The sequence below is a fragment of the Phragmites australis genome, chromosome 7 (genome assembly GCF_958298935.1).
Source record: "Phragmites australis chromosome 7, lpPhrAust1.1, whole genome shotgun sequence".
NCBI lineage: Eukaryota > Viridiplantae > Streptophyta > Magnoliopsida > Poales > Poaceae > Phragmites > Phragmites australis.
Genome location: NC_084927.1, coordinates 28319581 through 28389666, shown reverse-complemented (window position 1 = coordinate 28389666; position 70086 = coordinate 28319581). Strand labels below are relative to the sequence as shown.

Here is a 70086-nt window from a genome sequence, read left to right as displayed (position 1 = left end):
GCTTCAGAAAGTCAGATCAATAACTTGCCACAGTCAGTAGTTCAGGTACAAATTTCTTTCAATAATACTCATGAAATGAGTTTTCTTCTTCTTTTGTTTGAAAATCCTAACTAGTTATCCGTGATTCTCTGTTTTGGAAAGTCGAATAGCATCGAAGAGCCCTGTGCTGTCTGCCTTGAAAATCCCTCTGTGGGAGACACCATCCGCCATTTGCCATGCTTTCACAAGTTCCATAAAGAGGTATGCAGTCTGAGTTTTATATTTCATTAATCTTCGCTGAACTCTGTTGCATATCTGATGTCAACTTGTTTTCACGTTGCAGTGTATCGACGAGTGGCTGAGAAGAAAGAAACTGTGCCCAGTATGCAAGTCTGGGATTAGATAAAGCGTACGGTTGTAGTTTTCTGTAGGTAGCGGTAGCGACGAGAGGCTGCGATTTCTTGTTCTGGCTGCTTCTGTGCCAATTCCTACAGTGCACTTTTTTGCCCCCAATGGATCGCTCTCAATGTTTTGTGGGGCATAATTGCGTCATTTCGTATGTCTGCATTTCTTACTAATTTTTGTTATAGATTCATCTAGTGGCATGAAGGGTATAGTTAATTAGCTGACCGTCCGATACGCCATCGTTGCACGATTTAATCAAGAAGTGCAGTTTTTTTTTCCTGATGTGCAAATCACTGTCTTTAGATGTGACATGTGGGTTCTAAAAAAAAGACGACATGGATTCTAAAGAAACTTCGTTGTAGGCTTGCGGGAAAATGAACCGTGGTGACATTAGGACTAGTTTCTGCACTTGTGAGGAGTCCGGAGCCAAGTAAGGCCTTGTTTGGTTGGGTCGGGAACGGTTGGGGTTGTGGACTAACTCTTTGGATCAATTCGGTGCGGAAACGTTTCTAGTCGTATTTTTTATGTCTTCGTTTAAGCTTGATTGGGATTGTAACCTGCCCCATCCTGTCTCCCTTCCTCCCCCGTGACAAAACCACCGACTATGGAGGTGTGGAAAAATTCCTCGGAGGAAAAAACCATGGACTACCGAGGCATGAAAAAAAATTCTCGGAGGTGACGGTGATGTGGCGGTCTCCCCTCCCGCGTCCATCCCCTCTGGTGGCTACCTTCTTGTCGGTAGTCGCGACGCCCTCCTCTTCCTCCCTCTCTGCTCTCGCGTGCTAGGGTTTTGTCGTGTCCAGTGCTCTTGATTTTGCGTCCTAGGGTTCTTGACAACGAAGGCATCGCAGCCGCCCCACCTCGCCCCTCCGTTCATGAGGAAAGTAACACACGCGCTGGTCGAATCCTTAGTTTTTTTCATCCAGGTAAGTGACCTTTTCCTTCTCCTCCACCCTTCCCGGTGGACCCCTCTTGCTGCCCTCTTGATTACCATCTCTCCCCTTAATCGCGTTTTGGTTTCTCTGCAGGAGCGTTAGCCATCGATGTTGGAATCTTGTTCTACGTGTCTCGTTATTACCTGGGTGTTTGTTTTTGACTATTTGTGATCTTTTGTGATGCGATATGCTAAGTTTAATTAACTGCTTTACAATAAATTAGAGGGCATTCAGGGTTCATCCTTGGCAAATCTTGTTGCCACTAGTTTTGAGGACTAAGGATTCAATAATTGCTTGTTGATAGGACCACGCTAGTACGTTTGGTTAGGAAAGGGGCAAATTTTGGTTACAGCTGATTTTGGTACTACGCTCAAGAGTGCGAACACAATGTTCTGTTGATTAATATTTGATGCTGCAATGTCACAACTCATAAGAAGAATGACGCTACATGTTTTCACCTGTTCTTGCCTTTTCTTTTGATGATTAGCCAACTTTTTTTCATACTACCTTGGAGTGGGTAATAATTCCAAATGCATTTCTTTAACTGAATAGGGTGAGAATTACAAAATAAGGTCACAGTAATCTTTCAGGAAAAAAAATCTAATTATGGAGAACATGATAGTAGTGCACTAGTGCTGAAATTTTACTCAAAGCAAATAATCCAGCTCGCAAATATGTGAAAGTGAAAGTATAGCTCAACATGTCGTTTTCTGTATTGTACTATGTAATTGTAACATCATTAGTATGCCATGCCGATGATCTCTGGCTCAGTCCTAGACAAATTTTATTCCATACCCACATTTCTGATTGTAGGGTTTTTTTAGTCCAAATGTTCTAATTGAAATCATGCTGATTGCTTCAGCTCTATATCTTTTTTAGCATACTCCTTTTGAAAAACATCTAACATGGTTTGCAATTTTCTTCTTTTTCCTCTTTCTTGTTTTCGTCCCGAAGCAGTGACATGTATGCAGATTGAGCAATTATTTTGTATTATGTAAACTGATTTTACTCCTGTACATTATGTCTACTTTGTAGATTGTCCCTGCATCGGTTAGAGTTGGAGAAGACACAAATCCAAGATAAGGAAAAGTAGTTAAAAAGATAATATAGGATGCTGAAAGAGGCAAGGAAGCAAAGAGAAACTTCATGGAACGATCAGAGGTGTATAATTGAGGTTAAACCAGCTATATGAAACAACATAATTATTGTGAGATGATTTTTTGAACATTATTTAATTTTGTAGTTAGTTATTATGCATTCTAAAGCTAAGAAGTTTTTGGGCTTGTTCTTTAGGAAAAGAAAAGGATGATCATATTCATCTTTTTATTTCTGGATGATTAGAGTATATATTGAGTTACATTGTGCAAAAAGTAGATTTATTTGTGCAGTATAACTTTGGTGGCTCCAATAGTTTATTGGCACGACAGAATATAAAGTTCACTTGTTTCTTAAAGTAACGCTCATACTTTATGCCCATTTTTGCATTTTGTTTTCAGTTCCTTTCAGAAGTGGGATGCACTTCAATGCTTTGCTATTTCAGTTCATGTGCTTCATAACGATCTCGTTCATCCTCTGAGTTAAATATTTAACCTCATGTTGTGTTTCATTTATTTTATGGTAACTTGTGGTGTGCAAACTGCTTAAAAAGCTTCCTGGTCTGTTCTGCTCAACTATAGTCTATACCTGTCCAACTTTTCTGCATCGATTAACAATTTAATTCGGTCTAAAGAATTACTTAATGCTGTTTACGTGATACTTCACACATGCTAAGAGGAATATGATCATCCTTTTCTTTTCCTAAAGAATTACTTAATGCTATTTTGTCAGTAATAGATAGACTATGGTAGTCAATAGATAGCTGATTATTCTAATAATACACCCCAATCATTTAGTATTTTACTTTTATTGTGTAGTCATTTCCTAAAGCTAAGTAGTTTCACAGCAAGTCTTTTCCGCTATTTGATGCCTTAGAAGAACTTTATGATAGTTAGTTTTGTCAACAAGTCATAATCCTTATTATCAATATCTATGTTTTGCGAGAACTGTATATTACTTACTCTTTCTTATACAATAACTTCATTATGTAGATCATACTACTGAAAGAACGTACAATTTCACATCTACTCAACCACCATAGTATCTAGTTCATACACAAGTTGGGAGTGCAGATGAGCTCGGTAACATCGAGGTTATATTTTCAGACTTGGAAGAGACTGGCTTTGGCTTATTATGGACAAGACGATGCAGATGCAAGAGTGAAAACAATTAAAGATGAAGATGCAAGTGTTGAAAGGAATGAACAGAGGCCACAAAGAATGGTTGTTGTTGTAACAAGAAACAAAGAAGAAAAATAAACAAAGATGCAGAAGAATAGTAACATAGAAGGATCGATGAAGAGATACCTTGATATAATAAGCAAACAGGCTGAGGATGAAGCTACATAGTTAGCAAGAGACAAGGAGGTTGCTGTAATGATTTTTCAATCCAGAGGTGCATATCTGTTCTCAACTAAATGGAAGTGACAAAGTAGGAAAAAGTCAAAGCATACAGTGTCTTCAAAAATCCAGATAATAGATTTTTTTCTAAGTATTTATGATGATGAACTAGAATCTACCTTGATTTGGTTAAGAAATAAAATAATTTCTTAACCAAAGACTCATGACAGGGCTCCAATACTTATCTAGAATCTAGGTATAAGAAACCATATAAACATTCAAATAGCAAGCATTGATTACCTTTGTTGTTGAACAATGCAAGCACTTTGAGATGCCATTTGTTGTGGACATCAATGACAATCATTTCTAGCAATGAATGGACCATGCTGATATGTTTATGTTTGTTTCACACATGCAAATATATTCATTTTTTATCAGTGTAGATGTGGAACCGTGTCTTGGCTATAGCTGGATCTTCTTGTAAGTCACATTACCGCTAAGCCAGTTGTTATGGTTGTAACTTGCGTAAACTTAAGATTTAGTATAACTTTTGCGACAATTGATCTGTAGTATGTCTTTAGTACAACTGTTATGCTGATCTGCACTATATCTCTAGGGTTCTAGTGGAGGAAGAGATTAGGGAATGAAACTCAACTAAAACTGAACATATTCTTCAAAAGAAGGATTAAGGAAAGTAAAAGATTAATTCCCTATAGAGTTTGGGTGATATGGGAAGAATTTACTCAGCCCCTCTCTACGTAGGTTCCCGTTAAGAGATTAAATCCTAAAGAACCGAATAAGCCGGTGGATTCTGCATTCAGCAGTGGATATCTCAATCCAGTCGGGTGTCAGGTTTCCATCTCTGACAGATAATCCCTTTCTCTACTTGTTTGGGCGGGTTACTTGGTACAAAATACGTTACATTTGCTACAGAAAGATACGTTAACATTGCATTGCCAACAAAGAAACGCCTTAATGTAGCTTTTCCATGTGAACGCGGAATTTCAAAGACCTTTGGAGGTTACAACTTACAAGCTTGATCTAGCTGGTACGGTACTACTTATGAAGTTACAAAATCCGTTCGGCTGTCACAAAAGCACCAGTGGTCTAGTGGTAGAATAGTACCCTGCCACGGTACAGACCCGGGTTCGATTCCCGGCTGGTGCATGCTCTTTTTTTTTTGACAAAACTACTCCCACGTTTGTGAACTGCTACGTGAACAGTAATTTTCCATCAAAATGCTAGAAGTTTTGCAAAGTACTAGTAGCCAAGAGGCGACGTAGACTACCAATAGGGCCTCGTCGATCAGGCGAGTCCCGAGCACCAACCGCAACCAGACACCGCGCGGGAGCGTGGACTTGTCCACCGCATGGAATTTAGCATCACGCGCGGCGCCAGAACCAGACGAGCATTGAGCAGCACCGCCGAGTCCTGACGATGGACCGTGCCCTCGCGTTCGATCGGGAGGCGAACGAGGCGGGCGCCGCCGCCGCCGCCGCAATACGTGAAGTGCACACGCGCTGGCCGCGGCCGCACCCGCAACAGGTACGTGCGGTGCGACGGCCGGATCGCAACAGGTACACGTGTCCGCTAGAGCCTGCAACTCTCGTTGGGGCGACGCGCGCCCCACGGTCCAGCGCCGCGACGTCATGGCGACTCACTTATACGTTTGTCGCGGGAACTGGAGAGCACCCACCGGCCTTCCTCGTGTTGAATCACCGACCGCTCCTGGGACGGCTCGTGCTTCGGCGCCGCGGAGACGAACACGCATGGGCTTGCGCAAGTTAGTTATGTCGAAGGATTAGACACACTTACAGGAGTACTAGGATTTAGTCGTAATCGTCAAATGTTTAGAGCTTGTGATGGGATAATCATGGATTAGGTCTAAACTGTCGCAGCCACTATTCATACAAAAGTTATCGCATCTAAACTGCTACGTAATTAGAATGTAAACTTCGAGCGGCCTTAACTCTGGTACTCCGAAGTCAATCATAATAATTATGCTTAAGAGTTTTCTGGTTGGATTTCTATTTGGATTTTGGCTTTTATTTTATCTTGTTATGGTGGTTTGCATTTTAGTTATGTAAATATCGAAGAAAATTCTTATGTAATTGTATCACCTTGATGTAACGTTGAAAGCTAATAAAATTTTTCTTAAAAAACTCGGATGCTCTATTTGAGAACAGATAAACAAGGGGTTACAATATAGTTATATAAAAATCGGGAAAAAAAACTTATATCACTTCAATGTAATGCTAAGAATTAATAATTTTTTTCTTAAAAAAACTCTGATGCTCATGTAAGGAGCGATTTGAGAACAGATAAACAAGTGGTTACGATTTCCTCATGTTCCAGTGGCCCCAACATACAGACTATGCTATGTTTAGCAGGCCAGCATCCAACTCTTAATTCCGGTGAGCTGATCCCGATCCGGGAAGTTCCGCGCAACGAGCTACGACCCTTGCACCACCCGACACTGGCGCCAGCGCATCTCAGCGTGCAGCCCCGAGCCGAGCCAGGCCTGGCTCAGCCTCAACTCCGGGTCCGACCCGCGCCGCGACCCGGCCTATAAAAAGCTCGGTCAAGATGCGGGGGTCCGGCGGCATGGGCAGCGTCGCGGGGGATCTGGCGAGTCAAAGGGATCGCGCGGAGCAGTTGAGGGTTTAGCACTTGCCACCCGCCCGCACCGCGCGTCGCTTCTTTCGAGGCAGAAAAAGAGCCAGCCAGGCGGGCGAGACGCCGCTCGCTGGCAATTGCGCTCGCCCTACCTGTTGGAACTATATGCCTAATATGGATGTTTGGCTGGCCCAACAGTCCATACAGAAAGTCAATATGGTGTATAATTCGGCTCGGACGGCCGGGACCAGCAAGCGCTGCGCGCCCGCATTGAATCGGAGGAGGGAGAGGGGGCGTGCGTCCTCAACAAATCGCGCGTTGCGGTGTGCTGCCGGCCACTTGCTCGTCGTCCGTGGGGGAGCGGCTTGCTGGGCGCGGCTCGTGACGGGGTTTTGTTGCGCGCTCTTCTTCCGTTTCTCGCTCTCCTCCTCTATATAGAGAGGTTGGGAATTTTACAGGTTTCCTTTTCCCTATCAAGAAGCGCCAATTAAAATGGAGAGTCACTGTGAATCGAGGACGTAGGGGTAGACCTGTAGAAAAAAATAGGGGTTTTTTGAAGCGACACCTTCAGGAAGGTAATGACATCAATGCCATCGTCGCCCGTCCGAACATCCGGATAGTGTTTTTACCCGGAGAAGCTTCTAGGGCGGAGGAGCCGCGGAAATGTCGCCTCTAGTGAGAGAATGGCGCCCAAAAGCGTCAACGACATTAGCACTAGCAGCTTGGGCAGGGCTTTCGCTCGCAGCTTTCCGCCCCAGAATCCTGCACAAATAGAGGCACGAGTGGCCCGTGCAGCCGCATCCCCCTGCAACCACACCACCCCATGGCCTACCCAACGCCACAAAGCTCCCCCACAGGCCCAACCTGTAGAAGAGAAGGAGGCCGGGCAAGGGGAGGAGCAACGCAGTGTGCTAGGGCCGGGACCGGCACGGAAGAAAAACCGAGAGGAGTGCACGAGTAGTCGCAGAGGCACCACGACAGCAAGGCGCACGGCAAGCACCATCGCCGGGACAGTAGCACACAATGGCAGGCCACGAGGCGAGGGAGCACAGCGCACGGCAGCGCGGCACCCCGCCGAACACGGCCATAGTCCAGACCCCGACCGGGCAGCCGGGCACCACCGACCCCGGCCACAGTGGCAGGGATCACCCCCGGCCCGGCCACAACGAGCGCCACCACTGTTGACTCCCAAACATAGCCCCGAGCACACAACGACTTGACGCCAAAAAGCCCAGAGCACCGCACGCCACAAGGCCAAGACACTAGGGAGCCCGACAGCATTCAAGACCACGCGCAGCCGCACTACAAGCCCAGCGGCTGACTTGGGAAACCACGCGCGAGTCTGGAACCAAATGGGAAGACCGATGCACCGACGCACCAGCCTGTCCGCCGACAAGTAGATCCAGCCGCCGACGAGCCTATCGGCAGCAAGTGGGTTCGCGCGCCAGCGCCTGAAGCCCGAGGAGCCGAGAGGAGCAGGTTGGAGGAGACGAGAAGAAGGCTCCCACAATGCTGAGCCGATGCGCGGGTCGGCCACCAGGCGGACGCCAGCCACCGACGCACAAACCCACATCTTGGATCCGGTCACTAGACGCAGCGAGCACGAATACCTGCCTCCGGGCACCGAAGCGCCGACCGTCAGGAGCCTCTGGGCGCCGCAAACGTGAAGACCAACTTTAGAGGCCTGACGGCATACGGATCCGGGCTGCAGAGAGCAGAACCGGGCCTTAACGAAGCCGCCGGACGCTACCGCGCCGAAGCAGAGGAAAAAGGGAGAGGGAAAGAAGATGAGGAGAGGGGAGGGAGAGAGCCGTGCCGGCCACTACTTAGCGCCGCCGCCCGCCACCACCGACCGGTGGCCACACTGGGATCTCTATGGGGATATGAGGGAAGGGACAATTAACTTTTCACCGCCGACTGACGGTGGTGGCGGCGGCCATGCTGAGATCTCTAAGGGGAGATGAGGGAAGGGACAATTAACTTTTCACAATCTGTCCTGTGTGTAACCTTGGTAGTGGGTTAGTGTGCGTTTTTTTTCTTCTGCAGATTGCACCGTTTGGGATGATCCGGTCTTTTGGTTTTGACTGAAGATTGCATCGTTTTACAAGATTCGGTCGTGCTTTTTTTTCGTCCGACTGGATAGTATTGCTTGAGATTTCGTTTATCTTTCGCCACGGTTAGGTAAGATCACGCGAGTTTGAGCCTTGGTTTTGGGGATAATGGTTTATGGCTACAATATATCTCTTTGCATTTCGATAAAAGATTCCTCCCTTTTGATTTGGATAAGAGAGCGAAACAAGCCTTGAGGGAACTTTTCGTAAGGCGTTCACCATTTACGCTAGAGGTCTGGTAAATTTTGAGGAGATTTTCCTTTCTTCCTCCTCTGTCTTGCATCATATTTTTTTTAACACCATTTCCAAATTCTGTTTCGATTCGTTCTGATTGATGTTGATGCTCAGAATTTCGTATTATGTGGTCACATAAATCATGATGTTTGCTTTAGTGAACCTTGGCAATCTGATCCTCCAGCAGAATCTCCTGGAGCCGGTGTTCTTCGTGCCAACCCCCAGTGAATTGAATTTTTGTTCTCCGATACATTGAAGTGCGTGACCAAGTACATCTGAACCTACGTCAGGTGCATAAAGGCACTTGGATGCAATGGAGGGGGTTGTGACTGTAGCAGATAAGGCAGAATTCAAGGAGTGCCTGCGGCTGACTTGGACACAGCCTTAGCTGGCATCGGTGGTCTTCTTTTCGGATATGGCACAGGTATTTGTACATGATAAGCTATAAAGAAATACTCCCTCCGATTGTAAATATAGGTTATTTTAGACTTGTGCACATAGATTAAAAAAGTAGATTAAATAAACTTATTGCTTTTTATTTATTCTGCATTATGAAAAATAACTCATTCATTTGTTAGAGTGGTAGCATTTATTAAACAAGGGTAAGACGGGAACAAAAGAGAAAAAAATGCATAGAAGTTCGAGAATGACTCATATTTAGAGAATAGTTGAGGAGACTAAAATGACCTATATTTGCAGCCAGAGGGAGTATATCTTTTGATGTTTTGTTTCCCAAGATAGACAATGGTGATAAGCATAGCTGATGGATGTTTCAATCTGCTCCTTCGGCTTCTTTGTCACAATGCATCTTTGGTATTGATTTTTTTGGAGCTTTAGTATTGAATTGAAATACAGTTTTTGATACGTCTTTCTTAGTGAAAATATTATAGTTTTAACTTTTAAATCAGCAGTTTTCGATGCGTCTTTCTTAGCGACATTCTCAAGGATCCTCCTCTTCAAAAAAAAAAAAAAAATGAACTGGAGCTATTTTAATCGAACACCTTGAATTTCTAGTGAAAACAAGATTCCAGAAATTTCTCCTTTCATTTTACAACCATCATGTTCATTTTAATCATGTGGTGCATGCTGTGCATATGCTTCTAAATAGTTTAGGCATCTGCCATGTCCATCCTATTTACATACTTGGAATTGCAACCTAGCCGATTGATTTGTCACATTGTTGACAATTTTTTGCTAGGTGTCATATCTGGAGCCCTTCTGTACATTCGAGATGATTTTGTTGCGGTGGACAAGAGAGACACCGTCCTAAGGGTACGTGTGGCTTCTTCCCGGTTCATGCACTGTGGTTCAAGTTCAACTTCAGTTCATGTGTCCTCCTTTTCTTCAGAAAATAACATCATTCTATGAGGCTAACATGTGATGTCACAGTTTATTCCAAATAACAGGAAACAATAGTCAGTATGGCTGTTGCTGGTGCTATAGTTGGAGCTGCATTTGGTGGCTGGATGAATGACAAGTTTGGAAGGAAGCCCTCCATCATTATTGCTGTTCCTTGGAAGTGCCTTGATCATGGCTTTTCCCGACACCTACAGTTATCATTGTTGGGAGGGTCTTTGTTGGCCTTGGTGTTAGAATGGCTTCCATGACACCTCTCTACATCTCCGAAGCCTCCCCTGCTAGAATCAGAGGTGCTCTAGTGAGCACAAATGGCTTTCTCATCACCGGAGGGCAGTTCATGGCATACCTTATTAACCTAGCGTTCACTAAGGTAATCTCACCTAGAGACTGAACACTTGACATCTTACAAACATTTGAAAATGTAAAAATAAAAATTCAAGTAGCAGCATTCCGTATTGTTATCGCCGTGACTTCTGTCAGGTACCGGGAACCTGGTGGTGGATGCTTGGCATTGCAGGGGTTCCTGCCTTTGTCCAGTTAATACTGATGCTGATGCTGCCAGAATCACCAAGGTTGTATCTCTGTTCAAAACATATTCAAGAATCATTTGGAAAACGCCAATTTGGTTCAGTCTGTATCTGCAGATAGCACACCTTGTGGGAAATTGTTGCTGTCAAGGTAATTTTTATGCTGAAAAAAAACTGAAAATTACTAATGAAAAACTTGTCCTACCTTGGTTAAACCAACAGTGTAGGAAAGAGGAAGCATGAGCAATCTTGCGGAAGATTTACCCTGCAAACGAGGTCGAGCAAGAGATTGACGCCATGCGCCAGTCCATCGAAGAAGAGGTGTTCCTGGAGGGCTCCATCGGCGAGCAGGGTCTGTTCAGCAAGCTGAGAAAGGCGCTGGGCAGCAAAGTCGTCCGCCGGGGGCTCATGGCGGGCGTCGTCGCCCAGGTCGCGCAGCAGTTCGTCGGCATCAACACCGTCATGTACTACAGCCCAACGATCGTGCAGCTGGCTGGCTTCGCGTCCAACAACACGGCCATGGCGCTGTCCCTCATCACCTCGGGCCTGAACGCCATCGGCTCGATCGTGAGCATGTTCTTCGTGGACAGGGCCGAGCGGAGGCGCCTGATGCTCATCAGTCTCGTCGGCATCGTCGTGTGGATCGCCGTGCTCGGCGGCACGTTCATGGGCGCCGCTCACCACGCCCCGCCCTTCAGCGACCTGGAGACCCGGCTGCTCGCGAACAATACCCAGACGTGCCACGAGTTCAGCCCGTAGGTCCGCTGGAGCTGCATGGACTGCCTCAAGGCTGCGTCCACGTGCGGCTTCTGCGCTCATCAGGGAGACAAGGCAAGTCATGCATCAGTTCGTCTTGTTCTTGTCGACAACATCACAACACGTTCATCTTGTCCGAATCGCCAATGATCTCAACTCGCCGGTCTTGCAGCTTCTTCCTGGGGCGTGCTTGGCGGAGAACGACGCGTCGCGGGGGACGTGCCGCGCGGGCCAGCGTGAGTTCTACACGGAGGGGTGCCCGAACAACTTGGGGTGGCTGGCGCTCATCGGCCTGGGCGCGTACATCGTCTCCAACTCGCCCGGCATGGCCACGGTGCCGCGGATCGTCAACTCGGATATCTACCCGCTGCGGTTCAGGGGCGTCTGCGGCGGTTTCGCGGCCGTGGCCAACTGGGTCTCCAACCTCATCGTGACGCAGACGTTCCTGTCCCTGACCAAGGCGCTCGGCACGTCGGCCACCTTCTTCCTCTTCTGCGGCGTCTCCTTCCTGGCGCTCGTCGTCGTATTCTTCACCGTGCCGGAGATCAATGGCCTGCAGTTCGAGGAGGTGGAGAGGATGCTCGAGAGGAAGGACTACAAGCCGTGGAAGAGGTACCGCGGCGGCGACGTCGAGCCGGCCAAAGGCCGTGAAATCGGCCTCACTGCGCCATGAAATGAAACTTGCATATGTTCTGTTCATTTGGTGGATTCAAGTAGCAATAATTCGTAGTTTATATGTAGTATCCTGAGCCTCCCTTGCCAGTAGTCATCTCCAGTTTATATGTAGTCTCGTGAGCCTCACTTGCTCGAATCTTAACGCAAATAAATGGTGGTGGTAAGCCATACGTGCGCATCCACGTATAAAAATTCCCGTTCGGATATACCATAGCTGCTTCCTGACTCATAGAACATTTAATCTTCGTTTTATTGTTGGATAGGAATGTTATATGATTTATGCCGCACTTGTTTACAGCTTTCAATCTTTTGGCATTGGATCGATAAGTACCTTGCAACGAAAATGTACTCCGGTGCCGTGCAACAATCGGTAGAACTTCAACTTGCTAACATTTTCCCCGAAAAACTGCGAAAGCTCTGAAGTACATATTTGGATTCTGCTTGAAACAGACAAGTGTAATGTGTAATATAGCAACGAAACTAATCTAGTAAGGCTTCCTTGCAAGTTTCAGTGACCTCTGTAGGTAGCCTTTCCCCGTGTGGCATCCTCTGCTTTCCACAAGTTCATGCAAAGATAAATACTACCACATTTCATCAAGAACACGGGAGGGACCATTGGCCAGTTTTTTTTTTTTTTTAATCTCAGATGGGTATTCAGGACGAAAGTTCAGTGACCTCAACAATGCCATTTCGAGTACAGATTGTACGTATGAAGTGAAGTGCCAGTACTACCAAATGTGATTCTGCAGAGCAGTATGTGCAGAATTTTATGGCACAGTTCAAGAGCTCATGCTACGAAGTGATGATACACGTAGCTATGTCATTTCATATCTTCATCCTGAACGATTTGTACTGTTATTTACATGCAAAAAGTAAAACGCCGTGTAGAAACGGAGATGCAGAAGACTCGATCAACACATGGTCATGCTCCTGCATTGTCACCTTGTGAGCCTGCCTCCGACGCATGACCGTCTGCATCTGACGCTGCACTGCTGCTTCCGTCGCCATGCACACTCTGGAGCAACGCGCCGAGAGAGGAGGTGCCGTGCGGTCCGTGCAGAGCTTTCGCTGCTTCTCAAGCTCCTGGAGGTCCATCACATACTTCTGGAGCATAGTTCTGTGAATCTGTGGTACACGTGCAGAACGCATTGGGGGGTAAAGAAATCTTGCCTCATGTCAATATGAAAGGTTAGCAGCTCAAAACAATTATGTGAAACGCTTGTTTTCTCCTTTCAATTAGAGAACCTGTATGATATTTCCTTTTTATAAAAAAAATGATATTTCCTCATTCAACACCTCGAGTGAGGTAACTGATGCCCTCTCCAGTCAAATAAAAGTGACTCTGCTGCACCCAAAGCTTATTAAATTGGGGGGGGGGGGGGGGGGAGTCTAGAATACACTCAAGATAAACTCGATAAAAGTTTACCTCCACTAAATCACGGCGTGTCATCCCTTCCATTTCATGGAGTTTCTTCTGAATCTCCATCTGCACTTGCAATGCCAGTGCTTCGATGCTTCTGCCAAAGAAAAAAAATAGTTATACAGAGCCAAGAATAAAAAATATCTGGTCTTCAAGAGACATTGAAGTGCAGCATCAAAGTCAGGAGCTGCTAAGGGCTTGTCGCGAAGGACTGCTAAAGGCTAAAAGTCACAGCAGGCTTGTCGGAGCTGCTAGCTTGATAGCCCTTTAGTTGTGTAGGTGTGGAGCTTTTTTATTTTTATATTTTTTAACATAAAAATTTATTTAAATGTATTCTGAATAAAAAAATTTACAAAAATAAACGCCTACCGTCCTCTTATGAGCCGGTTAGGTCCTTACCACCTCTAAGAGGACGGTAAGCAATCGGTCCACAGCTTACCGCTGGACGGATAGGCCTTACAGCCCTCTGAACTGGAGGTAAGCCCCCCGAACAGTACTCTGAATTTCAATTCCCACTGCCCTATCTGTTCAAAATAGTGATGTTCTGTTGCTAAAAAATCTTAAAATTTTTTGTACGTGTTCCATAGTCCATGTGCAACCTATTTTAATTGAATTTACCCAAAAATCATGTGTATAATTTAATTTTATAAATTATATAGGGCTAAAAATAATTTTTAAAATTATCACATCACATAAGAAAAATATCAACAGAACATCACTATTTTGAACCTTCAGAATACTGTTCACTGCGGGTATTGTTCATGCCCGGGGTTTACCGCACTTCAGAAGGTTGTAAGCCGTACCCACGCTATGAGAGGGCGGTAAGCTGCGGATCAACTACTTACCACCTTTTCAGGAGGTGGTAAGGACCTAATCGTCCTATAAGAGGGTGGTAGGCGTCTATTTTTGTAAATCTTTTTATCCAAAATACATTTAAATAAATTTTTATATTAAGAAATATAAAAATAAAAAAGCTCTGTAGGTGTGTCGTCTGTCACCGGCTTGGTCTGTTTGGTGGTGTGGTGTAGTGCTCGCCAAATGGGCGGCCCAGCCAGTCAAGGACCAGTTCGGTCCGTTAGACAAGCAGACCGTGTTATGCCGAGCATTCGGTCCAGATATGGTCATGCCGGCCCATGGTATGGTAGGACCAATAGACGTTTTTTGGCCCGTTAAGCATGTTAGCATGATGTTTTTTTGGCCCGTTAAGCACGGCCCATGCAGCTCTAAGCTCTTACCCAGGAGCTCGCAGCTATCGTTTTTTTTGGGCTGGGTCAAATGCATCATGATGGATGTGGTCAGGTATGCATGAGAGATAGGACCCATCAGAAAATTGATTCAGTCGTTGCATCTGATTTCTTGATGTAGTTAATAATTTGCAAGAAAACTGCACTTGCAGTTACGCTATGGTGCTTGATGATACCAGGCAGAAAAGAAGAGGTTTTAATGAGGTAGAATTTTGCCATGAAGGAAGGGATTCGAATATGGAGGCGCATAGGATTGCTAAAGCTGTTGTTTCCCTAGACTTAGGCCGGCATGTATGGTTGCTTAATCCTCCAAATGTTGTGCATGTACCCATGAACATCAGTATGGAATAAAGAACCCTTTTTTCCTCTAAAAAAAAGAAAATTGATTCAGTCAGCAAGTAACCGACAAGAAAAGAAGGCTGTTGTGCGGTATAAAAAAAAAAGGAGAGCGTAGTTGGCTAGAAAGCCTCTGTCACACAGACACACAGGAGAGATCGAGCATTTGTATGGGCCGTTCCGCCGGGCCTATGTGCCTGAGCCGTGCTATCAGGTCGTGTCATGTCGACCCGATGTGTTATAGTTCTGGTTCAGACATAGTCCAACATGATTATAAACGGGTAAACTAGGCTTGAGCCGTGCCCACAATACCGGGTCACATGTCAGCCCATTAGGTCTGGCCCATTTGGCCACATCTAGTGTGGTGTAGCTTTGTTTTCTGTTTTGAGTTTTTGCTTCTATTTTTGTTTTTTACTTGTTGCGGCGCTATATCGTGGATCGTTTTCTTTCTCCTTTTAATATAACTAAGCTGATTGGTACGTTTTACTGCACCAGTTCAGGATAGGCGTGGGATTAAGTTGTTGGGGAAAAATACGAGAGTTCAAAATAGGAGTAACAAAGAGATAGCACCAAGGTTTTGTCTCTGTGGGAAAAATACTTAAAAGAAAAAATGTTACAGTGAAGAATTTATATTGTATAACTATGGAACAAGACAATACGGATAGTCACAGATACCATGTTGAACGAAATATCGTTAGTGGAAAAAAAAAAGAAGAGCATCCGTTGAAGCAGCAGGTTTATATAGCATGGACCAATTAACATCATTACAGGAGATAGCAGCTTAGAACACTTGGTTCGAATCATTCATCAGTTGCAAGACCTATGATGCTAGAAAATTTTAGGGGTTAGGGCATCTATCTATAGAGTACAGAAGCAAAAAAAATTAGAAGCGGAAAATTTTAGATACATGAATAAGAAGAATAAACAGTAACCATCTCAAAATATTGACTTGCAGATTAAAGCAAAACTCGTTGCAAGGAGATATCTGTGGAAGCAAATACCCCAACATCAGTTGCCAAAACATTGCATGCTAATCATTTAAAACTTTAGAACAAATCAATCATATAATTGGCTTGATAGTCGTAGATGAAAATATGTAACTAATGTTTAATAATGGTAACATGGCATTGTAATTAAGCATTGACCAGTAATAAGGAAAAGGCATCAAGGTTCAAAGGTTATTTATATTGCAAAGATTGAAGCACTAAGACATTTTTATAAAAAATTACAGGTCCAACGGACATTCAAGATTCCCATGTTAAAAGCTAAAAAGAATAAAGAATGATCTTTGTATGCTCCAGCATCAAACTGCATATAGGGAAGCAGCTAGGTCATTTACATTGTGAAGATTGAAGCACTAAATTTTGTCAAAAATCAAGTCTCCAACATACATTCTACATTCCAATGCTAGAAGGTAAAAGGAATAAAGAATGATCTCTACATGCTCCAATGCATATAGAGGCACAGCTAAAATCGTTTTATTTTTTTGAAAATTCAAGTTCCAACGGACATTCTACATTCCAATGCTAGAGGGTAAAAGGAATAAAAAATGATCTCTACATGCTCCAATGCACACAGAGGCACAACTAAAATATTTACATGAATTCTAATTTTATCTTTGCAATAACTAAATTCACCCAAGAATAAGTAAGATGGATCCTGAAATTTCAACTTCTAAACAGTAGTCGAGCAAGAACACACAATTCTTGTAAACATTAGCCTATTTATCCAATTTTTAGATGGTTAGACGTATGGCATCACTTACCACCATACGAAGAAGACGGACACGGTCCTCATGGAAGGGTCTGGGGGCCGGCTGTACTAGTCCGCTGAGTAAGATAGCACGCGTACGAGAACGGTACCACAAAAGGTACTTCCAGTACGTGCCATCGTCGTACTGTCCAGTAGGAAGGACGACATCCACTGCGGTTGACTCCGTCCACCTATTTATGTGCTCAGCATTAATCATACACTAGTCCTGCATGTTCGCGTTTCCTTGTGCGCTCCTCCTGTACGTGGCATAAACAGTTATAATTTTGTAACATTGATCACCTAACGTAATAATGGTACGTACAACAACACACTTACTTGTGCGCCCGACTAGCGTCTCGTGGAAGAGGTACTTGCACCAACTGTCAGTGTCCGAACTGCCTCTATACACGCTCGGGAAAATATACTTCTATATTGTTCATGTACAACAAGAACCATCTGATCATCCATAAGTCTGAGTCACGTAAACAAGAGGATGCGATGAGGCCTCCAGTCGCAATTTTGGCCACTCGTGCCATACGTCATGGATCCCACTCCATGAGATCGGCGCTGAGGACGTCCAAATCATTGATCACTCGGGATTAGTTACCATGGTCTTGCTGGTGAGTCCATCTCAACCTGATATGAATCTACCGATACCCCATCGTAGGCCCCATGTCATTTGTAACGCCATCGGAGATGGGAACTGGATAGTAGCTCTTGCTCTCCCACGGTCGATAAGCCGGGAGGTACTCCCAGCTCCATAGCTGTAAAAGGTGTAGGCAACCTGAAATAGATCCCGTCTTCTTTGACCGCTGGGTTACGGCACACAATCTTTTGTATGTAGCAGCCAATATATCATATCCCTAACTGTAAGATGTTGGCTCATAAGGACGTAACGCGAACTGACCCGCTAATCATACTATATAAGGAAATACATAATCATCTGTTGTGTTGCAGAACATGATGCCTTCTAGTATGATGTACAAGTACATCTCATAATGATACATAATTGTAGCCTCATTCACATCCGGTAGGTATAGATCAAACTGTGGTAGCCCATGAATCCAGGATATGGAGAGACCAATATATTTCATGTCATATTGCGCACCAAACCTACAAGATGCAGAGACTCAATGAAGCATTAATAATACTAGAACATATGAAATGCATTACATAATAAATAATTACTTAGCTTGAATGTAACTCTTCCATTGCTCTTTTGCTGGTCGCAAAAGTACTAACTCTTCCACGTCCCTCGAAGTTACGACCATCTCTCCAAAAGGAAAGTGGAACGTGTGCGTCTCAGGACGCTAGCAGTCGACAAGACCTATGAGCAGTAACACCTCAATCGGTGGGAGGGGAATCATGCTACCACCCCCCATGGGAGCTCCAGCCATCAAGAGAGCGAACGGTAGTAGTCCTGCCCGTGCGAGTGGCTCGTGGAATCGAGGGTCTAACTTCTTAATCTTATGCAAACTCCTGGCACCCAACGGAACCAACTGCAAAGGTATCAAATACATGTATTGAGTAAGTAACAAGTTATCGTGGCAATTAAAAAGCACGTATTATCGTTGTACTTGTTACCCTGTGAAAATCATCCTTCCCCTGTAGTTCTCATCGTACCGCAACTGAAAAAGCTCAGAAAGATGAACGTGAGCCATGCCAATGATTTTAAGCGTCGTGGTTCAATAAAAAGATAACGTAAGACAACAGTTATTACGTGTACCGTATATTACATGAACATGTATGTGATGCCAGTACCCTGACCATATATTACAAAAGAGGTAGAACAACTAATAGGTGAATAACAATTTACAATACAAACCATGTCTGTAATTAACTTCATAAAACAAACTAAATTGCAACAACTCTAATACAATACAGTTCGATCATAGCCTGATAGTTTACCACCGGGTCGGACAAGTTCTCCTATCATGGCCAGATTGTTTGCATATTTTGCACTTACGTAGGCCGTCAATAGCATCGGTTGCATCCATGGCCTTCCAGGATCTGTGCGTCGTGCTCGGGGATAAACTACTCACTTAGGTCCCTCGATCGCTTTGTAGCTGCTTCCGATATTGAAGGAACGCATCTTTGGAAGCCATGTTCTCCTCAATGCATTGATGGTGAAGTATGGTGATATGTACTGTGATTCGTTATTACCGCACATGTCCCTGCAAACGGCGAAGACATAGGAGCATGGGATATGTTGCAGTTTTGGCTTATTGCATGTGCATTTCACCTCGCGAGGACCAATTTGATATTATTGCATGGTGTCCCCTACGCTATACCCTGAAGTATACCAGCGGCGACACATGACCTCGAATTCATTGTTTGCCCGGTCGTAGATCCTAGTCCGATGAAAGCGTGCCTTATTCCTCCTTCTGGATTTAATTTCCTCCACCTTAGATGCAAACCACGTGATGCATTCTATTGCAACTATACCACAGTCTGGAAAGTAGTCAGCCATTCTATAGAATGTGAGCTCAATGATGGCATATAACGGGAGGTTGCGTACACCCTTTAGGACAATGTTGAACGCCTTCGCTATGTTCGTTATCATGGTCGTATACCTAACATGAGAGACAACAATTTTATATGAGATATTTGCATAACCAAGAGTAAAATACGACAATTAAAATGCTATGTACTAACCTGGCACTGTGAGTGTCATGGATTAGGGCCCAACGCTCCGCCAGCTTTTCCGCTATCTACTAGCTAAACGTAGCACACGAACGGCTAATGATAGTTTGACCCCCAACCATTTGCGTCCGCAGATGGTTCTCTTGTGCTTCCTACTCTGTCATTATCTTGCGAGTGGTTTCATTTAACTCTATCCATATCTTGTTGAATTACCTCTGCTGGTTCTGAAGATGTAACCCTCTGAACCTCTTTACAAGACCCTTATTGTGGTACCTTGTGTACAGGTTCGTGCCCAAGTATCGTATGCATCACCTTCTCTCCATATTAGGCCATACAATAGAGTAGTTTGTGTTGTCATGCAGCACGCCTAACGCATGCAAAAGTCCTTTGTTGCGGTCTGAGATGATGCAAACTTATTCTCTATTACCAACGGCACGTGTCCTCACTAAGGTGAGGAACCACAACCAACTACCATTATTCTCACTCTCAACCATTGCAAATGCAAGAGGAATGATCTGATTGTTTGCATCTGTCGGTATCGTTGTCATAAGGTTATCATGGTACTTGCCACTAAGAAATGTGGCATCCACACATACAACAGGCTTGCAATGTCTGAAAGCTTTGATGCATTGTGTAAAGGACTAGAAAAACCTAATGAGGTATTGATCAGTGCTACTGTATGACCCATCCTCCAGCTTGATTAGCTCATCTGCTATGGCCCACTGAATCCCTGGATTCGTCATGGCAATCTTCTGCAGCAGCCTCAGAGTATAGTTGTCAGACTCTCTGAAGCTTCCAAACAACATCTTCAACACCTTCTGTTTCGCTCACCACGTGGTGTGGCAATTGATCAGCATACCCATCTTAGTCTGCACCTCCTGCATAATGGATTTTGACGACAAACATATGTTCGTGCCAACAAGGGTGATTAGGAGTTGGGCTATGAAACTCGCATCAACGGCGTGACTCACATTCCTAACAGCCTCTTCGCTGCATGTATGTGGGGTGTGTCTACTCAGCACAAAATAGTTCTCATATTTTGGCTTATATGCTCGTACGAAGTAAGGACAATTCGGGTGCTTGATACACCTGACCTCATACTCCGTAGGGTTAGATTGGGCGTACTTGTAGTTCCTTCTTGTGATTACAGTATAGTTGCTAATAAAGTGGATGACCTCCTCCTGTTCCAAAACCGTTGTCCGATTTGGATATCGCTATTCTAGTATCCCTAATTAGACAAGGTGTTATACTCAACAATACTACAATCTAGCAGCCCAGCACCATGAAAGTACTAGATCACCGGCACCGAGTCATCGTTGTCAGCAGCTTCTTCATCCCCGCTACCACCGGCTTCATCATCCATGCATCCTGCATCTACCATAGAAGGGTCAACTGCAGCTCCCTCTGTACCGAAACTTCCCTCCCTCATCTTCATGCATCACATGCTGGCATGATTCTTCCACGCTAGTCACCGCTTCACCTTACACCAATCGTGATACTATGTTTACGTACACCCCCATTTCAAAGTTATCCTCCAATGCCTTGCGTGAGTACAAAGCTCATATGTTGTTCCTTCTCAACTCGAACAATGTATGAATAATGACCGAGTTGTTTGGTACAAGTCGTAGCCACACACCCTCTAGGACAACATTATAAGACTGTTGGTTCACACACAAAAGGCTCATAACATGTGATTTCATGCCATCTAGATCGATAGGTAGCTCAACCGTACTCTCTATGTGTTAGTAGTTCTGAATTGATATGAGCCTCTAATGCAAAACAGCGGAAGATTCTACATAATAAATATGGATAGTCATAACATATCTGCTAAACAAACATACATGTAAAAAAAAATAACTACTTAGATATATGCAAGATACACAACTAATTACGCACCATACATTAACCTAAGTGATTAAGCTAATTAATCAAATTAGTTCTGTTAATTTAATCTACAATGTCATATTCGGCACCTCGTGTTACTCTACTTAACCTAAGTGAGTAAGCTAATTAACCATATTAATTCAATTAAACTAATTAATCTGATTAATCATACAACTCTAATAACTCTGATTATATTACGTAAATACTCTAATTATGTGCTCTAATTTATCAAATTCATTACACCGACTAATCAAATTCATTAATAAAATTATGCAAATACTTTACGTACTCTAATTTATAAACTTAATAGCATTTAACAAATGTATTTGAATGGCATAAATAATCTACTTACTCTAATTACATTTACTAATCTAAATATTAATTAGATACATAAGCTAAGTACTTAGATAATGGAATACAACCCTCTCCTCACGCTGTTGCTCGTCTTGGCTGCTGCTGCTCCTCCGCGCTACTGCTAATCGCCGAACGCGGCTACTCCTCCTCTCCTTGCACTGCTACTCCTCGCTGTGCTACTGCTAATTGCCGAACGCTGCTGCCCTTTTATAGCCTGCATGCAACGAAAACTTACATGTGCGCGACACGACCAAAAGCAAAAGCGCCTGCCGACCATCCGCGCCCAAACGAGCCTGCCGGCCAAAAGTAAAAGCAAGCAAAGGACATGCCGAAAGCAAAAGCAGGGAAAAGAACACACCCAAAATTTAGAGCGTGAATTAGGTGACGATGGTCTTTGAGGTTTAGGTTTAGAGAGGGGTTTTTTAGGGTTGTCGATATGCTTTTCAGGCTTAAAGAAATGCATAGAAAAACAGATCGGTCTGATGGAGGTGGCGGATGTGGGGGCGTCGTTGGCCTCGGTCGACAGAGGATGTCCAGTGGACTAAGATGGGGTGGGGGCATTTCGGCACGCCAAGTTAGTGTGGCGAGGACTGTGGGGCAGATAGGACGCCACCCGAGATTGGTGGGGTAGGGACGGGGACAAGCGTGAACTCGATTGAAGGCGTGGGGATCATGAGCGCGAGAAAGTCATCTAGAGGTTGAAGATGGATGTGATCCATTATATGGCTCGCATTCATAGTCGTTGCCTGAAAAAAAAAGTCAAAAACAGGAGGTTGAAATATAGCAACCACGTATGCTTTGAAAATAATACAGGCGACATGAGAAGGACATATGTATGTTACCGTGATGACGAGATTAAAGATATATTTGTTTAAGCTTACAGATTATAGATATAGATTGTGTAATCAAGTTTTTAACCATCTAGCTTTCAAATTATAACAATTTAGTAATTTATCATCCAACAATCTATATTTATTATATTCTTATAATTTATAATCTAAAAACTGTTGTTCACGCTACAAACGAAGACTCAGAAGCCAAAAGAAGCCTCGGGACACGAAGGAGCATCACTTGCTGCATCCCGCGACACGTTGCGGCGCGCGCCATGCACGCGCCCACGTTGCGTGCCGCGGCGTCCTCTGCCACGCCACGTCCCGCGACCGCCGAGCCACTCTATATCTGCGTCCGCTGCTGCGGTGACACTACCTACATCGGATGTGCGACTCCACCTGCTTGTTGTTGTCTCCATCTCTCACTTCTAGGAAGTAGAAATCGCAGTTTCTGTTGAGTCTCTCTGATTGTACAGCATAGCTCTAGTCCGCACGCGGTAGCGGAGCAGAGATGCAGGGGGCGACGACCAAGGCGAGCAACGGTGACCGCGGCGCGGTGAGGGCGGAGGTGAAGAGCCACGCCGGTGGCGAGGTCGGGGAGATGGTGAAGCAGGGCGACGGCGCCGGTGCCAAGGTCGGGGCCATACATCACGGCATGTCGTCCGTGGAGGCGAAGGACTCCCAGACCATCGTCGCGCTGCAGTCGCCGGTGACCGTCATGCGCCCTGTCCGCGGGGACCTCGAGGAGCACGTCCCCAAGCCATGTGAGCACGTGTTCTTTCAGCTCTTGGTTAGCGTTCAACAATGCCAGGTGCACGGTTTGCCTGCTGGATTAAGGTGTATCCATGATGGACTGAGCAGATTTGGCGAGAGCTCTGGCGGCGCCGGACATCTACCACCCCGACGGCACCACGGACGGTCACAAGCACTACCATCTGAGCGTGATGCAGCAGCACGTCGCCTTCTTCGACCGCGACGACAACGGCATCATCTACCCCTGGGAGACTTACGACGGTATACATGCGGGTCGCTGCCTCTCAAATTCGTACTCTTTGCTGAAAAAAAAGATGCATTGACACATCTCGTTACACATGCATGGTATACCAAACTATGTAGGATGCCGTGCGCTTGGATTCAACATGCTCATGTCTTTCTCGATCGCTCTCGTCGTGAACGTGACCATGAGCTACCCAACTCTGCCCGTGAGTACGCTGCCCAATATGCATCCGCCTCTGCAATACATCTCATCTGGTCGCAAAAATGTTCCGCTTGTATGGTTTTCATCTGCATTTTTTAAGTTTTAACCGCGATTTGTGAGTGTAGGGCTGGCTGCCGTCTCCTTTGTTCCCAATCTACACCCACAACATCCACAAGAGCAAGCACGGGAGTGACTCTGGGTCCTACGACAACGAGGGCAGGTATGCAGTTCGTGAACAGGATCCGATCAGTACTCTACTTTGGACGACTGGCCTTGCTAATAACTGCCAAGTGTGAAAATTCCCGGGGGTGTTCAGGTTCATGCCGGTAAACTTCGAGAACATCTTCAGCAAGTACGCCCGCACGTCCCCTGACAGGCTAACCTACAGCGAGCTGTGGTCGATGACCGAAGGGTTCCGGGAAGCGTTCGATTTCTTCGGCTGGTAAGCACGGATCAGCACTGAGCTTCCACCAACTTCCTGCTGCGCGTGGGGCAATGGCCCAGGATGGCTGATCGATCTGGGAGCATGCATGTGTTTGCGTCGCAGGTTTGCGGCGAAGCTGGAGTGGTCGGTCCTGTACGTGTTGGCGAGGGACGAGGAGGGGTACCTGTCGAGGGAGGCCATGCGGCGCATGTACGACGGCAGCCTCTTCGAGTACGTGGCCATGCAGCGCGAGCAGCACGCCAAGATGTCCTAGGCTGGCCGGGCCGGTGGGGTGGTCGTCGTCTCCCAGGCCGTGCGCGTGCGTGGAATGGAGGTGAACGACCTGTGTAGAATGTAGATGGGACTCCGTGGCGTCTCTTGGATGTGAATAATGTACATCAGACGTGTCAAAAAGCATGTCATGTAGCATGTACTCCCGCCGATCAATAACGCAAGGTTCGCTGTTACCTCTTGAAGGACCAAGAATGTACATGACCGAGAATGATTTTCTATCTCTTTTCAAACACGCATCTTAAAACAAGGGCGGAAGCAAATCAGGAGAAAATCACGTTGCGGAGAAAATCAAGTAGCTATAGAAATCTTTAGAAAAACACGGCTCTCAAGTTTCATTCAAACTCATCTAACGGGTCATCGCTAAGAATCAACAAAAAGAAAAATCATTGGAAAAAAAGATTCTTCAAGTTTAGATCATCCAATAAAGAGATTCTTCAAGTTAATGATTTGAAAATAAAGGAATTCAATACTCACTTATATATATTAGTTTGTGAATTTTATACCTTTAGCAATAAGAAGAATGAAGTAAAAAAAATTTAGCTCAACAATCATAACGAAAATCACCAGAAAGGTAATAGCTCGAAACAAAATAAAAGAGCTAATGAAAAAAAATAGAAGGAAATAAGCACAAGCACAATGAGAACAAAAATTTTATTTCATCGAGAGGACAACCCTATTTTCTGAATTACAAGGTAGTTTTCTAAAAAATATCATCGCATATTACAAAAACTCTTATCTTTATTTTCCTCTAAAACCTAGCACTCAAAGCTTAAATGGCTGGCTTACCCCTCTCCTATAGTCTTACTTCTCTATTTATAGGTATAGGGAGGTTGCTTAACCCTTAAGTCTCATTTACTTCTAAAACACCTCTCTTCCAATTGCTTCCTACCTATCACGGGGTATTTTAGTCTATTTTTTGCTCCGTTCATTGAATGGATGTGGCTTCTTCATGATTTAGCTTCGTATCAACGCAAGCTTTACGATGATACCACGTGCACTCACTCCTTTCACGATTTTAAGGTTAAACCACGAAACCGCCTTGCACGTTTCTCAAAACGTGACTCATTGCTACTTGGTTACACCTTAAGCAAGCGCTCCGATGTCGACATGTGTAGTCTATTTTGTGATCTTAGCCACCAACAAGTCTCTCCCGCTCTCGATCCCTCGGACCGTCATGTCGTTACAACGGTATCCCATTTGCTTGACTTTATCAACACATCATCTTCATCCACCTTCACACCCTTTGCTTTACCTCCATGTGTACAGCTAAGACCACCCTCGACTCCAACCGGTCTCCTCGATCATCCCGCACTAAGCACCCTCACTTAGCCCCGATCATCCCGTCGTCGACTGTCAAGTTGTATCAATCACCTCCATAACACTAGACAAGCAAACATCATCTACAACACCATTATGGATTAGTCAAAATCAAAATCCTCAATTGAAAACACAACACAGAAAAATCGTGTACGCCGGATGTTTCGGTGTTCAACCCTCCTGAGCGTCAGACCATCCGGCGTGCTCAGCTCCTTAATTTGGCCATGTTGCATCTTCTCTAAAAATATTAGTCCGGCGAGCCTATTATCTCATTGCCGGACCATCCGGCACGTGCATCTCTACCAGGCACCCATTTTGCAACATCTCTGTAAGAAATAGTCAGGTGTATTCTTCAGCGTTCATATTGTCCATTGCTAGACCACCCGACGTGTAGTGTTCACCCTAGACACGTTATGCAAGCTCTTTAGACAAATTAGTCCAACGTATACTTCTGTCCAACACCGGTCCATCTTAAGTGCACTTCAACTTTTGCTTCTGAATTGAAAAGCTCCGGCGTAAACCTCATCTAAACGTCGGATCATCCGACGTGTTCAATTTTCAGAGCACCAGATCATCTGACATACGCAATTTTTCTGTACTTAGAGATAAAAACATCAACTGAATTTTCTCTACAACTTTAATTAGTCAAAAAAATAATTACAGTATAACTTCATGCTCATATAATCTAAAAACTAAAATAACAATATTGTTAATCATTCGCCATATATGAACTAATGTATATTGTAACTGGTTGCTCACCTCTCCGGTTCACCGGCTGTCTCGTTCCTCCCGTGCGGTGGTGGGTCATTTACCTTCCGGTCCCCCTGCTGTGATGGTCCTCGTCCCGGAAGGCTGGGAACGGCCCGGCTCTGCTGCGTACCGCCAAAACCAAATCACCTCTTAGTGTTGCTTAGTGCTCAGGTGCATCCTACTGGGTAGTCCTAAACTTCAGTAGTTCTCCGGGCAAAGCTCCGGAGAAAACCAGCCGCGGCTGCCTGCTGTGCTACGCGATTCGCTATCCCACCCGACGTGTTTCGGGCAGGATGCATGATTGGTGGCCCATTGCGACGCTGCGCCATGTCTTGCCGGATGGTGTGGTAGCGTAGTTGAGCAGCCTGTTGTGTGGTCGGTTAAGCCCGAGCTACCGCCGTGCCCTCCATTCCTGCCCGGTTTCAGTTCTTGTAAGCTCGCGAACTCCTGATCGCGCTTCCTATTTCAGTGATGGAGGGAGTTCGAAACATTTCATACACAAGGCCTATTAGCTCAGTTGGTTAGAGCGTCGTGCTAATAACGCGAAGGTCGCAGGTTCGAGACCTGCATGGGCCATCTACTTTTTGCCGTTCAGGGTGCACGTTTGTACATCACTGCAGTGCAGGGTGCACGTTGGTACCTTATTTATTTCTTTGTTTTACTCGTTTTGAGACTATTTGAGATTCTCCGATGTGTTTATAACTCTTTGTGTTTTAATCCTTCCTGAATGTCAAATACATCCACTAAAAAAAGTCAAAATACATGTTAAACGCTTTTGCCCAAAAAGAAAAGTAAAAGGAAATCGCCTCAAGTGCATATGTACCTGAAGTTCTTTAAAGTGCACGTTCAAGTTTACAAAAATTTAGATGTATAGTACATAGGAAATAGCAAAAGAGGCCGGGGAAAATTGACAATGACGCTAATTTCTAGAATGACAATACCACATAAACAGTTCTACAAGAATTTGACACAACACACGCTCGAGCGCACATACATAAAAAAATGTTATTTATAATAAATACTTTGTAAGATATCTGAAATAAGTACATATGATAGATGATAATAAAGTAAAAACATCTACTAATATGTTAGGAATAAGAAAGATTCATAATCAGTTAGCACACGATATTGAGATATTTAGGATATGTTTGTTTCAGTTGGAGATTGTGAAAACAGCTTATAGATTGTGAATTATAATAAATTGGATTGTGAAAAACTGAATTGCGGATTGTAAAAGATAGTAAAAGATAATTTATTAGATTATTACAATCTAGTGGAATCCAACTGTTTTTTTCAGCTTACAAATTGTGATCACAATCCAACTATTTGTTTCAGCTTGCAAATTATGACTATAATCAAACTTTTACAATCCAAAACAAACATGACCTTATAAATGACACAAAATACATAATAGATGAAATTACAATACGAGACTATCTATGATAAATAATGATATGATAATTGGATTAAAATTTCTATAATATTCTTTACAAACCACAATCATACATGAATAAAGTATTAAATTTATTTCACACCAAGATAATATTTCATACATCTCAGAAATATGAAAGCAGGTGTGATATCAATATAGCAAGTGGACCGTGAGAGAATTTTATAGACAAAGCAGTTCCCTGTTCAAAAGTTACTGTTCACAATTTGATATTATTCACGATCTTTTGCAGGTTGGTGAAACCAATAACTCAGCCAGCTACATAATAGTTGTAAAATTCTTACTTAATACTTACCATTCTTTTCACTAGCTTATTTTATAAATAACAAAGTTTTCCTTAGATATCCCTAGTCTTGAACATATATGATCAGTTTTTATCATCACTTAAACATTTTCACCCAAAGAGAACACTTCTCTAAGAATACATAGTTCTCTTTACTCTATTATGGCTATCCCAGATACAAGAATTATCTGAGAACTACTGAAGAGATTTCTCCTATGAGATAGGTAGCATACAAACTCATCCCATATAAATAAAATAGAAAACCAAAAGATTTTCAAAGACAATACTACTTCATTTTCACAAGCATAATTTATAAATAGTTTTTCCTTTTGAGAACCCGATAATTACATACAGACGGAGATTTACCTTACAGTGACGATGGCACAATTCTTTTCTTCAATATAGACTATTTCACAAGGTGAACTACTACTAGAGATGAGAGAGGGAGTGCTATCTATACTCTCTCTTCTCTCGAAGATGCTTGCTCAATGATTGGTGGCTTTCGTCTGGTGTCTCTCTTCTGCTACTTGAAGCCTCCATTTATAGTCACGTGAGAAGCCCTTCCCTTCCTTATTTAATTCGATCTGGGTACTTCGATAGTAGTCAGAAATATCATAGACTGGAATAATTTCTTCCGCCAACCCGTTTATCTATGTGAAGCCAGCAAGAAACCACGTGAAACTATTTGTTTTTTTCTCTTCTCTAGTTATCTTCATATGTATGAGTATCTCTAATTATTGATATCTTTCAATTATTAATATCTTCATATTTATCAACCAACCAACTAGTTAACCCAACCCAACCAACCCACCGTCCCAGACCTACCCACTTCCCCTGACTCCCATCCCAGCCCAACCACGTGAGGCCACCACCCAACCACATCTCACATCCCAACCTCGATCCAGTACCGCTCACACCTAGAGGGTTCCGTTTCTTCCGAATTCCTTCCGAATTCCACCGAACTCCCGACGAGAACACGATAATCCCTCTGCCTCCAGCGTGCATTGACGAGATCCCCTCCCCTGCGGTGGTTTTCCAAGATCGGTCCCCTGTGCATTGACAAGATCTCCGCCCTGTTGGCGGTCTTCTCCAGGCCCCTTCTCTCTCTATTTGAGCTTTTGGGCGTGGTGGCAGCGATTCAGATCTTCTTCGGCGGCTGGTGGTCTTCTCCAGGGGCGCTACAGCAATGGCTTCTCAGAGGAAGGGATTGGACCCTTGAGGGACAGGTGGATCCTTCTCTGCCATAGGAAGCCCCTCAGCGAGCTCTACAATGCGAGCATGCCAAATCATCCATGAATTGTTGCGTATATGTGAAGCTTGTCAATGTTGTGCCAACAGAAACCATGGATGCTGCAAATTTGATCCAAATGGTAAACAGAAGAACAACGCTCATCAATATGTGCTATTCGAGCTCTACCAACGACCATTGTCATGGATTATGAGGCCAATGTGAATGGTAAACAGAAGAATGATGATCAGTCAACGGTGGAGACCTCTGTTGCTTTTTTGTTTTCCTTTTGGACAATCTGGCTTGTGATTAATGAGAAATAAAATGTTGTAGTTAGAAACTACTTACGTTTATGACTTGGACTATCTATGAAACTACTGAATAAAATCCAAGCATCCGAATTTTCTATCAAAATTGTACTTGAACGCCTGAACAAAGCTTACTGTACCGACGATGAAAGAATTACTGAAGAAAGCTTACTCTACCGACAATCTATTTTCTATAATTTGGATTCATTAGTTTATAGATTGTCTCAGTAGCGTGGATTCGGTAGTCCTCTAGATTGTTTGAGTAGTTCTTGCTCCTTTCCTTCAATAGTCTTCCTTCCTTTTTCTTTAGTAGCTTAGAATTCTACTGAAGAAATTTTACCATGACTCAGAGACCTAAAAATTATACCAAGTGTGAGATTTTGCTATCACTGGAATTCAATAGTTCCTCAAACACAATTACTGAACAATTATTCCAAAACAACCGAACATTATACTACCATGATTTGGATGCCCCAAAATTATAATGTGTTGGAATTTGCAATAAATTTGATAAGTAGTGCTCCAATAGTTTTTTTTATTAAGTAGAAATCCGTTTTTCCTTTCAGTAGTCGTCTAGGGTTATACTGAAGAATTTTACCATGAGTTGTAGTCCTCCTTCCAAGCCATGATAAATATTTTCAAGCTTCCAAGTCATAACAAATTTTGGTTCAGTAAATCTTTGGTTAGGATTCAGTAGATGAGTTAAGAGGTGGGGATTCAATAGATAAGTAACATACCCTCCCTTTTCCTGCCTGGGGCATCTTCTCCAAACTCTCTCCCATGCCAATGTACCCCACCACAGCTAGATTGACTTCCGTCCAAATTTCGGCCTCCTAACCCCAAAAATGGCCTTCTCTCGACCAGGGCATCCGATTCCTCCCCATCCTAGCTTTTTTCGTTGAGCAGTGCAGTTCGAGCTCCGGCGGCCATGGTGTCAGGACAGATGTTGCTCGTCGGTCGCGGGGGTGGAGCCATTTCGCGAGATGGCGGGCGGGGCACAAGATGGAGCGCGAGTGTGGTCTGGCGTGGGTGGGCAAGAGTGGAGGCTCGGTCATGCGGATCTGGGAGGTGGCTCGGCCGGGCTGAAGCGCACGATGAAAATGGAGACGCTATTGGGTCCAGGTTCAAAAAACCGACCGGGTAACCGAAAAACCGCGATAACCGCGGTTACCGGTCAAAAATTCAAAAAAATTTGGAGAAAATTCATTCGGCAAAATTTAAATTTTTGCGAAAAAATCGTGTTTTTGCCCTCTCGGTAACTGCTCGGTTTTGGTCGGTTACTGAGCGATTTTCTCGCATTTTTGATTTGATCGGTTACCGAGCGGTTTGGGTCAGTAACCGCTTGGTTTTCTCGATTTATCGAGCGGTTTTATCGAATTTCAGCGCAGTTCAACAAAAAAACCTAAAAAAGGGCTCAATCTTGTAAAATCGATAACTAATTCATCTGAGCTTCAAATCAAGTGAAACAAATTTTGTTGGCTTTCTTGTAACATGATATACATGATAAAAGTATTTATACTCATAAAAAAGTTCAAAATTTTCTGTGAGAAATTTTATTTGTTAAACCAAGTTAAATGCATAGTTTACTCTTTGCTAATCCAAAAATCATGAAACTAATTTTTTTAGTCTTATTACATGATCTTATATCTTTTAAAAATACATGAACTCATGAATTAGTTATTGTAACATGCATGATTGTGTAAATGTGTTGTGACTAGATTAATTCATAACTGACCCATCACACCTCAAAAATTAGTGAAACCACTTTCATTAGCTTATTTATACTATTATTTATGTAGAAAAAATAATAGTAGACATAAAAAAGTTAATTATAGTGCTGTTTATTAACATATTCACTTTATGCTTGTGAACTTTGTAAAAATCATAGAGAATTTAATAAAACTCTAAATAAAGTGAAATCAATTTTAAAGATTCTCTTAAAATATGTTTTATACAAGAAAAATATGTGTTTGCATGTTACACTTTTCCTTAACGTGAGTTAATAACTGAGCCGCACGCTTCAATTTTTTTTTTCAAACTTTCTCCCTATAGAATATGATACAAACGACATTATTTTTGAAAAAAAAATTCACAGAAGGTCTTAGAATTGTGTCTAGTTTTTTTAAAGATTTTTTTTGAATTGTTTTATTTTTTTCAAAATTTTTAAATTCAAATTTCGGTTACCGAACGGTTTCTGAAACCGAACCGGACTGGGAAGGTCGGTAACCGCGATTTTTGGGCGGTTACCGATGGTTTTTTGAACCCTGATTGGGTGGGGGTGAGAAGCTGGGTTTCGACAGGTGGAGTCCGGTTGGTTGAGAGGGCAGGTCATAGGTGTAAAATGTTGTTCCCATGCGTATGTGTGTATATATATATATCATAATTAGTTCTTTCTTAGATTTTACACGTATTTACACAGTTTCCTAGACCTTTTACATCCACATTGAAACTTCATTTACAAGCAAACAATCTCTACTACTTAAAAAAAATATATATAGTGATATTTCTAATATAGGCAGTATGTCCTACCTTTCCCCATGTCCACCCCTCTGTTCGGTGCCAACATGTGGGCCACGCTCTGCGCCACTAATCTCACGCCCTCACTCTGCTTTCATCTCTCTGATTTTTACTCCTTCCATCCGCACCTCCTCTCCCCAGCACTCTCGCCTACCCTAACCACGCCGTCAGCCCCCCGTTCCTTCCTCCCTTGCGCCCCCTCCCCACCCAGCATCAATGACTCCAACATTCATAGTCGTCGATCAACATCGACGCCACCGCGCTGCTCCCCTCTCGATGGATGTCATCGTGTTCCCTCTGCCTTTCCACGATGATGACTTCGAATTTGGTGATTTCACCTTCGCCTCCGCATCAGCGCCCCAGCTGCCCCTCACTGATCCCTGACCCACCACCTTCCATTGTGACGCCCGTCTCCGCAACTACCGTCGTCCGTTTTTCTCCTCCATCTCCTCTCTCTGCCCATGCCGTGCCGCAACTGCCGCCGAAAAAGCCGCCGCACGATCTCCACCCCGCGCCCCTCTCCGCAACCGCTCCTCCCGCCTATATAATCCAAATCAAACCTCCGGACGGGCCTCCTCTCACCACACCGCACCCAAAGCCCCAAATCTCATCGAGTTTCCTCCCCCAGAGCGCCTTCACTCCGTCGCCGAACCTTCCCCGAAGGTTGCCGCCGTCGCCGAGCCGTTGGAGACCGCCCCGACGCGAACTTGCCCCTCAAACGGGTTCGCCATCGTCTCCTCTCCGCGTTCCGCCGCTCGCCGTCGAAGTCCGGCCACCGGAGCTCAACTCCGGCGACTCTCCGGCCAAGCACCGCCGCACTGAGCCCCGCGCCGCCGACCAGAGGAGGAAGACTCAAGGTGAGCCGTCCGATCTTGCAGCAACGGCCACGATTAGATTGCAAAATACCCCTTCGCTAGCCATTCAGATCGCGCCACGTGTCCTCTTTAACCTAGTCAGCTTATGAGAGCCACGTCAGCGCCACGTGTCAGTCGCGTCAGCCGAGCCGAGCCGGTCAGCGTCCACGTCAGCGTGATGATGTCATGCTGACGTCATAAATAGGGATTTCTAATTAAAAATAAATCTGTTAATTCTTTTAAATATGTACTTTTGCAATTAGGTCCCTAGACTTTTATGATTTCACAAAACAACCCCTGATAGCCCTGTTATTTTACTTTTAGCCCCCTGAACTTTTAGTTAATTGCGAATAGGTCCCTGGACTTTTACAAATCAGCCCCTAGAATTTTCTGTTTTACAAATTAGCCCTTGTTCTTTTTCAGAAAAGCCCTTGTAGCTTAAAACCCTCATAACTTTTTCATACAAGCTCCGTTTTAGGCGATTCTCGCGCTCCCGCGATCGTAGCAGCGAGTACTTTCCGTTAGCAGGCTTTTTATAGCGCCTTGCTTCTGTTTGGTGCACTGTTCTTAGTGTTTCTTTTGTGTTGTTTGTCGGAAGTTCCTGCGATTAGTCGATGACGTTCTGGAACAGTTCGAGTAACTTCAAGATCAAGATTTTGACAACACTGAGCAGCACTTCGGAAGGAGGCAAGTGTCCTTGAACATCTTGCACCTATTTTTAGGAATTTATGTTAGTTGTTTACCCTTCATTGCATACTTGTCTAAATTGGAAACCTATGAATAGGGTTTACTAGCTTTTGTCTGAATATCCTTGTCGCCATTGATGGGTCATGGGAAGAAAATGGTAGATATGCTAGTCGCTGTCCTGGTTGGGTTAGAAGTTAAACTTGATTAACGATTATGCAACATGAATCGAGTATGGTAATCTTTCGTAGCAACATGAAATAGGGATCCTAACAGGATGGTTGTTATGTGGATGGTGCATGAAGGCGCATTTGTTGTGCCGCACGTTGGGAATGTGTCTGTTCCTGTGTGGGGTCCTAAGGACCGGTTCTTGAAGCCTGTAACCCGGCATAACAGCACAACCATGAGGCCTATATGGGTACGGCCTGGCCAAGTAATTAGTGCCCTTCATATTCTGTACGCACCAATGGACGGTTAAGTGGCACAAGAGGGGGCCTCTGCAGTGGATGGAATCCCTGTTAGTGGTGAAACCTTAGTGGGTGCATATGGATTTGGAGGCGCTTTGTAAAGGCCTTGTAGTGAGACCCCGGCTCTACACCCCGGAAGTGTGAAGCAAAACGGGAATCACGACTCGTGGGTAAAGTGTGCAAACTCTGCAGAGTGTGAAACTGATCGATCAGCCGTGCTCACGGTCAAGAGCGGCTTGGACTTCTTCTTGATTAGTTGGGATCAGGGTTCTGGTATGGATGGTCGGGTAACCAGGTAATGGAATTGTCTGGTGAGTTATGGTAGCCGGATATGGAATATCTGGTGAGCCTGGTAGTCGGATGGAATCCGATAAGCTGTTCTTGTTTAAGTTGTGTCTTCATATCTAGTAAATAGGATGCTTGATTCTGGGAGTTGTAGGTTAATGTTGCTTAGTGCAGTAAACCAGTGTCTAATATTTTCTTGACTTAAGCCCTCATGTCATATTTTCCTACACTTGCGGAGTACGATATGTACTCACACTTGCTATTTCCAAAAATAAATGCTGCTCAGTTGGAGAAGACTACACAGAGATCAATGAAGCTGAAGACTACAATGAAGATGGAGCGTCCTAGGTCGCGTTGCCCCCAGTCGATTGCCTGTGGCGTGCCCTAAAGCTTTCATTGGAGTTTTCTCGAGTTCTTCCGCTGCTATTCAAAACTCTGGTAATTGTTTCAATAAAGTTGTTTTTGTTCGATATAGAACTGTATATCACTGATATGTCACCGCATGTATGATGAAATTGATCCTGGCATACATGTGGAATACACCTGGTTGTTCTTTTGAAAAACCGGGCGTGACATCCATGACGACTGGGGGACTTCGTGGTGAGCCCGATTGGATCCAAGCGGGATGCATCCGCACAGCCCACGTTACCAACGCCCATGTTCACCGCTTCCTCTTGGGAGAGGCTGCAAGGCCCACTCCCTCTCTCTCTGTTTGGCGTTGACGACCACGAGAAGGATGGGCAGGAAGAGGAAGGACTGGCAGGGCCGCCACCGATGGCCATGATGCACCAGCGCGCCCCATCCTTCTCCACTGACGAGTCAAGGCCTGCGGATCTGAAGGACCTCATCGCCGGCCTCTACGGATCTCAGCCGCCCTCCGCTGTCGACGCTGTGGATGCGGGCGCACAGGAGGGGGCGGTTGGGAATTCAAGGCGGCGACGGCCTCACCTGCTAGAGAAGATGGAGGCGGATGAGCACATGGGGATGGAATTGCAAAAATGGAGGTGAGCGTGTCACACTGTGATGCATTTTTTTTAATCACCGCCTTGATTCCTTTAGCTATTTTTGTCCAAATTTCATGAGATGTTGGGATTAGGAGGACTTTATAGTGGCATCAACACTATCCAGAAAGAACATATAAATTGTCACAATATGATGTTGCACTCACAAACCAGATAAAATATGATGGTTTCAAGCTCCTAGGATTATTTCATGGCCAACATGATGTATTGATGATAATAAAATGTGACAGTTAACACAATGCAAATTTGAATAAGGATCTAGTTGCTGGTGTAGGAGATGGGTGTGTTGTTTCTTTAGTTCTGACAAATTTTAAGCTAGGCAACCAAAGCTAGCCTACTTAAGAAAAATTGTGAAAACCTATTAGTAATGCAACATTAGGACCTCTCATATAAGGAAAAGTAAATCACACTATTGTCATATTCAAGATAAAAAGTAGAACTATTTTGCAGTGTATTGGTTTTTCCGTTTGTACGTACAACAAAGGTGAATGTTGGATTGCTAAGCTCCAATTAAAACACTATTCAGACAAATGTCACTAAGTATTTGATAGTAATTCAATGTCAATGATAGTTTATACTTAGAAGAGGATCACATACATACTCACAATGAATGATCATATAATCTTTCACGTAAGATAATTCTATAGAACTACAGCATTGTCAACCCCATTGGCAATTGTTTCCAGACTTTATTCTGTCTTTTAATCTTGCTATTTATCCTTCTCCATTGGTTGATGTGGTTCTCACACTCAAACAGGATGTTCATTGGTTGTTTGGTGTTAAAAATAGTGTCTTTAGTATTTGCACTGTTTTAACAATGTTAACAACGTTATTGCTTGAAAGATATATCTATGTTGATATCTGTTTTTAAGGAGTTAATAATATTATCATGTGTAAATTTATAGCTCCCGTTACAACACACGTATATTAAACTATACAATCTAATTTAAACACACATGCAGAGTAAAGTCATCATTCATCCCCTGAATGTACTAGAAACAAAAACAATTACAAATAAGTAGCAGATCTGCCATATGACAGTACAGATAATCACTTCTTAGATCTATTGATATAAGCAATATTTATACATATACTTGATATAATCTTGTATAAATTTTGTTTTCGTTAAAACGCACGGATATCTAACTAGTTAAAAAAAATATTTTTCTGCAAAGAGAAGGGAATAGTACCTTCGTACATAATTAGTTGTCGATGCAGAATCCGTTGAACGAACAGTTGTATTGTACCCCTAAAGAAAAAATAAGAACAGTTCTATTGTAGGATTATGCGGCGTTTACTTCTTTTTTTTTATGAAGCAGGAACTTTATTAGTTACACATAATGTTTATAGGTACAACGAAAATACTCGGAGGGTTAGAAAGCCAAACATAATGACCTGGACTCAACATTGAAACGGCTTTGGCTGAGTTGTAGGGATGCAAATTTTGTATTTTTGAATTATTGGATTGACTCAAAACTAAAAAAGTAAACTATATATTCACTCCTATCTGATTAAGGTAAGAAACAAATAAATTAAATAATGATCCAGAATTACCTATTGGATATCCATTTGTATCCCTGCCGGGTCGTGTGCCTCCCTGTTATTGTTCGTGCTTTACGCTTAAAGCATAGTCCTTCAATTCTCACTGTCGTTGTCTTATCTCGCGAAGCATACACTACTATAAAAAAAATATTTTTATTTCTCTTTCACTATCATTTCAGTAATAACTAACAGTGACAATATATTACTACTAGTTCGTAAACTAAGGCGTATATAAAAAACCGAGTCACTAAAAATTGATAGTGATAGTGATATTTAAATTATCGCAGCCGGTTCGTAACATGAACTTGTAGTGACATTAGTAATCAAAAGACATGTTTTTAATAACCGACAGTGATACCTAAAAACCATACAAGTTCCTATGTCAGTGTCCTCAGTTTCTCCCGAGCGCCTTTAAATATTTCACACTTCGATCACTCACGCTCTCACCCTCTCCCCTCCATCATCGCCGCCATGATGGATCCACGTGATTCTTCTCCCGCTCCGGCCATTCCACCGCCACCCCGCTGACACCTTCTCTGACCACGCCACCCACACCCACCGGAGCAAGAGAAAAACATTAGTACACCTTCTCAAATGACGACAAGGCGGAAGCCCAACCAGAGAGCTCGGACGAGGCGTAAATCTCGAACTTCGGTGAATTAGCAGGGCCCCCTTCAACGACAGTGGCATGTGGGACTACTCCCTCGATGAACCGAAGGCGAAGAGACCCTGATCGAGCTCAGATGATGAGGAGGAAGACAAGGAGGAGGAGGAAGATGAGGAAGAGGCTGCGGAGGAGGATCAGGAGGCCGGCGATGGCAATGAGGACGACGGTGGTGATGACGATGACTATTCGTTCATCGTCGTGGTCGACCGGTAAACACGATGCGCGCATTTAGGATTTTTTTCTCACGCGGGATTAGGGTTTTCTGCGCTCGGCCGTGCATGTATTTTGTTTTTTGTGTACAATGATAAATTTAGTGACTTAATTATATATTAGTATGATATAAATATCTAATTCTAGAGATTAGTAATATAAAACTCGGTTAAATTATTATCTATATGTTTAAATTTTAACTTTTATTTGCTTTGGATTGAGTATCACTGCCGGATTGTAGCGGTAACCGACAGTAATAAATATATAAATCGGCGTTCATATCGAGCACAAGGTTGACCGCCTCACTGTCAAGCGTGCCTCCAAAGCTGCCGAGTGCGTCAATCAGGGAAGACGACCGCACAAGCAGCGACGAATTGGTGCATGATGCTCTCACCGCATCCTTCGATTTTTGCAGAACGCATGCAGGATCATCCAGAAAAACGCTTAGCAAAACCGAAGGTGGAAAGGCGGTTCTGAAATTCACCTTCGTGTATATAACCTTTCTTTTCTTCTTGCCGTCCAGATCCACCAGCAGATCATCAGTGAGCATCACAAATTTTCTCGTCCGGCATTTACTGAAAGACATGGGAAAACATGGCCCGCCCGTCTCCAAAGCACTCAAAAGGCCGAAATCCTGGAGCTTTGTTCTGCCTTTTCTGATGACAACCTCAGGCCCAGCTGACTACTGAATATTAGCCCTCTAGGCCTATAGGCAGTTCCGGGCTTCTGGTGTGGTCTTGTGACCTGCGGGCTTTCCCTCCGGGTCACCGCCGCCACCGCAGCACCCAGGAGACAGTCGCGCACAACGGTGCAAATGCTGCGAGCGGCGGCGTCAAGGTGCGCCCGCAGCGCCGTCAGGCGGCTGTCGTCGGCGGCGGAGGCGTCCCTGGTCGCCGCGGCAGCGCGGCGGCAGCGTCCCCTCGACGATGGGGACTGGTCGTACTACCGGGAGTGGTGGGGCGAAGACGACGGTCCCGGCGAGGGGGCGCACACCGTCTTCCGCTGCCACTCTGAGTGCGGCAACGGCGTCGTTTCCGTCGCCGCCTACCCCGCTTCCCGCCCGGTAGCTATCGTTTCCCTTCCCTGATTGATCTATTTCTTGTGCTAATGCTCGAGAAGCTATCGAAAATGTGAAAGACAAGGTTTTGGCTAATTAGGTAGGCACGAGAGTCGCTAAGCTTAAAAATTAGCAGCTTAGATAATAATTTTCGCTGTGGGGATCTGGTGTTTGGGTTCCCCCCTCCTTCTTGGCAAAAACATGTGTTTTTGTGTGTAGTTTCACCTACCAGCAAAGGCTCGTTCTGGTTTAGGAGCAGGTTATGCTGTTATGGGACAAAATGCTTGCGGAAAAATGGTGATGATGTACTTTTCTAATTTGAGGTTTCCTGTTTCAACTTTTCAAGAATCACCGTTGCACTATGATCATTTATTCCTAATGTAATAAAATACTGCTACTTTTGAAGATTCGTTTTTTTTTTTAGTGGACATCTGTTCTGAACTTAAATTGGAAGTTTGAAACACAAGTTTTTATCTGATATCAGGCCAATGAGCAGTGGCCAGCAGTGGAAAGATGGCTTCAAGAAAGAAATGCGAGATTATACCCAGAATCAACTGGAGCTGACCAGTTTAAGATCCTAGGTTACCAGTGGCGAGTAATGCGTTTTAATGATCATACACGGCAAAGCACTGTAAAAGTAATGACCTGTTACAGGAGGTCAGGTCACACGTCATTATACTTGATGCAGCAACCACATTGTTTAGCTGTTCCTTGTGAGTTCACTTGTACCATCTTGTTGGCTACCATCATGACTATGATATGCGCATCTTTGTTTATTTCATTTACATCATCTATTCATTTGTGCTGTTAATCGACAACCTTAAAAGAGCCCATCTTACACCTAACACAAATATACATATACATGCGTATATATACCAGTCAAAAGATACCAATGGCATGCCCTGATTATTCCTCAACTGCTAGTGTAAATATCATCATGATTGCGATATGTTGTGCTGATAAATGCACATGTACCTAGCTATTAGATGCAAAAGTAATGCAATTACCTTGGCTTTTGTGCTGTATCTCTTGCTTCAACACCAGCATCTGACAGTTGATATTTACAGATGTCAAGAGCATGGTATCAGCAGGATTGACGGCACTTACTTGTTCTTCTTATGATCTCCCCAGAGCAGCATCTGGACAGAATACGATGAAAATTTTGTGCATCGGCCATGGTGGCGGCAACTTACCCTTGTTTTTGGCTAGCAAATTCAGAGGTAAACACTATTATGAATTTCAGCTATTCCTATTACCGGATGCATCTTTAATTGAATGTTCGATTTGCTGATATTTTCTTTCCTGTGCATCGTACTGAAATAAGATTCCAGTTTTAGTTGGTTGATTCGCATCTGTATACCTTGAATAGACAATTGACTAAAAAAAGTGCATCTCCAATGCAAAACTGCTTGAAGTCAGATTGTTGAGGACTGTTTTGGCCTGATATACTATCCATGGTGTAGCTCTACCTGTAAATGCTGTAGCTCTCCACTTCATAGAAATGGCTAACCGGTGGTTCGTTTCTTTCAGGTGCTGCCATCCACATTGTGGAAATCGATCCAGTTGTTGTATCAGCTTCCATTGAATCCATGGGTTTCCCTGCATCATCTGTGAAAGGGTTATCATCCCAATACATGCAGCCTGCTGATGCTGATGAGCTATTATGGGGAGGCATACATGACCGCCTTTTTCTCCACATAGCTGATGCTGAGGATTTCATTGCCAATGACAGCAATCTATATGATATAGTCTTCATTGATGCCTACGATGGAGATGACATATTTCCTCACAAGCTCTGGGATGTCGATGGAACATTCATGAAGAACCTTGAGAAGAAAGTCCATCCTGTTCATGGCACCGTGGTCGTGAACCTCCATTCCGATTCTGAGCTGTCAGCTTCTGATGCGGAAAACAACGCCCATTTCCAGAGCATACTCCCCATGGGCAAGCATCTCTCCCAAGTCTGCAGGGCGTACAAGCAGCACTTTGGGCCAGCCTTCACAGCAGCCGTCCCTTGGCTCAGCAACATCACTCTTGTTGCCTGCCGTGATAAGGCGATAACAAGTGGTGCACGCCTAGGGCTTAGTCATAGGGATTTCGTTCTTGGCAAGCTTTTATCGAAATCCAACATGGTTGAGTATGCCTTGGGCTTGCCGTTCCCTTGTTTGCAGTACATCAAGAATGGTTTTACACTGGTTGAATGATATACTTTTTTGGGAATTCGAATGATGTAAGGATATTTCTTCTGTTTGGCCTTTGGGTCCGTCTCACAAATTGTTTTGAGAAATCCCCTTGATCGTAGCTCGTGCTGTGGTTCTGTTGCAGCCTATAGCTGTGCAGCGATTTCGTTACAGCCACAGATGCCTAAACAGTTAGATTTTGTTACTGCCTTGAGGGAGTTTCCTCTATCGTCAAGCTATGGCTAGACATGTCTGCTGCGTGCTGATTCAGCTGCGCAGTTGCACCGTGTTCCCTTTATTACATTGATCAGTAGTAGTTCCAAGAAAGCACAAGAGCGAAGTTTTCCTCCTTTGATCGATCGGGAGAGCACACGGCGCGAGCTTTGCTCGTGGAACAGACCAGTTGTAAGCTAGGCCCAGGACCCGACACATCCGGCAGGCCGGCACCGGGGACTGGGAGTCCAGCCCCGCGCCCGCGCCCGCGCGAACGGTGCTTCCCGCCTCGGCGCCCGCGCGCGGTTGAGGCGGCCGCACTGACCCGTCACGCCCGTTGTTCCGTCGGGTTCGCGGGCGGTTCGGTGTGACCAGTGAATCGCTTTCCCTCGCCGCGACGCGGAGTTGCGCGCGCGCCCGCGTACGCCTCCCGCGAAATCCACGTCCGTGCGCCGGGTCCGGGCCGCTTTTCCCCGCGCACACGATGGCGGGCTCGAGCGGTGGCGTCGGTTGGTCTCGCGGCTCGTCGGTGGCCAGTAGGAAAGGTGGTTCACAAGACAAGACTCCACCGTCGTCTCGCGATAATGTGATCCCGTGCGGGAACTCGGTGTTGCACTTGCGGCTAGCGTTACACGGCATGGCACCTTTGGCTTTGCGAGAGGAGGCGTGGCCGCAGAGTCAGAGCCGCGCGCGCACGTGAGGTTCATTAAGCCGGACGCCAACGTGTATCAGTGTACTAGATATGTCTCAAAATAAATGACGTCTTAGAGTTTAGTATAAGTATTGATGTAAGATATAAAATAAATATCTTACGCTCTTTTAATATCATTTGTGTGGAAAATGAGATTTATATTGAGAAGAAAGTTACTTAATGGAGAGGTAAGATTGAAAATTTTGAACTAAAGTTATCTTGAAATAATAAAATATTATGTATTTTGAATATTATAGAAGAGACTAAAACAGTATCTATTTTGAGACATATCTAGTACACTGATACACGTTGGCGTCAGGTTTAATGAACCTCACGTGCGCGCGCGAGAGGAGAGTACATAGCAGCTGGATGGGTGCCCACGAGGTTCTCGCGCTTGCCGATAGGATCGCGCTTTAACTAGAAGCCGAGTGTGGTTGACAAATGGCTTAATCTTATCTGCTTCTTGATGAACACAAAAGCAAAGCCTAGTCTACTCTTAAGCCGCGCGGCCGTTGCATGAATCACACGCATGACACATGTTGCATTTGAAGAGCTTGGGCTCAAGCACCATGCATGGCCCTCTCTCCAGATCGAGCAAAGTCGTCAATCTTGAACCCCTTTCTTATGAATCGATAACGAGCCACATCCACACACTCGAACACGCGTTTGCTAGTCAAAGAATAACCCGCCGACCTATATACAACCAAGCGGTTCCATCTTGTGAATTGTGATTTGTGATAGTTTAAATCAAGACAAGAGAGGTCAGATCTCGAGGAAGCCTCTCCGTCTCCTCCTCTCCTCTTCGCTCCTCTCTCTCAAGAAGAGAAAAGTAGCTCTGCAAGAGAGAGAGAGAGAGAGAGAGAGAGAGAATGTTGCTGAGGAGCTCGTCCACGCCATTTCTGCACTCCTTCCTCTCCTCCTCTCCTTCGTCCCCTTCCCCTCTGCAGCTCCGCCGAGCCTTCTCCGACAGCCACCTCCCATCCCTCCACCCGTCCAGGCCCAACGAGGGCAGAAGCAGCGGCGGCGGCGGCAGCAAAACCACCGGCGGCCTCCACACCGAACTCTCCTTCTCCATCTACAACACATTCAGCGAAGGCGCACCACTGGCGGCCCAGCAGCCTCACCAAGGTCAGCACGAACAGGAGCAGGATCAGAGGACGACGGTGCAGCCGGAGCAGCCGGAGCTGCCGCTGTTCCTGGCGAGGGGCCTCGGGATCGACCGCATCGCCTCGGGCCTCTTCACCGCCGGCGCCGCCAAGCCCACAGCTGCCTCATCAGCCAAGATGGACGGCGTGGAGGAGCGGGTGCAGGACGAGAAGGTGGCCGCGCTGGACGCGCAGTACAAGAGCTTGGTGGACGAGCAGCCCGGCAACGCGCTGTTCCTGCGCAACTACGCGCAGTTCCTGCACGAGGTATATATATCATCCTTCACTCACTGTGCTTATTACCAGTTTCCAGCCAGTTGGATGCATGGCCAATGCCAATACGCGCGTCTACTCGTCATTGTTGTTCTTGGGAGAACAGAACTTGATTGGTGGTACTGCTCTCTTGTACTGCAACTTAGTCAGATTGGGTTGGTTTCTTAAAGATCTTGATCAAAGTTAGATTAGGGAGCACAGGTGCTTGTTGTGTAACTGTGTTACGAATTACATCGCATGCAGGCGAAGGGCGACCCGAGAAGGGCCGAGGAGTACTACTCGCGCGCCATGCTCGCGGACCCCAGCGACGGCGAGACCATGTCGCAGTACGCCAAGCTGGTCTGGGAGGTGCACCACGACCCGGAGAGATCCCTCAGCTATTTCCAAAAGTCGGTGCAGGCTGCCCCGCAGAACAGGTAGCCGTCCACTCTAAATATTACCGTATATATCTATTGTCTTAATATTTAAAGTGTAAAAGAGTGTTCATGTTCGCTCTTGAGACTACAAATTACCATGTTAATTTGAAAAAAAGAAAATTAAAGTATCTACACCACTCATTATAATGAACATCTAACGGTCTAGATTTACTAAAGAGTGAATATCAAATATAATTAATAAATAGTTAAATTCAAAAATAAATTAAAAGAGTCAATATCAATATAATTAATAAATAGCTATTTAATTCCATATGAATTGAAAAGCAAAATAGCTAAACAAAGCATCCAGCAGTTCAGCGAGTCGCTGGCCAAGATGAAGCTGCCGATCAAGCTCAGCAGCGCCGACAGGGTTGTCATCCAGAAGAAGAATCCTGATAGCGAGGTGAATCAACAGTAGCAGTTGAAAAAGGATGGAGGCAAGGGTGTTCTATGGAAGCAGAGCTTTCTTCCGAACAAAATTTCTAGGGAGAAAAACAATCTCATCTTGCAAACTTATCGAGTTCGACACAGCATTCAACGTGCAGTTGGATCATTACTTATTAGATTTTGCTTGACAATTATATTGTTAACTTAATTCCTTCAATGAAAGTACAAATTCCATACTGTAGTAGAGTAACAGAGAATTTTGTTCGTGCGAGATCTGTATAATAAAAAAACTGGTTTAGTGATGAAATTGGCAAAACAAAGTGGTTTAGCAAAATGACGACATGATGATGTTCGTGTGTTGAGAAAAATCTACACCATTAATTGTCATGGGTCCGGATTATAAAGATATGGATTTAATAGATCATTTGAAGAGTTGGAATAGAATACAACATATGAGAAGGGACAAAGTCCTATACGGATACTCCCTTGAAGAAAAGGAAACAGACTCACATTCAACAGAAACATCAGATTGTCTTAAAAAAAGCCCATAATCTCATCCTAAATCTTTTATAGCCATCAACATCCATCAAGCAAGGAGAAAGAGGATAGAGAGGATGCTGTGTACAAAGCCATAATGAAGGGATGTCGACGTTGGCCAAGTGCTCGCCATTACTGCTTGTGGAGTACACCAGCCATAGAGACGTTGGGCAAGGATGCCGACCACCAGGGGCATGAACAAGCCAGCATGACATTGAACGTGCAGTTCAGCATGTACACGATCATCCTCTATCGTGGCAGGACAATCTTCATGAGTATCAAGCTATCCGTAGCCAACACGTTCCAGTAGCCCATGATTCCTGAGAATGAGATGAACCGAGAGGTTTCACTCTTGATGGCAGTGGTCGGGTCATTGGGGAGCGCGAGGAGCAAGAAGACCATGAGATGGATCACCGACCCGAAGCTGGTATGTGAGAGGGCGACGTGGCCCATGGACCAAGGACACAGAGCGACATCATCATGAGCGTCACATCTCACCATGGGAGAACCCGATGAGCTCGATCCACATCGCCATGAATGACAACACCGACAAGGGAATGGCCACCGTTCACCAGCATGACAAGCAAATAGCATAGAGTGAGGAGAAGGAAACAGGGGGCGTGCACAAACCCCGCGTCACTCCAAGACAAACCCTCCATCGACAGCCATGGCAAGTGCGACACCACCGTGGACATGACAACGTGCAGCTGAGCCCCATGTCCCCGCCTTCCTTAGTCGCAGATGACACGACACTGGTGAACACATCAGGCGTATCATTCCTGAGCGAGAGTAGCGTGACGCCCGCGATGGTAGAAGTACTCTGACTGTCCAATGCTGTGACACCTAACATGTAGAAGAGCACCACTTTGAGACTGCCACAATGCAAGCTTGGTGTATCTGGCCATGCACACTGGCTTAGCTATAGTAGAAGAGGCAAAAGTAACCCACGTACCCTGCCGACGAGCAAGGACCATGCGCACAGAAGTGTGCATGCCTGGCCTCCCCACTCATGAAGGACCGCACCTCTTCGCACCTGTTGCCCTGCTCCTTTGCAAGACTGGAAGGATCTAATGGCTCTAGATGGGGGGGGGGGGGTTTGAATATGGCACTAATAAAAAAAACTAAATCAACTACCAAATTCTAGAATAAAGAGCAACCTTAGCCTAAAATGAATAAAAACAAGTAGACGACCTAGCAAGCTAGAATGATAAGCACAAACATGCAAGCATATAGAACATAATTAAAATACGGAATTGAAACTTGCATTAAGGAAATGCTATAAGTAAAATACGAAATGTAACAAGAGTAGGGAAATGGACACCAAGCTTTTTTCCAAGGTATCGAAGAGTTGACACTCTCCACTAATCCTTGTTGGAGCATCCACACAAGGATGTCGCTCCTCCTTGAGTCACTAAGACTCAAGTACTCACTAGTGATTGCCACTTCTCCATCTCCGAATTGACGGGCACCAAACCAAGTACACGAGCTTCCTGGGACTCTCACAAGACCTCCAAAAGCTCACCGAGAATACCTCCAATCTCCACGACCGTCTAGGTGTTACCAACTACCAAGAGTAACAAGTCAACTGGTTCACTTGATCCCTATCAAGCCTAAACAGTAGCTAGATGCACACTCGCTACTCTTTAAGCACTAATGGAGTCCTTAATCTTTAATTAAGAACTTGCAAATCACCTCAAGTGCTCTCCCTTGCTTCTAGATGATACACACTGTGTATAAATGCTTCTGGGTTGCAATAGCAATGAATGAAACCAAGTAAGGAGGTATATATATGTTAGAGGTCCAAATTTAGCTATTGCCCAATCACTCATATTTTCTGTGAACACTGGATGATCCGGTGCACATGTCTCTATTAACACCAGACAATCCAGTGAGTATACTTTTTCCACACGCTGGTCTACCAGCTGTCAGTAGCCGTTGCAAAATGCTCCGGTGTTCCTCCACATAGTATCATCGGATAATTCGGTGAGTTATAGTCTTCTGCACCGTGACATGAGTCACAAAATGCTCTGGTGTGATATCCATCTCATCATCGGATCATCTGATGCCTTATAATCCATTTCCTCTGAAAATATCAAGCTTCTATTAAATAGTTTGGTGATAACTCCTTTAAGTCACTGGACAATCCGATCAGTTCAATTCAGATTTTCTCTAGAAACATAATCCTTCTGTTAAATAGTCCGGTGTATACATCTTTCAGATCACTGGACAATCTAATGCATGTAACTTCAAATTTCTCTGAAAAATAACTCTTTTGTTAAATACTCTGGTGCAAAATTTCTACCATCACTGGATAACCCGGTGAGGTCATTTGAAATCTTCATAGAGAGGAAAAATAGTCTGGTGAGTTTAATCCTTCTCGCTCTGGACAATATGATGAGAACAAACTTTCTGAACTCATCTAATTCAATCGACTTTGAGTTCTAACTTCTCAACTTCTCACCTATGAGCTTCTTTGAGCTAACTAGTGCTAGATTTTTGCAGGTATGCATCAACTATGTCTATACTCAACTAGATCAAACTACGACACTTAGCCCCACTTTATAGTACGGCCAAAAGACAAAAGAGATATTTGTGTACTCTAAGTGTCTTTCATCATATTATGACACTTAAAACTATAAGATCCTTAATCTTGATGCAAATATCATTTGATTGACTAATAGAATTCTATGAGGAAAAAAAACCTATTTAATCATTGTGAATAAAAAATTTGATTCTCTTCGAAACATACATATTAGTCATAATGATACAGTTATCATTAAAATACTTACCACTTATTTAGGAGCCTAGATAATACAAAGAAGAAGTGCTATGAAGAAATTACATAAAGCTAAAAAAACCAAAAAAAAGTCAAATATTTGATATGCAAATATTCTACGTAAGCACAATTTACACGTTAAAATATTAAATACTTAGTCTAGCCGCGTAAACTGCGCAGACCACTTTGCTAGTTTTATAATAATGTAGTTGCAAAACTCGAAAAATTCAAATTCTTAAGCTTGGGAGATAACGGTGGTTAATTTGCACGATTGCATTGCCCTGGCCTCTTTGCAGCCATGTCCTCGCGGCGTACGCCAGCTTCTTGTGGGAACAGGACGACGATGACTGCGGGGAAGGCGAGCAAGGCGGCACGGGTGGAGCGGCACCGGAGCGCGCTACGGGAACAGGGCAAGCGAGGGAGCTGGCCTCTGTGGCCGTCTGATCCCGCCGGGACACTGCAGGCGTGCTAGCGATGTGATGGAACCTGCAAACAAGTTGAACGAATCGGCGAATAAATAATGCGGCGGTCCGATAAGTTAAGCCAGCATGTAAACTCTGATGGTCTGATGAACTACAGATGCCATATGTTTTAAATTTGTGCTGCCTTTAGACAGCAAAGAATGGCACCTTCATGGAAGGTCGCGGGCCTCTTCATTCCTGCAATAAGTCTGCAAATACCAGCATCTCGTTTTTTTTTTTTTGGGTGGTGGGGGGGGGGGGGCAGATAACTAGCATAAACTGATGAAGTTACCTTGTGAAATTGCGATCACGGCACCGAGCGTGGTAGCCAGCCATGTGAGGCCACGCAGGCGTCGACGGCAACAGTTACGTTGGGAGGAGGCAGTTTGCCGGCGGTGAGGGGCTGCAGCAGGGGAGGTGCTTATAAGAGTACAAAGAAGGATGTCTCCGGGTCTTCCACAGGGTTTTTTTATCTAACAGTGGGAAAATGTCTCGTCTTCAGGAAATAGAAATCGTGCGGGTACAGTAACATCACAACACAATTATTTACCATGAATCTGTGAAACAACTTTCACCAACGCCGTTGGGATCTCGTTCATATATAGCAACCCAGAGGTTTTCGTAAAATAAGGTTCACAAATGCAAGCTTTAATTAAGTAATTATCAGCAGACCAGGAACAGCGCCAACTGCAGCCCGCAGCAGCTAAAAGCAAATAGTTGCGTTCAAAGTCTGCCACCAGCGCCAATATAAGGTAGCCAACTATTAACACATGACAACCTAGGAAAATTACTGAAAATGTTCACTGACATAGAAAACTTCTAATGTGTTCTCAATGGACACCGATCTGAAGATAGCATGATCCTTTCTAATAGGTCACGGTAGCTGAGGAGCAAAAACTACCATAACGTAACAAAATGGTAACAGAAGCCTGTCCAAAAAAGACCCCATCAGTATCAGCTAAGCAAAAGCCAGTTCTCCTGATAATAGCGACTGAACAAAAATATACCCAGAGCTGCAACAGGTACAGAACACCGATGGTTCATGGTCATTCACTAGCAGAGCAGGTGCAAAACTAGTAGTAGCTGTCATATTGGCGTCCACCCTTTTTCTGGTGCCCATTTCCCTTTGATCGGGTAGCATACTCCCCATCATATCGCCCGCCATCTTGGTCCCTTGAGAAATCAGTAGTTCTTCCCCGTCCCCGTCCTGCAGAACAAGAAACTACAATTAACAATAGAAAGAGAGAATAAACACAGGAATAGAAGGGACAACTAGTTTACTCAAATTTCTTGTTAAAACTATTGTACGGAAACGATTATTACATTGGATCAGTATATTCCCTCTAGGTGACAAGGTTCCAAGAACCTCATACACTATTTCAAGCACATGTTTTATCAGTCTGATTGTCCAAACAGTATATCCCCTCTGGATAAGTCAGTATATTTCCTCTAGAGGACATCATGAGTAGATACTTACTTCCACCACGAGGAAAACCACTGTTAGGCCTCCTCTCCTCAACATGTACTAAACGGCCATTCAACTCTATTGGAGATGCCTGATAGACAAAAGATTCATAAGATGAGAGAGCATTCAGGTATAATTTGATATGATATAGATGTCATCACAAATCACCAATTTTTTTTCCTATGAACATCAAACTATGGCCGTAAACCTGAATTAAAAAAACCGGAAATATCTGATTTCACAAAACACTGTAAATTAAATAAAAGCACCTGGCATGCAGTAACTTGACCCTGTGGGTTTTGACAACATACAGCATAGTTACAGTTTTATACTCTTATACCAGTGAATATCTCTCTTTTTACTTTAGGGTTTCAAAAAACTATGGGGTATAGGATTACACTGGCAAACAACAGCTGTCGTGTTCTCCATTGTGTTCAGGAGAGTAGGCAAAAACTGTTTTGGCAAGTGGTTCAATATTCACATCACCCTTCTCTTTTGGATCCAGGTATAGCTGGTTAGCTGCATAGGTTGTGAACATGCGATACAATGCAGATTGTACAAGCCTGCAATGTTAAGGGAAACTTACATTTAAAGCATTCTGGATGCCCGACATGTTTTCAAACTCAACAAAGCATAGGTTGTGAACATGTGATACAATGCAGATTGTACAAGCCTGCCATGTTAAGGGAAACTTACATTTAAAGCATTCTGGATGCCAGACATGTTTTCAAACTCAACAAAGCCAAAGAAAACTCCAGCCTCCTGCGCATCAGTAGATGGAATTAGGAAGCCAGCAGTAAAGAAAAAACGAACATAAAAGCACTAGATGCAAGGAAAGAAACCTTGCGACTCCGAATAGCAACTCCGTCAGGTTTAATTCTTCCAAAAGTCTGAAATGCCTTCTCGAGATCAAAGACTGAAGTAGACGGCGAAAGATTCCCAACATAAACTGACAGAAACTCTTCTGGCAGAAAAGAAAACCATCAACAGTCAAGGCCACAGGAAAAAAAGACTCACACTGCCTATGGTTCAACAGTAAACCACTTAGTCCCGTACAATATATAAATGAAATAAAGAACCTTCGATTGGCTACAAGTCAGAAAATCTATCGCGTGAAGCAGATAGGTGTCACTAGTAATTTAGCCAAACAGGGCAAAACAACCTATGACACAACATAAAAGTACTGCCAGAATGTTTCAAGAAAGAAAAATACAGAAAAATACAAGAAGAATACAAGCAAACAGGGGTTTGTGTATTCTAACAAGAGTCCCCACTTAAATAATCAATTATTTACTTAACTGATAAGATGGCCATTAAAAAATGCTTAGCAACAATCAGCAATTCGAATTCAAACTATCCCGAGGGGGTCTTTGCTGAGGCAGGTTGCTGGGAAATCTTTTCTTGTTTAGTCGTAATTTGGATCCAAAACTCCCCTATCCTATCCATACAGGCCTTAGGAAACAGTTTGAGCTTAAATCCTAAAGTGGAAAAAGGTAAAAAAACGCATTTTAAGTGCTAAACAGCTAAATGAATTTGGTATTACGTTCATATTCTATAAATAGAATTAATAACAAAAAAAATTAAACACAGGTCCCAACAAAATCATCAGAAGCAAGAGTAAAACAATGTATAAAAGAAAGAAACCTTCATCCTCAGGGACACTAACAACCCGATTGGTGTCCAAGTTGATTTTTTCACGCACTGGAACTGACTGAGACTGCTGAGCCAACTGTACTGCCTGTTGTGACTCTGCAGTCCCCATCATGGCCTTGTTGAGAGGAGCGGAGTGAATAGCCTGATGACCAGTGTGTCCTTTTTTCCGCAACTGATATCATTGCAATCAATCAACGAAAAGGGAAAAGTAGGAATTCAGCTTAATACATATAACATGTGTTTGCTTACCACTGAAGCGTACGTCTTCGGTGCTTCTTCCACAGGCTCTTCCTCAAGCATAGGCGGGGAAGGAGGGTGAGGGGGAGCAAGAGGTGAATCCTGTTTAACATCTGTTGAACTTGGAAACAAGGAAATATGCTCTTCCAAAGGAGTGTCATCATAAGTCCCATCCGTAAACTCCAAAGGATCTTGCTGCTGCACTTCATGATTTTCAGCAGGAGCTACAACCTCCGTCGCCTCAAGTTCTCCAGCCAAACAATCAGATGCTGGTGAATTAAGCAACAAAAAAAATCTCATTACAATCATAGAAGTGGTTATGATTTGAGACTAACTTTCCCCCAATCTCAATGCCAAGGAATTCATTAACTATCTGGCAAAAAAAAAAAAAAAAATGAAAATAGGAATTTACATGGTAAAGTTTACTGTCCAGAAACTTTGTCCATAGATTTGTTACTTAAAATGAAAGGGATCAGTGAAGGCTTAAATTCGGTGGCATGAGGCATGAGAATTATCTGGTGACCTTGTGAGTTGTAATGTGAATTCTATTGTCTGCAGATCAAACAAGGCATCTACTTTTGATAATTAGAATGTATAAAGCAATATAACAAGTTCATGAAACAGTGAATGCTAGTTGTCTACATGTATATGTAACTTTAAGAGATACCTGTTTCAGCCATGGTATAAGGAGCATCCACCTGGGGCATGTTGTCAGCACAACTGTAATTAGCAACATGGTACTGATCATCATACTCATCACAGATGAGCTTAAAGATGTCACTAAATACAAAATATCCATCTTGCTTTGGAGCAAGAAGAATAGTCTGAACAAATCTCTTGCGAGCAGGGTAGCCCTTCAATTGCACTAGGCCAGTAACCAACAGCGTAATTGCCGCACCCCATGACTTTAAGAAATTAGCCGTTTTAACCTCAATCTTATGTATATTCATGGACATCAACATATCATTGATAACCTGCAGAAGTAGGTAACAATAAAAAGTAAGATGGTTATACCCAACAATGAACATATGGCTTATCAAAGTTTGCAAGATGAAACAACATTGTGGCCTAGTGGTAGAACATAACATTATGGTGGTTAGGTCAAGGGTTCAAGTCCCCACTCTCCTTCTTTGGGTCAAAGATAAATAGTTTCTCCAATGTATTCTCTTCAAAAGAACATAACTAATAAAAAGTCTATGTTTTTTTCTGTTTGCATAAAAAAAAAGTTACAAAACTGATAAACAACCAGGAAATGTATGAAAACCAATAAACAGTACACAACAAGGTTTTAAAACTTGGTAACCAGTATTCGCTCAGTCACCGCACCTAGTAATGATTACACGGTACTCGGCCATTTAACCTTTTTTTTTTCATTTACATGTTGGGTTTATACATTTATATTTATAGAATTATAGAGCACCAAAATAAACAACAAATGCAAGCTTTTCAACTACAAATGTGAATGAACAGATTTTATTGTAAAACAACTAGTGGAAAGACAATAAAATAAAGTAAAGCTCATAACTCATATCATATATTGTTTCAAAAGTAATACTTCATGATTCATTCCTTAATAGTTAATACCTACACCTTTAGGCTTTAGCACTAATACCCTATGTACCTAATTAAAAAAAAAAAAGAAACATTGGCAGCCATCCATGACATAGTTATGTCCTGTCACTAATTCCCTTTCCTGAAAAGTAAGACAATTGTTAGTCCTTTCACAATGCACTTAGTTGATAATAGCTTTATAATCTGTACAGAAAAACAGCAAACGCTATCCTAATACATGGTCTGAGTAATCACTACAAGCACCAAGTCATCTTGTACTTGAACTGATGGGCTGTCAGGGGTGTATTAACCACCTTGTACACGGCCTGGCATTCAGTTAAGCCGATTAATTGGCCACTACGCTGAGTAAACCTGATAAGTACTCGGTTTTGCATACCTCTAACAGGTTAGGCCACCTGTTACGAGTATATGGCCGAGTACTCGTAACAGGTTAGACCTGTTTTTAAAACGCTGGTACACAAGATGCCATTGAATAAACACAAATATATAGCACAAAGGAAATTTGAATCCGGAATCACAAAACCTTCAACAAACATGGTAATGGTAACATTCCCAATATCAATTCTAACGTACATCCTGCTCCCCAGAGTCCAAAACGGCTTCATTCCCAAACCCCAGAACAGATGGAAACAATCAACATAAACCAGCCATCACCCAGTCCATAGAACAAGACCTTCCAACGCATAATCACCACCAAACTTCGATCAAATAGAAGTAACATCAGCATGCCTTAAAATCGACCAACTTGTGCTTGGTATTTCACAAAATGATGTTCTACCAGCGCCAACCAGGGAGGAAAAAAAATACAGCAGAGCAACTACTAGAGAACGGGGTCATACCTCAACCGTCTCTCCAAACGACCACTGGCCCGTCTCGCAGTCCAGCCTCACGACGCTGCTGTTGTCCGTGTAGAACTGGATCGCCAGGTGCGGCTGGTTCGCCAGGACGTTGTAGTAGCCCGTCAGGAAGTAGGAGCCCACCTGCACGCGGACCAGTGAAACCACGGCACCAATACAAGACCCCACAACGCGTCATAAACCCGCCCAAAACCCCACCCCACAGCATTCCCCTCGTCGCTAGAGATCCGGCCCCCGCTCACCTGGAGGGCGTACTGGTGCCCAGCGATTTCCTGCTCCTGCTCCTGCTCCATGGTCGGCCCCACAAAACCCTAGGGAGGAGAACTCGGATCGGGGACGGGCCGCCGCGACTCCCGCGAGGCGCGAGTAAGTTCCCGGAGGCGACGGAGAGGTGGATGGAGGGCGGGCGGCTAGGGTTTGCGGGGCGCGGGCGCTCGCCGCCGGGGAGGAGGGCGAATGGGGATGGATTGGTGGAGGGGAGACAGCTGTGTGGGTTGGGGATCGAGTGGAGGGGCAGGGCAAGGTTTCAAAAAGGCTCCGTTTACTACCGGCTGTTTCTGCTCTTCACTCCCGTTTCCTCTTTTGGGATTCGAAGTCCCTTTTCCGGTCGCGCGAGGAGACGGACGGCGGTACGGCGAATGACGAGCGGGTCCTCCAAGGGAGCACGGCCGTAGAGCCCGCCCGTCGGTGGGAGTGGGTGGGCTTCATGGTGGCTTCGCGGCGGGAATGCGGGCAGTGAGACGTCGCGCCGCTCCGTGCGGGCGGGCCATGGGCACCTTTTGGTCGATTCGCGGGGAGCGTGGTGGAGCGGCGACGTGTGGCGTTCCGTGGCCGTTGGATTGACGCGGACTCGAAAGTCGTGGTCGAGGCAGGCCGGCCCGGGGTGGTGAGTTCACTTGGTTGGCCCAACTCAAAGTTAACAGTAGAATGGCTTGATTTAGAGCAAAAGAGTGATGCTATTCTTCAATCCCATGAAAAACAACGTTAGTTTCAGTCGTTGCCATCCCCTGTACCACCAAAATCCAACCGCTACCATATTTTCTTATTTCTCTAGCCAGAGCACCTCTGTTCTTCTTCTATGCGACACCTTTCGCCGCCCTACCCGCCCTTCACATGCTCACCCTCGCCTCCCACCCTCCTCCGTTGAGATGACCTCCCTCCAAGATCTTCCTCTAAACCCGATAATAGAGAATTCTAATAAAAATCAAACCCCATCGCTAAACCTCGCCGTAAGATGATTTCAGACGTCTCACGATTAGAAAGCATAAAAAAAAACAGTAGAATGGCTTAGCTCATCATGGCCCATGAGAGCGATAAGCGGACCAACCCAGGCTGCAACAAAGTATTGGCCCAAAACCCGAGCCAAATAAGTCCAAAACGGACCAAGACCGAAACCCTCAAGCCTCTTCTGCCCTTCCCTGCTGCCGCCACTCCCGGCTCCTCCTCCCGTCCCCTCCGCCTCCGATGGCCGAGACGCCGCCGCAGCTGTCGTCGGACCCTACCACTCCGCCGCAGGAAGCCAACGGAAGGTCCAGTAGGAAGAACAAGAAGAATACCGCCAAGAAGCAACCGAAGCGAGCCGCCGCCGCCGCGTCCTCGGGTGCCGGCACCATGGTTGAGGACCCGTTCCTCGTCCTCGCCGGCGGCAAGGAAGGAGGTAACGAATCCTGGAACCGCGCGTCTTGGGCATGCCTCATCGGTTGGGTTTCTCTGTGTTCACTGACGTGGCGGCTTGGGGATTGGGCACAGGGTTCCTGGAGCTTGAGGAGATCGACGAGGTGGACTTCGGTATCTTCGGGGGCGTCGTGGAGGACGTGGGAGCAGGCGAGGGGAAGGATCGGGGCAAGAAGAAGGAGAAGAAGAAGAAGAAGCGGAAGCGGGGGGATGATGACGAGGGCTTGGGAGGCGATGGTGATTTGGTAGTTGAGAGTGAGCAGGTGGAGGGGAAGAAAGGGGAGAAGAGGGCGAAGAAGAGGAGGAGGAACAGGAAGAAGAGGAAGGTGAAGGATAAGGAGAAGAACGCGGAGAGCAACGAGGACGTCACTGACGACAATGCAGAAGGTGATTTACGCCTCCGGATTGCTGTTTCGAGGCATTCACATTTGTGGATGTAGCTGTATTATTTGTTCGGTTTAGGTCTGTATTAGTTATTGTTACAAAATTGATTTCATCAGCAATGCGAGTTTACTTGAAACTGTTGTTTTTCAATCCCAGAGATGCAAGATGACAATGAGAGTATTGAACAAGATAAGGATGATGATCTGATTCTGGACAAGGATGAAGTTTATGCATGGCATGAGCTTAGGCTGCACCCTCTGCTTGTAAAGGCAATGCGCAGGCTTGGATTCAAAGAGCCAACACCTATACAGAAGTCTTGTTTTCCTGCAGCAGCGCATCAAGGCAAGGTTTGTCAAAGTGTTAATTGGTAGGCCATTGGCCACTAAACTTTTTTACATGAAAATGATGACATTGTTTTCCGTTATGTACCTGTTTTGTTGTTTATATGTTATTCCCTGCTGTTTGTTAAATTATCTAACTGATATATTCTTCTAAACCAACCATGCTATTCTTGGCACCTTAAGTTTAATAGTCATAAGTGCTGAACTTCTGCTCCAAGCCTTACGTCTTCTAACTGTGCTAACATTTACTCTGCAACAGGATGTTTTTGGTGCAGCAGAGACAGGTTCTGGTAAGACACTTGCTTTTGGCCTCCCTATTTTGCAACGTCTCCTTGAAGAGCGAGAAAAGGCCGCGAGATTACATCAGGAAGATAAAAAAATGGTGGACGAAAGTTCTAGAGGAAGCCCTCTACGTGCTCTTATTCTGACACCCACCAGGGAGCTTGCCAAACAGGTAAAAAAACAGCCTAACAGTTCAATTTACACATCCACGGAGCCTGTCAATTTTGATGCCTTTATTGTCTTGTGTTTAATTGAATTCAACTTTTAATTCATCATTGAATTAAAATTTCTGTCATTATTGATCCTAGAAGATCTTATGTGCAAAGATAGCACCTAATTTTCCTGTCCAAGTATAAGTTAGGGACTTAGGGTATGTCCTGCACATCATACAGTTCTTTATATACAGGTATGTGATCATCTAAAAGAAGCAGCCAAGTTCATGGGAATCCAGGTTGTTCCTATTGTTGGTGGTCTATCCATGGAAAAGCAAGAACGACTTTTGAAAAAGAAGCCTGAAATTGTTGTTGGAACTCCAGGAAGATTGTGGGAGCTCATGTCGATGAACAATCAACACCTTGTTGAGGTTAGTATGTGAACATCCGAATGTATGCGTCAACTTCTCAGTATGCATGCTGACAACTCAATATAACATACAATGAGATTTGCTTCCTTCTCATCAGCCCTACTTGATGTATTAATGCATGACCATTTCGATCTCCTCATTGCTTCCATCCACCAAGGTTTACCCCTTTAAATACTTCAGGTGACTGGAAGCCAACTAAGCCTTGTGTGGTTTGTGGTCTCAGGTTGAACTTCACTAAATCGTATACAAGGAAGCTTTTTTTAGCACATTTCATTACTGCTTCTATTGAGTATTTGAGCTTGAAACAAAGTTTCGTATTTGAAAGAGAATAAAGTAGAGCATAATCTTCTATACAATTTAGTGTAGCCTTGTACTTGTTGTAATTTTCATTTTCTGGTTATCAATGTTTAAGATGTGGTTTTTATGTCACATTGCTTTTCTTTATGACCCAGCTACATTCATTGTCATTCTTCGTGTTGGATGAGGCTGATAGAATGATTGAACGAGGTCATTTCCATGAATTACAATCTATCATTGAGATGCTTCCACTGACTAATGGTTCTGATGAACAAGCTGTAAGAACCACGTCAAACTGTGAGACTGTGCCAATTTTGCAAATAAAGAAGAGGCAAACCTTTGTGTTCTCAGCCACACTTGCACTTTCATCTAATTTTCGGAAGAAGTTAAAGCGTGGCCTATCTGGTTCAAAGGCATCGATGCCTGACGATGTGAGCTCTATCGAAGCACTGTCGAAGCAGGCTGGAATGAAACCCAATGCAGAAATAGTTGATCTGACAAAGGCTTCAATCTTGCCTGAGAAACTTGAAGAATCTTTTATCGAGTACGCCTTTCCTTTTTATAAATTCTTTTATATCTTGGCTATAATTGGCATCATTTTAGTTACACTTTTCATGCATTGACAGTTTTAGACTCACACATTATTGTTTGTGTGTTTTACAGGTGTAGTGATGATGATAAGGACGCCTGCCTGTATTATATATTGAGTGTTCATGGGCAAGGCCGCACAATAATATTTTGTACATCAATCGCTGCATTACGTCACATTTCCTCTATATTGCGCATTCTTGGAATTAATGTCTTAACAAACCATGCTCAAATGCAACAAAGGGCTCGCATGAAGGTGATTTTTGCATACAATTTTACATTCTACTTATATCTGATATTTGCTGAGCTGTGGGAATTGTCATTCAGTTTTCACAGAATCTTGATGGCTCAAGATTAGCCCAATTGCATTTTTTTTTCACTTTATCTATCCAAATTTAATGTTTATTAGAGTGTACTTCATGTAACTGTCTTCACTTGGATGAAAATTATGCCTTCTTTTATTGGAAAGCACGTTCCATCGTTTTTGGATGTCACTATTTTGTATCTGGTATACTGATGTTTGCCTACACCAGATAACCGAATCTGGGACTGGCACAATTTTCACTTTTTTCCAGTTCTTCTACGATTTATCTTTTACACTTTAGCTATATGCATTTTATGTTGATACTATCTGCACCTTGTTCTTGTGGAAACACACTTGACTACTTCCATACCATTTATGTCTACCTTTCCCTTTCATGAAAGAAAAACATTGAGTTAGTTGCTGTGTTCATTTAGGCTGTGGATCGTTTTCGTGGAAGTGAAAATTCCATTTTGGTCGCAACTGATGGTTTTGCAAGGGGCATGGATTTTGATGATGTGCGAACTGTTATCCATTATCAGTTGCCACACTCAACTGATGTAGGTGATATGTTTATTTCTTGAGCCTGCACTTCTCCTGGATATACATGTTATGAGGTCAATATAAGTAACTAGAGTTTTGCGAATTCTTTTTTGTTCCTAAGGTTTATATCCACAGAAGTGGAAGGACAGCACGTAAATCTTTGTCTGGCTGCAGCATTGCATTAATCTCTCCTGCTGACAAAGCCAAGTTTTACTCTCTTTGCAAGTCATTGTCAAAGGTAATTTTATTTCAGACTTTTACATTTGCTTGCAATGTTGCATTGTCATCAAGAAATGATGAGCACTAGTAGGCCTGAGTTAATCTCCTTTTGATTCATATGCTATATAGTTTAATTGTATAGACAGGGTGTTGAACTACTTATCATGGCTTTGCATAAGTTTATGGTACCATTTTCATCATTATATTTTCATGCTATCTACTCTTCTAGTCTTCTATTTTTCTCCGAGTCACATACCAATGTACTTGACGCTTTTTCTAGCATAGTTCTTCACCAGATCACGTCAGTGTTTTTTTTTTTAATTTTTAGCTGATAACTCAGCAAGTTCATAATTATTGATTCAAAATCTCAGGAGAACCTCCAGCAATTTCCTGTAGATCATGCTTACATGCCTGCAGTAATGAATAGGCTCTCCCTTGCTCGGCAGATTGACAAGATTGCACGTAAAAGTTCACAGGCAAGGCCTCTTGTGTGCTAACTTTCATGCATTCTCTTATATAATTTCTAATAACATTTTAGGTACTTGTTTATGCTCTAAGTTTCCCTCTGTTTTTCAGGAAAATGCTAACAAATCCTGGCTTCAGAGGAATGCTGAATCGATGGGATTGGTACTGGAGGCTAGTGACAGTGAAGAAGAATGTGTACAGGGCCACAAGCAACGGAAGGCAACTTCTGCACATCTCCAAAAGCTTCAACAGGTTTGGTTACTTAAGAAGATTTTCATAGGGTTATAAATTTTGAGCAAGTACACTCTTGATAAGTGTTCATGATTTTTACAATGTTCCTCTGGCTATATGGCTCATATGTCAGCACATTTTGCATTGAATTGTAGGATTTGAATGATCTCTTGCAACGCCCCTTGCAGCCTAAGACTTTCTCGCGACGCTATTTGGCTGGGGTTAGTTCTCTGAAATGGAGTACAAATTTATGTAACAATAATAGTACCGTAAACTGACACAATCCTTTCTCGTTCTCCTTCACTTGTCTAGGCTGGTGTTTCACCATTACTTCAAAAGCAACTAGAAGAGTTGTCCAAGAGGAATGTAAACAGCAATAGCAGTAAGAATGAGAATAAAGGCTCTCGATTCATTGCCATTGGTCAGGATTGTGTGGAACCCTTGCAAGCGCTTCAGAGTTCTGGGCAAGAGGTATGCTCAAACGAGATTCTCCATGGATACGTAGTTCCCCCTTTCTGGTAGTTGAAGTCGTCATTCTCCTTAGATACAAAGAACAAAGACACGTAGAGCTGTAGATCCTCCTATCTATTCGCATTTGTATGCTAGGGGGGAAATTGTCTATGGATTACTTTTTGTGTTGTTAGGGGCAAGAACTAAATATGAAATTTGCGGATGTGATTATTTGATTAGTTGCTTTTTTCGCATCTTATTGGTCCTTCTCTTATATGGTAGAGAATTTACGCTTTCAGGTTTGTGTAAACATAGACAAACAAAGAGAAAAGCGAAGACTTGCTGAGAATTGGAGGCGGAAGAAGCATGATGAAAAGAAACGTAAACTTCTTTCATCCTTCTCTTTCTTTTGCTCCACTTGCAGTTTGGCTCGCCATTGGTAGTGGCTCTGCCCAATTGCTGATTTCCAAATATTAGAAAAGAAATGGACAACTATCCTTCCATCTACTTGATTATAATCAAACTATTTACAAATGCATGAATCACATTTTACCCTGAATAGAACTTACAGCCTAGTGGTGGTGCCACGTATGTATTGATGTTAGCACGTTTGTTTGGTTTAACATGTAAAGGCTGTATATCATTCCAGTGCTAGATGGCAGTAGATGCCACCTTGCTATGTGGAGATGCTGCCTGTAATATTAAGAAAAAAATGTCCAAACGTTTTACAAACAGCAACAATCGGACTTTCTGATTTCTGGTTTTACTTTTCAGGTACACGAGAGCAGAAGAGAAAGGTGAAGAGAAAAGCTAAAGGGAGGGACTAAATAACAGATGAAAGAGGATATGTATGAGCCGCCAAGGGGGTGTAGATTTACTAAGCAACTTACTATGTCTGACCGCTCGATTCCTAGAATTCGTTTGAACTGTGCACGAATTCCTTTCAGTAATGGTGTTTTTGCCATGATAGATCATTGAAGGCACCAGATTGACACTAGGATTTAGATGTGATGGATATCATGTTTTGCGGCTGAAGATAAGTTACAATGCATGAGCACTGGCTCTGAATCTGGAAAATTAAACATATTGCGCAGGTGCACTGTAACATGGTCTCTGTAACGTTTTTTTTTTGTTAAAGTTTTGCCCAGGCAGTGTTCTGATGCACTTGTGATGGATGTATTTCGCAATGTAAGTTTATCGAGGGAAACAACAGTACTGTTATCGAAGTACTTTTATGCTCTGCCTCTGCTTTATGTGTAAAGAAAACAAGTATATTATTCCAATATACTAGTAGGTATTTCTTTTTGACAACTGTCAGGTGTGTCGGATTCTTTGATGGGTAACTGGGTTTTCCGAAAGGGGAGCAGTGAGGGCCGGCCTTGACAGCTCGGTGCGAAATAAAAATTGGAGGCCCTTTTAAAAAATAATATTTCTATTTTAATTGAAAATTAAATATTTGGTACATTAAAAAGTTCACTATAAAGATAATGTTATATGGTGACAATGATACTATATTAAGAACTACAAATTATAGGTTTGGACTACTAAGGTTAACACTTTTTAGAGAATCGTAACAACCAAAGTATGAAAGTAGCTTATCATCGATTTATTCATTACCAAAAAAAAAAGAAACTATTTATGAGTTTGAGTGCGCGATGATCATTTCAAACAATTTATTCTATCATTATTTGATTCAAAGTTATTATTCACTCATGATGGTATCAACATTAATCTCATCTAGCGAATTCTTGATGCGTAATGCAGACAAAATATTTTACAATTTTTGAGATATTGCTGACCTTAAATAGTTTTTTTAAATAATTTCATTTTTAAAAAACTTCTTTCAGCTAATGCTACAGTCACACGCGCAATAAATAGGATTCGATAAGTAATATAAATATTATGATAACAATCTAATATATTAATAAACTCGAATATATCCATACCTTTCCGGTGACAAATGAAGAGCATTAATAAGAACATCGAGTCCTTCTATTGAGAGCTTATGTTGAACTATAATCTCTCTTTTGTGTAATTTCTTTTGAGCCTATATAGGGCTATATATATGGATTGGGGCCTCTAAATTTTAGAAGCTCTACACTACTATATAACAGGCTATAAGTAACGCTCTATCAGTGTTGATTGTGCAAAAATCACCACTGAAGATATATTAGTGCCGGTTGTTAAACTCTGACACGCGAACAATAGCTGAGACGCTAGGAATCGGCACTGATAAAGACTATCAGTGTCGGTTTCAATCACAAATAGATACTGATATTCCATTTTCAGTGCTGGTTCCGTATACAACCGGCACTGATAAAATCGGGCCCGAAATATTTATGAATTCGAGTGTTGGCTCGTCCGGCTCGAGTCTACCTCTCCCTCTTTGCCTTATCTCTTCACGGGATCACAGGCACATGCACAGCTCTCATCGATTCCCCTTCCTCTCTCTATCATACCTCTTCTTCCTTTCCTCTATCTCTCTCGGTTGCTCCCCGCCTGAGTCGCTCCTCGGCGCGGTACGACCCCGTTAGCAACAACACCGCCTCCTTCAACGTACCAGCTAGGAAGTGACGCAAGGCGTGGGTGCTCCTTCAGCGGACCCGTTAGAGAAGGAGATGGGATGCCAGATATGAGCTCGTCGTCCAAGCGGTGGTCAATCATGTTGGTCTCAAGTGGCGGTCGAGCTCGTCAACCCTCGAGGCCCGGCCTCACTACCTAGATCCGAGCTTGCAGGCCTCCAGGCTCGTCGGCCACTCGAGCACCACGCCGACCCTGAGCGACAGCAGATCTCGTTGGCCCCAAGCATAGTGTCGGTCTCGAGCTCTTTTGCCGCTGTACCCCAAGCACAAGTCACCATGAAGCGATGTGAGAGCTCCTTCTGTTGCCTAATGTGATGGTGATTTGTAGATTTGGATGGTTGAAGTCTTGACTTGGTGCAAATTGTTTGATGTGGCCAGCGCTGCTCAAGGGCAGGGCGTAGTTGCAGAAGGGGTGGACGACGACGGTGGCAACAACAGGAGCGGCAGTCGAGCCGGCTCAACATGTTTATTTTTTTGCTCAGAACATTTTTTTTTAGTGCCAGTTGGAGGTATAAACTAGCACTGAATTTTTTTTAATGCCAGTTCGAGATCCAGCACTGATAGTCATTGACTATCAATATCGAGTAAAGAGTGTCGATTGAAAAACTGATACTGAAACTATTTTTTAACGACTCTTATGTTTTTTTAGTAGTGCTATACCGTCGCCCTCTACTGCCTTTGCACAGGGCCGGCCCTGGAAGCAGTCGGTCTTTGTTTAGAGCGACTGTATCCGAATCGGACGGCCTGTTTAGCAGTACGTTGCAGCAAGTTGGGGGGAGCCACGCACAGAAAAAGGAAAGGAATCCGAATTCTGATCGAGCTCGACATGAACGCGGATTCCTTCTTGAACTCGGCGCTAGCACAACACACCAGCGCGTCCTCCCTGTCTATGTATCTCCGTGCGCACTCACTTCGACCCCTCGCTAGCGTTAGCCTTCGCTTTTGTTCTTACCGCGCTCGCGTTCATCTCGGCGAGATCGACAAGAAGGACCGACGCAGCGCGCGCGAGGGAGCGGGGAGGCACGGCCTACGACAAGCCGGAGAAGCTGAAGGCAGTTTGGTGGGCGTCGACGCCTTTGCCCGCGGACTCGGAGAAGACATTGAACGATGGACGTGATGGCAAGGGCGGCCGCGGCGGACGAAGCTGTCTTGGAGACCCTGGGCTTCAACGCCTTCGCCCGCGAACTCACGGAAGCCGTCCACGAGATGGCGGCGGCGGACGCCGATGAAGCTGTCTTGGAAGCTCTGGGATTCAACGCCTTCGCTTGCGAACTCGCAGAAGCCATCCACGAGATGGAAGCGGCGGACGCGGCCGATGAAGCTGCCCTGGAGGCCTTGGGGTTCAACGCCTTCGCCCGCGAACTCGCAGAAATCGTCCACGACATGGCGGCGCTGGACGCCGATGAAGCTGCCCTGGAGGCCTTGGGGTTCAACGCCTTCGCCCGAGAACTCGCAGAGGAAATCCATGCGCACCAGGGATGACGAGGCTCTCTTGGAAGAGTTGCACACCACCACGAGATCTCCTGTATGGCTGTATGCGATCGATCAGGCCCTGTAAGAAATACGCGAGGAAGCAAGTGAAGCGCAGCAGCGATGCATACACTGGTTGACTGACCAGGCTACCTCGACATGTTGCTTGCCATTGATCACGCTCCGGAAGAAGCTTTCTTGGACGAGTTCGAGCTGGACGTACTACCACTGGATCAGGTGCTCGATGGAGCGGGTGCAACAGCAACCATGGAAGAGTTGTATGAATAAGGATCGCCCGTTATGTGATTATGCGTCCGTGAAAGCGCAAGTGCGGCTCAGACTAGCCCTCTAGGTTTTCTCTCTCTCTCTCTTTTTTTTTTTTGCTAGAGAAGACTTAAGTGTACCATCGTTGGTGCGGAAGCCTAGATTGATGCAGTTAAAGATGTGCTGTTGCGAGGATAAGGGGTTGCTTGGTCGTCCGTATAGGTCATGAGAGAATTTGAGTAAAAATGTGTTTAGTTGTTCGTATATATGGTTACAGTTTGGTTTGATGGATGCAAATAGATGTTTACAGTTTGACTTGATGGTTGTAGGTTTCTGCATTCGTTCAGTAGGCGGGCTCATTTGTTACAAAATCATTTTTATTTAAACAATCAATTACAATCTCAACTCTTACATTCACTTATGCGGTCTTAGATTTAATCAACCAAATAAAAACTCATATCAATTTATCCAGACATATACAACCAATCAAATACTTTTTTTTCAATAAATATAATTTCGCTCAAACTACTTCCTCTTAACATACATATATAGGGAGAGAGTTATAGCCATTTTCAAGGAACTGATCTATAGCACATCTCTCTTTCTTCGACAAACTTACTCCATAAATAACCAATCACATCGAAAAAAATCACATCTCTCTTTTTTCGAAAAAAGACTGAAAAGGAGAGATATGCTATAGATCAGTTCTTAAAATGGCTAGAACTCTACTACCTTTGATTTCAAAGCCAAAGAGGTGCAGCACAAGATATTCTCTAGAATATGTAGGTATGAAAATGATAGGTGTTGCTTGCGCCCGAACGTCTAATGAAAAGCTTCCCATCAAACGTTTTGACATAACGATGCGCAACAGCATCTGCAACTTATCAATCAATAACATATAATATCCAATAAGATTCGGCGGCCTCTCAGTCCCTTTGTTACTGTAGTTTACTGTATCAGCGGGTCTTAGTATTGGTTGTATATATGTATACGTATATGTGTATATATATATATATATACGTGCACATATATGTGTAATTTTTATTTTTCAGGAAAAATTTCAGGAAAATGTCGAAATGAATATTAGTTATGTTGATAGATTAGCTGAAAAAAAATCTAAAAATGCAAAGAAAAATATCTAAAACTCAAAAAATGTGAAACAATTTTTTTTAGGTTAGTATTATTTTCATCTACACGTTAAAACTATGTGCATGCATAAAAGTACTACTATTTTCTCTATAATTAACTGAATATGTTAAACATTGATAAATTCATAAATAAATATTGAAATGCACAAAATTTGTGGACCTAATTTTTAAATCTTCTTTTGTCATACTCTGTACAGCAAAATAAATCAGGTGCGACGTAGATGCGCCAATCAGACTAGTGCAGTACTACGTTTGATAGCTCACGAGCAATACCATCGTTGTATCTTCGATCAGTACTGGATCTAATGAGGGCCATGTCATTCGCCGATATACTCTTCGTCGGAGATAGCAGGCTATCGCCATCTACCTTGGCTACCAATTACCACTACAAAAATGATTTAATGGGATATCTCAGTATAGATCCTTTTACAGAGTTGTCTGTGCAAATATTACTACAGACAACTCTAAGCTAGAATCATCTGAAAAAATAACAAGAAGCAGTTCTCACAAAGTGGGACACTCCAATTAAGACAGTTCCCGAATATGATCGTCTGTATTAATAATACAGTCGGTTCTTGTTTAGAACAATCTATACAGTACAAACGATTCTTAGATAGAACCGTTTATACCAACTAGAGCGTCCCACTTCACACTGAGCGTCCCATTTCGCAAAGCCCCCACATGTTCTCTACTCGTCTGTAAGAATAGCCATTGCCTATTAGTACACCCTGAACTTCGACACCATTCACAGAAACCTCCACCGCCTCTCCTCCACCTCCTCTCCATCGCCTATCATTTGTCTCTGCCTTCCTTCTCATGTGCCTCCTCTGCCTCCCTTCTCTGCCTCCTCTGTCTCCCTTCTCCTCTGCCTCTCGCACAACCCTAGCCATCAACTCGCTCTGCTACAACACAGATACATCGTACTGGTTCGAGAGGGGAAGGCTAGTTTGACTACCTCGTTCCCCTTCCAGCGAGCCAAAAGACTCCTCAGATCCGGCCTCTCCCCACCCCTCTAGCGAGCTCGCCGGTAGCGTATGGGTATGGGGCAGGCAACACTTGTTCCACCCCTGTGAATACGTTAGTTTAGCTTTGTTTTAGCTCGCCTGGAGGGGGGCTAATGGCGGCAGTCGACGCTGCTTGCTTCTCTGCCTCATGATGACCTTCGCTACCGGGGTGATCATTGGCTCTTCGACGTTGAAGGAGGAGAAAGTGAGTATAGTTGATATAAATCTCCTTCTCTATCCCCTTGTTAATTTAATATCTGCTACGAACAATGATTTGATCTCAAACAAAGGGGGAAAACCTCAAGTCTTTTAGAAAAAAAAAAAGCTCATGAGACATTATCGATGGCATTGCAACGAGAATTTGTACTTGAAAAAGTAGCCAAAAATTGCTATTGCAACCACAAAGCATTAAATTCCCAAAAGAATTACGCAGCAATTCATGCAAATATGTGCAAAGAAAAAAGGGGGCATAACGACGGAAACACCGAAAAGGTACATTTGCAACGAAGATGCAGCAGCCAAACACAGATGTTCGTCAAATGGAGAAAACGCCCACAACATCCTAGGACAGATTTTGCAACAAATGGAAAAAAAAAGATTTGCAACAAAATCGAAAAATGCATGCTACCTCCCTATCGAAGCAGAGCTCGTGGCTCGTGCCCAGAGGGAGACACAAGAGCTTCCTGCCTCAGAGAAACCGGATGGGCGAACAAGAAAGAGAAAAACACCCGATATTTTGGTTTGTTATCGGATGCCAGGATACTAGCATTAATTTCCCGAAAATCTTTACACCTACAGTTTTGTCACTCGGATATTTTGATGCGAAAGAAACTTCCGTAGTAGTACACCTTTAGTTTTTCAAATACTATGATAACTAGTAGTCCGAATGAAATTGTTCTGTCTTTGATAAGTCGATCGACGTCACTTTTTTTTCTTTCTTTTCGTTAGATTATACATTGGGAAACAAAGACGATTCAATCAAGAGAAAACAACTTCCGGCTTGATTATACGGTGGAAACAACTTCCGGCTTGATTTCGGAAACGCATTTGATTGAGACACTCGCAACTTGAAAAACTAAAGGGATGCCTGATCAGGCATGATGCTTTTGTACGATGGTGCGGCGAGATCCTCGCGTCCGTGAGTTTGTTGATGGCGAGATCTCCACACGTACGCGAGCTTTCTGCGTTCGTCCATGGGCGACATCCGCAAGCAAGCCACCGACGAGATCCGCGCGTCTACAAGCTCTGTACGCGCTCGTGCGGCCATGTGCGCGACGATGATGGCGATGATGTCACACCCGCAAGGAAATCCGAGCGCAACAAGCAAAACGAGAAGAAATTGAGAAGAAACGAGATTGGGGAAAAGGCAAATACGGGTTCCTCAGCTAGAACATCGAGCTGTTCTGGAAAAGTTCCATACAGAGAAGGCATGCCTTTCCCCATCTGGAGCGGCATTACAACTAATTGATCATACTTAATTACATAAACATGCAGCTAAAAGTAAGGTTCCGACACATTAACTTTCCAGGCGTAGAAACGCTTCCAGCTGTTGATCTCCGTCTTCAAAGCGGTGTCCAGTGATCACCACCATCCAGCAGCAAAGAGATTGGTCATGACAATGCCTCCCCTTCAGAGCACACTTGCCCTTAAGTGTGTTGTTCAGCTTGATCCCTTTGTGCGCTGGTCTGGTCTGCATTGTCCGGCCACCACTCCTGCATAACCTGCCAGTAAAAAGTAGGAAAAGATGATTTTATGAAATCCTTGTCCTCTCCCAAGTAGCCTCCTCCGGTGGCGTGTTTGCCAATTGGACCAACCATTGTGTTATCAACTCATCTCGGCGTGGCAAAACTCTTGTGTCCAGAACGGCCACAGGAGAGGATTTAATTCTGCCATGTTGATCAACAAGTGGGAGATAAGCACTGGGAACTGCATGGTTGCCGATGAGTTTCTTGAGCTGGCTCACGTGGAAAACAGGATGAATCTGAGCTTCTTTAGGTAATTGCAACTTGTAAGCAACCCTGCCAATTCGCTGAAGCACCAGAAATGGACCATAGAACTTAGTAGACAGTTTTAGTGCATTTCTAAGCCCAAATGTTGTCTGCCTGAATGGTTGCATCTTGATATACACAAAATCCCCAACTTCAGATTCCCTTTCTGATCTTTTAAGGTCAGCATACTTCTTCATTCTTGACTGAGCTATGGTCAGATTTTCCTTCAGCTTGTTTATCATTTCTTCTTTCTCACTGATGAACTCCCTTGCTGGTGATTCTGGACCTGGTATGGTTATCTTACTGATAAGTGGTGGGGAATGCCCATATAGGGCTTGGAAGGGAGTACACTTAAGTGAGGTATGAAAATTTGTGTTGTACCATCATTCTGCAAGTGATATCAAGTAAAACCACCTCTTTGGTTCCTCAAAAGCCATACATCTTAGGTAATTTTTCAAACATTGGTTAACTCTTTCGGTTTATCCATCACTTTGGGGATGATGTGCACCGCTAAATCTTAAGAAAACCTTCAAAGATTTGAACGTTGATTGCCTCACTTGTAAAAATCCTATCTCTATCAGACACAATTGCAGTAGGCATACCATGGAGTTTAAATATATTGTCTATAAATGTTTGAGCTACTGACTGGGCTGTAATAGGGTGATATAAGGGTACAAAATGTGAGTATTTTGTAAGCCTATCTACCACCACAAGGATTATATCTTTACCATTTGATTTAGCCAGCCCCTCCACAAAATCCATTGATACGTGTGACCATGCCATGTCAGGAATTGATAATGGATCCAACAGCCCTGGGTACAAACAATGTTCTCCCTTGGCTCTTTGACAGACAGGGCATGCAGTGACAAATTCCTCAATTGATTTCTTTAGGCCCTTCCAGTGGAACAATTTCTTCACTCTTTGATAGGTGGCTGCAATTCCAGAATGACCTCCTATGGCAGATGCATGTAGGGCTGAGATAATTTTCTTCTGGATAGCAATATCATTACAAATGTGAACTTTACCCTTGTACCTCAGAACATTAGCATGTAATGTATAATGATTTGTTGGGTTAGGAGCTAAGTCCAACTGTGTTAGTGACTGCTGACAAAATTGATCATTGTCATAGCTCTTGATCACCTCTTCAATCCACAAAGGTTGGACTACTGAAATAGCTAAAAATATTGGTTCCCTTCTAGAGAGTGCATCTGCAGCTCTATTTTCCATTCCTTTCTTATATTCAATTACATAATCAACCTGAAGCAGTCTCAACATGAGCTTATACTGCATTCCTTCTGTGATCCTTTGATCTGAGATGTGTTTGAGACTCTGTTGATATGTCCTAATTATCAATTTA

General features: G+C 43.8%; 6 protein-coding genes, 2 non-coding genes and 1 pseudogene across 12 annotated transcripts in view; 8 read left to right on the top strand and 1 right to left on the bottom strand.

The window, feature by feature from the left end:
- The window catches only part of LOC133924566 (uncharacterized), a 5612-nt gene extending 4952 nt beyond the window's left edge, over positions 1-660 (top strand). For 2 of the 3 annotated variants that reach the window (XM_062370160.1, XM_062370159.1), the window contains 3 exons: positions 1-45; positions 142-240; positions 323-660. The exon at positions 1-45 is cut by the window's left edge and continues 55 nt beyond it. In XM_062370160.1, coding sequence (XP_062226144.1) covers positions 1-45; positions 142-240; positions 323-385 — 207 coding nt within the window. In that variant the 3' untranslated portion in view covers positions 386-660. Of the gene's footprint in view, positions 46-141; positions 241-322 lie in introns of those variants that run through there. The other variant, XR_009910823.1, reaches the window with a different exon arrangement.
- Positions 661-4850: 4190 nt separating this feature from the next.
- On the top strand, positions 4851-4921 carry TRNAG-GCC (transfer RNA glycine (anticodon GCC)). Its single transcript has one exon. It is a non-coding gene; the product is annotated as a tRNA-Gly (tRNA).
- Positions 4922-10109: 5188 nt separating this feature from the next.
- LOC133925545 (probable inositol transporter 2) lies at positions 10110-12175 on the top strand (annotated as a pseudogene).
- Positions 12176-22914: 10739 nt separating this feature from the next.
- Positions 22915-24391, top strand: LOC133923569 (peroxygenase-like). Its single transcript, XM_062368851.1, has 6 exons — positions 22915-23259; positions 23357-23509; positions 23612-23697; positions 23819-23913; positions 24010-24135; positions 24241-24391. The coding sequence occupies exons 1-6, from the start codon at positions 23007-23009 to the stop codon at positions 24389-24391; spliced, it is 864 nt and encodes a 287-aa protein (XP_062224835.1). The 5' UTR covers positions 22915-23006.
- A 2589-nt stretch (positions 24392-26980) lies between these two features.
- On the top strand, positions 26981-27054 carry TRNAI-AAU (transfer RNA isoleucine (anticodon AAU)). Its single transcript has one exon. It is a non-coding gene; the product is annotated as a tRNA-Ile (tRNA).
- Positions 27055-38742: 11688 nt separating this feature from the next.
- On the top strand, positions 38743-41298 carry LOC133924565 (uncharacterized). The gene is made up of 4 exons (XM_062370158.1): positions 38743-39058; positions 39537-39765; positions 40120-40272; positions 40583-41298. Exons 1-4 carry the CDS (start codon positions 38810-38812, stop codon positions 41254-41256), a joined length of 1305 nt encoding a protein of 434 aa, XP_062226142.1. The 5' UTR covers positions 38743-38809; the 3' UTR covers positions 41257-41298.
- A 1298-nt stretch (positions 41299-42596) lies between these two features.
- LOC133924563 (uncharacterized) lies at positions 42597-48349 on the top strand. Its single transcript, XM_062370157.1, has 3 exons — positions 42597-43548; positions 43798-43970; positions 47967-48349. Exons 1-3 carry the CDS (start codon positions 43006-43008, stop codon positions 48112-48114), a joined length of 864 nt encoding a protein of 287 aa, XP_062226141.1. The 5' UTR covers positions 42597-43005; the 3' UTR covers positions 48115-48349.
- Positions 48350-48763: 414 nt separating this feature from the next.
- Positions 48764-54497, bottom strand: LOC133924562 (nuclear transport factor 2-like). Of its 2 annotated transcripts, none has more exons than XM_062370156.1 (9): positions 54158-54497; positions 53898-54038; positions 52154-52460; positions 51499-51755; positions 51241-51421; positions 50439-50557; positions 50293-50358; positions 49609-49687; positions 48764-49338 (listed from the first exon to the last, which is right to left on the bottom strand). In XM_062370156.1, exons 1-9 carry the CDS (start codon positions 54206-54208, stop codon positions 49205-49207), a joined length of 1335 nt encoding a protein of 444 aa, XP_062226140.1. In that variant the 5' UTR covers positions 54209-54497; the 3' UTR covers positions 48764-49204. The 2 variants fall into 2 exon arrangements, with proteins under 2 accessions (XP_062226140.1, XP_062226139.1); XM_062370155.1 differs by having other exon boundaries at positions 50439-50560; positions 54158-54494.
- Positions 54498-55285: 788 nt separating this feature from the next.
- LOC133924561 (DEAD-box ATP-dependent RNA helicase 13) lies at positions 55286-61584 on the top strand. 2 transcript variants are annotated; one of them, XM_062370154.1, is made up of 16 exons: positions 55286-55572; positions 55665-55976; positions 56130-56320; positions 56574-56768; positions 57003-57179; positions 57632-58020; positions 58140-58320; positions 58803-58925; positions 59030-59146; positions 59499-59603; positions 59704-59844; positions 59979-60044; positions 60136-60294; positions 60573-60654; positions 61048-61139; positions 61244-61584. In XM_062370154.1, the coding sequence occupies exons 1-15, from the start codon at positions 55380-55382 to the stop codon at positions 61098-61100; spliced, it is 2484 nt and encodes an 827-aa protein (XP_062226138.1). In that variant the 5' UTR covers positions 55286-55379; the 3' UTR covers positions 61101-61139; positions 61244-61584. The 2 variants fall into 2 exon arrangements, with proteins under 2 accessions (XP_062226138.1, XP_062226137.1); XM_062370153.1 differs by having other exon boundaries at positions 61048-61584.
- Positions 61585-70086: the final 8502 nt, after the last annotated feature.

Coding starts and splice junctions, on each gene's coding strand:
- LOC133923569 (XM_062368851.1), top strand. CDS start 23,007: ATGCAGGGGGCGACGACCAAGGCGAGCAACGGTGACCGCGGCGCGGTG. Junction 23,698..23,818: donor TGAGCTACCCAACTCTGCCC/GTGAGTACGCTG, acceptor TTGTGAGTGTAG/GGCTGGCTGCCGTCTCCTTT. Junction 24,136..24,240: donor GCGTTCGATTTCTTCGGCTG/GTAAGCACGGAT, acceptor TTTGCGTCGCAG/GTTTGCGGCGAAGCTGGAGT.
- LOC133924565 (XM_062370158.1), top strand. CDS start 38,810: ATGCTGCGAGCGGCGGCGTCAAGGTGCGCCCGCAGCGCCGTCAGGCGG. Junction 39,059..39,536: donor CCTACCCCGCTTCCCGCCCG/GTAGCTATCGTT, acceptor ATCTGATATCAG/GCCAATGAGCAGTGGCCAGC. Junction 40,273..40,582: donor TTTGGCTAGCAAATTCAGAG/GTAAACACTATT, acceptor CGTTTCTTTCAG/GTGCTGCCATCCACATTGTG.
- LOC133924563 (XM_062370157.1), top strand. CDS start 43,006: ATGTTGCTGAGGAGCTCGTCCACGCCATTTCTGCACTCCTTCCTCTCC. Junction 43,549..43,797: donor ACGCGCAGTTCCTGCACGAG/GTATATATATCA, acceptor CATCGCATGCAG/GCGAAGGGCGACCCGAGAAG. Junction 43,971..47,966: donor CAGGCTGCCCCGCAGAACAG/GTAGCCGTCCAC, acceptor GCCTCTTTGCAG/CCATGTCCTCGCGGCGTACG.
- LOC133924562 (XM_062370155.1), bottom strand. CDS start 54,208: ATGGAGCAGGAGCAGGAGCAGGAAATCGCTGGGCACCAGTACGCCCTC. Junction 50,561..51,240: donor TAGTGTCCCTGAGGATGAAG/GTTTCTTTCTTT, acceptor CTTTTCTGCCAG/AAGAGTTTCTGTCAGTTTAT. Junction 49,688..50,292: donor GCATCCAGAATGCTTTAAAT/GTAAGTTTCCCT, acceptor TTTGTCTATCAG/GCATCTCCAATAGAGTTGAA.
- LOC133924561 (XM_062370154.1), top strand. CDS start 55,380: ATGGCCGAGACGCCGCCGCAGCTGTCGTCGGACCCTACCACTCCGCCG. Junction 55,573..55,664: donor CGCCGGCGGCAAGGAAGGAG/GTAACGAATCCT, acceptor GATTGGGCACAG/GGTTCCTGGAGCTTGAGGAG. Junction 59,147..59,498: donor TTTGCAAGTCATTGTCAAAG/GTAATTTTATTT, acceptor TCAAAATCTCAG/GAGAACCTCCAGCAATTTCC.